Source organism: Quercus robur, chromosome 2 (genome assembly GCF_932294415.1).
Source record: "Quercus robur chromosome 2, dhQueRobu3.1, whole genome shotgun sequence".
In the NCBI taxonomy this organism is placed as follows: Eukaryota; Viridiplantae; Streptophyta; class Magnoliopsida; order Fagales; family Fagaceae; genus Quercus; species Quercus robur.
Window position 1 is genome coordinate 43874427 of NC_065535.1, and position 72089 is coordinate 43946515.

The following is a 72089-nucleotide window of genomic DNA, read 5'->3' on the forward strand; positions in this document are numbered from 1 at the left end:
ATTAAAAAACATCATCCAGGCTTCATTTGAAGTCGAAACGGGTCAGGACAAGCCGAAAAATAGAGAACAAAAAAAATTTCCTTCCTATCCGTTCGAACCCGACCCGAATTTTAAAATTCAAAAATAAATGCAAAAAAATTTTAAAAATTAGAAAACATCATCCAGGCCTCATTTGGGGTCGAAACGGGTCAGGACAGGCCAAAAAATAGAGAACAAAAAAAATTTCCTTCCTCTCCGTTCGAACCCTACCCGAGTTAGAAAATTCGAAAATAAATGCGAAAAAATTCTAAAAATTAAAAAACATCATCCTGGCTTCATTTTAAGAGGAAACGGGTCAGGACAGACCGAAAAATTGAGAACAAAAAAAATTTCCTTTCTATCCGTTCGAACCCGACCCGAATTAGAAAATTCTAAAATAAACGCGAAAAAATTCTAAAAATTAAAAAACATCATCCTGGCTCCATTTGAAGTCGAAACGGGTCAGGACAGGCCGAAAAATAGAGAGAAAAAAAATTTTCCTTCCTATCCATTCGAGCACGGCCCGAATTAGAAAATTCTAAAATAAATGCGAAAAAATTCTAAAAATTAAAAAACATCATCCAGGCTACATTTCAAGTCGAAACGGGTCAGGACAGGCCAAAAAATAGAGAACAAAAAAAATTTCCTTTCTATCCGTTCGAACCCGACCCGAATTAGAAAATTCTAAAATAAATGCGAAAAAATTCTAAAAATTAAAAAACATCATCCTGGCTCCATTTGAAGTCGAAACGGGTCAGGACAGGCCGAAAAATAGAGACAAAAAAAAAATTCCTTCCTATCCATTCGAAGCCGGCCCGAATTAGAAAATTCTAAAATAAATGCGAAAAAATTCTAAAAATTAAAAAACATCATCCTGGCTTCATTTTAAGAGGAAACGGGTCAGGACAGACCGAAAAATAGAGAACAAAAAAAATTTCCTTCCCCTCCGTTCGAACCCGACCCGAGTTAGAAAATTCAAAAATAAATGCGAAAAAATTTTAAAAATTAAAAAACATCATCCAGGCTTCATTTCAAGACGAAACGTGTCAAGACAGGCCAAAAAATAGAGAAGAAAAAAAATTTCCTTCCAATCCGTTCGAACCCGACCCGAATTAGAAAATTCAAAAATAAATACGAAAAAATTCTAAAAATTAGAAAACATCATCCAGGCCTCATTTGAAGTCGAAATGGGTCAGGACATGCTGAAAAAAAGAGAAGAAAAAAATTTTCCTTCCGATCCGTTCGAACCCGACCTGAATTAGAAAATTCAAAAATAAATACGAAAAAATTCTAAAAATTAAAAAACATCATCCAGGCTTCATTTCCAGTCGAAACGGGTCAGGACAGCCCGAAAAATAGAGAACAAAAAAAATTTCCTTCCTATCCGTTCGAACCCGACCCGAATTAGAATATTCTAAAATAAATGCGAAAAAACTCTAAAAATTAAAAAACATCATCGAGGCTATACATTTCAAGTCGAAACGGGTCAGGACAGGCCGAAAAATAGCGAACTAAAAAAATTTCCTCCCTATCTGTTCGAACCCGACCCGAATTAGAAAATTTAAAAATAAATGAGAAAAAATTCTTAAAATTAAAAAACATCATCCAGGGTACATTTAAAGACGAAACGGGTCAGGACAGGCCGATAAATAGAGAAGAAAAAAAATTTCCTCCCTATCCGTTCGAACCCGACCCGAGTTAGAAAATTCAAAAATAAATGTGAAAAAATTCTAAAAATTAAAAAACATCATCCTGGCTTCATTTGAAGTCGAAACGGGTCAGGACAGACCGAAAAATAGAGAGTAAAAAAAATTTCCTTCCAATCCGTTCGAACCCGGCCCGAATTAGAAAATTCTAAAATAACTGCGAAAAAATTCTAAAAATTAAAAAACATAATCCTGGCTTCATTTGGATTCGAAACGGGTCAGGACAGGCCGAAAAATAGAGAAAAAAAAAAAATATCCTTCCTATCCGTTCGAACCCGGCCCGAATTAGAAAATTCTAAAATAAATGCGAAAAAATTCTAAAAATTGAAAAACATCATCCTGGCTTCGTTTTAAGAGGAGACGGGTCAGGACAGACCGAAAAATAGGGAATAAAAAAAATTTCCTTCCTATCCGTTCAAACCCGACCCGAATTAGAAAATTCAAAAATAAATACGAAAAAATTCTAAAACTTAGAAAACATCATCCAGGCCACATTTGAAGTCGAAACGGGTCAGGACAGGACGAAAAATAGCGAACAAAAAAAAATTTCCTTCCTATCCGTTCGAACCCGACCCGAATTAGAAAATTCAAAAATAAATACGAAAAAATTCTAAAAATTAAAAAATATCATCCAGGCTACATTTCAAGTCGAAACGGGTCAGGACAGGCCGAAAAATAGAGAAAAAAAAAATTTCCTTCCTATCCTTTCGAACTCGACCCGAATTAGAATATTCTAAAATAAATGCGAAAAAATTCTAAAAATTAAAAAACATCATCCAGGCTTTATTTCAAGACGAAACGGGTCAGGACAAGCCGAAAAGTAGAGAAGAAAAATTTTTTTTTTCCTATCCGTTCGAACCCGACACGAATTAGAAAATTCAAAAATAAATACGGAAAAATTCTAAAAATTAAAAAACATCATCCAGGCTTCATTTGAAGTCGAAACGGGTCAGGACAAGCCGAAAAATAGAGAACAAAAAAAATTTCCTTCCTATCCGTTCGAACCCGACCCGAATTTTAAAATTCAAAAATAAATGCAAAAAAATTTTAAAAATTAGAAAACATCATCCAGGCCTCATTTGGGGTCGAAACGGGTCAGGACAGGCCAAAAAATAGAGAACAAAAAAAATTTCCTTCCTCTCCGTCCGAACCCGACCCGAGTTAGAAAATTCGAAAATAAATGCGAAAAAATTCTAAAAATTAAAAAACATCATCCTGGCTTCATTTTAAGAGGAAACGGGTCAGGACAGACCGAAAAATTGAGAACAAAAAAAATTTCCTTTCTATCCGTTCGAACCCGACCCGAATTAGAAAATTCTAAAATAAACGCGAAAAAATTCTAAAAATTAAAAAATATCATCCTGGCTCCATTTGAAGTCGAAACGGGTCAGGACAGGCCGAAAAATAGAGAGAAAAAAAATTTTCCTTCCTATCCATTCGAGCACGGCCCGAATTAGAAAATTCTAAAATAAATGCGAAAAAATTCTAAAAATTAAAAAACATCATCCAGGCTACATTTCAAGTCGAAACGGGTCAGGACAGGCCAAAAAATAGAGAACAAAAAAAATTTCCTTTCTATCCGTTCGAACCCGACCCGAATTAGAAAATTCTAAAATAAATGCGAAAAAATTCTAAAAATTAAAAAACATCATCCTGGCTCCATTTGAAGTCGAAACGGGTCAGGACAGGCCGAAAAATAGAGAGAAAAAAAAAATTCCTTCCTATCCATTCGAAGCCGGCCCGAATTAGAAAATTCTAAAATAAATGCGAAAAAATTCTAAAAATTAAAAAACATCATCCTGGCTTCATTTTAAGAGGAAACGGGTCAGGACAGACCGAAAAATAGAGAACAAAAAAAATTTCCTTCCTCTCCGTTCGAACCCGACCCGAGTTAGAAAATTCAAAAATAAATGCGAAAAAATTTTAAAAATTAAAAAACATCATCCAGGCTTCATTTCAAGACGAAACGTGTCAAGACAGGCCAAAAAAAAGAGAAGAAAAAAAATTTCCTTCCAATCCGTTCGAACCCGACCCGAATTAGAAAATTCAAAAATAAATACGAAAAAATCTAAAAATTAGAAAACATCATCCAGGCCTCATTTGAAGTCGAAATGGGTCAGGACATGCTGAAAAAAAGAGAAGAAAAAAATTTTCCTTCCGATCCGTTCGAACCCGACCTGAATTAGAAAATTCAAAAATAAATACGAAAAAATTCTAAAAATTAAAAAACATCATCCAGGCTTCATTTCCAGTCGAAACGGGTCAGGACAGCCCGAAAAATAGAGAACAAAAAAAATTTCCTTCCTATCCGTTCGAACCCGACCCGAATTAGAATATTCTAAAATAAATGCGAAAAAACTCTAAAAATTAAAAAACATCATCGAGGCTATACATTTCAAGTCGAAACGGGTCAGGACAGGCCGAAAAATAGCGAACTAAAAAAATTTCCTCCCTATCTGTTCGAACCCGACCCGAATTAGAAAATTTAAAAATAAATGAGAAAAAATTCTTAAAATTAAAAAACATCATCCAGGGTACATTTAAAGACGAAACGGGTCAGGACAGGCCGATAAATAGAGAAGAAAAAAAATTTCCTCCCTATCCGTTCGAACCCGACCCGAGTTAGAAAATTCAAAAATAAATGTGAAAAAATTCTAAAAATTAAAAAACATCATCCTGGCTTCATTTGAAGTCGAAACGGGTCAGGACAGACCGAAAAATAGAGAGTAAAAAAAATTTCCTTCCAATCCGTTCGAACCCGGCCCGAATTAGAAAATTCTAAAATAACTGCGAAAAAATTCTAAAAATTAAAAAACATAATCCTGGCTTCATTTGGATTCGAAACGGGTCAGGACAGGCCGAAAAATAGAGAAAAAAAAAAAATTTCCTTCCTATCCGTTCGAACCCGGCCCGAATTAGAAAATTCTAAAATAAATGCGAAAAAATTCTAAAAATTGAAAAACATCATCCTGGCTTCGTTTTAAGAGGAGACGGGTCAGGACAGACCGAAAAATAGGGAATAAAAAAAATTTCCTTCCTATCCGTTCAAACCCGACCCGAATTAGAAAATTCAAAAATAAATACGAAAAAATTCTAAAACTTAGAAAACATCATCCAGGCCACATTTGAAGTCGAAACGGGTCAGGACAGGACGAAAAATAGCGAACAAAAAAAAATTTCCTTCCTATCCGTTCGAACCCGACCCGAATTAGAAAATTCAAAAATAAATACGAAAAAATTCTAAAAATTAAAAAATATCATCCAGGCTACATTTCAAGTCGAAACGGGTCAGGACAGGCCGAAAAATAGAGAAAAAAAAAATTTCCTTCCTATCCTTTCGAACTCGACCCGAATTAGAAAATTCTAAAATAAATGCGAAAAAATTCTAAAAATTAAAAAACATCATCCAGGCTTTATTTCAAGACGAAACGGGTCAGGACAAGCCGAAAAGTAGAGAAGAAAAATTTTTTTTTTCCTATCCGTTCGAACCCGACACGAATTAGAAAATTCAAAAATAAATACGGAAAAATTCTAAAAATTAAAAAACATCATCCAGGCTTCATTTGAAGTCGAAACGGGTCAGGACAAGCCGAAAAATAGAGAACAAGAAAAATTTCCTTCCTATCCGTTCGAACCCGACCCGAATTTTAAAATTCAAAAATAAATGCAAAAAAATTTTAAAAATTAGAAAACATCATCCAGGCCTCATTTGGGGTCGAAACGGGTCAGGACAGGCCAAAAAATAGAGAACAAAAAAATTTCCTTCCTCTCCGTCCGAACCCGACCCGAGTTAGAAAATTCGAAAATAAATGCGAAAAAATTCTAAAAATTAAAAAACATCATCCTGGCTTCATTTTAAGAGGAAACGGGTCAGGACAGACCGAAAAATTGAGAACAAAAAAAATTTCCTTTCTATCCGTTCGAACCCGACCCGAATTAGAAAATTCTAAAATAAACGCGAAAAAATTCTAAAAATTAAAAAATATCATCCTGGCTCCATTTGAAGTCGAAACGGGTCAGGACAGGCCGAAAAATAGAGAGAAAAAAAATTTTCCTTCCTATCCATTCGAGCACGGCCCGAATTAGAAAATTCTAAAATAAATGCGAAAAAATTCTAAAAATTAAAAAACATCATCCAGGCTACATTTCAAGTCGAAACGGGTCAGGACAGGCCAAAAAATAGAGAACAAAAAAAATTTCCTTTCTATCCGTTCGAACCCGACCCGAATTAGAAAATTCTAAAATAAATGCGAAAAAATTCTAAAAATTAAAAAACATCATCCTGGCTCCATTTGAAGTCGAAACGGGTCAGGACAGGCCGAAAAATAGAGAGAAAAAAAAAATTCCTTCCTATCCATTCGAAGCCGGCCCGAATTAGAAAATTCTAAAATAAATGCGAAAAAATTCTAAAAATTAAAAAACATCATCCTGGCTTCATTTTAAGAGGAAACGGGTCAGGACAGACCGAAAAATAGAGAACAAAAAAAATTTCCTTCCTCTCCGTTCGAACCCGACCCGAGTTAGAAAATTCAAAAATAAATGCGAAAAAATTTTAAAAATTAAAAAACATCATCCAGGCTTCATTTCAAGACGAAACGTGTCAAGACAGGCCAAAAAATAGAGAAGAAAAAAAATTTCCTTCCAATCCGTTCGAACCCGACCCGAATTAGAAAATTCAAAAATAAATACGAAAAAATTCTAAAAATTAGAAAACATCATCCAGGCCTCATTTGAAGTCGAAATGGGTCAGGACATGCTAAAAAAAAGAGAAGAAAAAAATTTTCCTTCCGATCCGTTCGAACCCGACCTGAATTAGAAAATTCAAAAATAAATACGAAAAAATTCTAAAAATTAAAAAACATCATCCAGGCTTCATTTCCAGTCGAAACGGGTCAGGACAGCCCGAAAAATAGAGAACAAAAAAAATTTCCTTCCTATCCGTTCGAACCCGACCCGAATTAGAATATTCTAAAATAAATGCGAAAAAACTCTAAAAATTAAAAAACATCATCCAGGCTATACATTTCAAGTCGAAACGGGTCAGGACAGGCCGAAAAATAGCGAACTAAAAAAATTTCCTCCCTATCTGTTCGAACCCGACCCGAATTAGAAAATTTAAAAATAAATGAGAAAAAATTCTTAAAATTAAAAAACATCATCCAGGGTTCATTTCAAGACGAAACGGGTCAGGACAGACCGAAAAATAGAGAACAAAAAAAATTTCCTTCTTCTCCATTCGAACCCAACCCGAGTTAGAAAATTCGAAAATAAATGCGAAAAAATTCTAAAAATTAAAAAACATCATCCAGGGTACATTTAAAGACGAAACGGGTCAGGACAGGCCGATAAATAGAGAAGAAAAAAAATTTCCTCCCTATCCGTTCGAACCCGACCCGAATTAGAAAATTCAAAAATAAATGCGAAAAAATTCTAAAAATTAAAAAACATCATCCTGGCTTCATTTGAAGTCGAAACGGGTCAGGACAGACCGAAAAATAGAGAGTAAAAAAAATTTCCTTCCAATCCGTTCGAACCCGGCCCGAATTAGAAAATTCTAAAATAACTGCGAAAAAATTCTAAAAATTAAAAAACATAATCCTGGCTTCATTTGGATTCGAAACGGGTCAGGACAGGCCGAAAAATAGAGAGAAAAAAAAAAATTTCCTTCCTATCCGTTCGAACCCGACCCGAATTAGAAAATTCAAAAATAAATACGAAAAAATTCTAAAAATTAAAAAACATCATCCAGGCTACATTTCAAGTCGAAACGGGTCAGGACAGGCCGAAAAATAGAGAAAAAAAAAATTTCCTTCCTATCCTTTCGAACTCGACCCGAATTAATATATTCTAAAATAAATGCGAAAAAATTCTAAAAATTAAAAAACATCATCCAGGCTTTATTTCAAGACGAAACGGGTTAGGACAAGCCGAAAAGTAGAGAAGAAAAATTTTTTTTTTCCTATCCGTTCGAACCCGACACGAATTAGAAAATTCAAAAATAAATACGGAAAAATTCTAAAAATTAAAAAACATCATCCAGGCTTCATTTGAAGTCGAAACGGGTCAGGACAAGCCGAAAAATAGAGAACAAAAAAAATTTCCTTCCTATCCGTTCGAACCCGACCCGAATTTTAAAATTCAAAAATAAATGCAAAAAAATTTTAAAAATTAGAAAACATCATCCAGGCCTCATTTGAGGTCGAAACGGGTCAGGACAGGCCAAAAAATAGAGAACAAAAAAAATTTCCTTCCTCTCCGTTCGAACCCGACCCGAGTTAGAAAATTCGAAAATAAATGCGAAAAAATTCTAAAAATTAAAAAACATCATCCTGGCTTCATTTTAAGAGGAAACGGGTCAGGACAGACCGAAAAATTGAGAACAAAAAAAATTTCCTTTCTATCCGTTCGAACCCGACCCGAATTAGAAAATTCTAAAATAAACGCGAAAAAATTCTAAAAATTAAAAAACATCATCCTGGCTCCATTTGAAGTCGAAACGGGTCAGGACAGGCCGAAAAATAGAGAGAAAAAAAATTTTCCTTCCTATCCATTCGAGCACGGCCCGAATTAGAAAATTCTAAAATAAATGCGAAAAAATTCTAAAAATTAAAAAACATCATCCTGGCTTCATTTTAAGAGGAAACGGGTCAAGACAGACCGAAAAATAGAGAACAAAAAAAATTTCCTTCCTCTCCGTTCGAACCCGACCCGAGTTAGAAAATTCAAAAATAAATGCGAAAAAATTTTAAAAATTTAAAAACATCATGCAGGCTTCATTTCAAGACGAAACGTGTCAAGACAGGCCGAAAAATAGATAAGAAAAAAAATTTCCTTCCAATCCGTTCGAACCCGACCCGAATTAGAAAATTCAAAAATAAATACGAAAAAATTCTAAAAATTAAAAAACATCATCCCGGCCTCATTTGAAGACGAAATGGGTCAGGACATGCTGAAAAATAGAGAAGAAAAAAATTTTCCTTCCGATCCGTTCGAACCCGACCCGAATTAGAAAATTCAAAAATAAATACGAAAAAATTCTAAAAATTAAAAAACATCATCCAGGCTTCATTTCCAGTCGAAACGGGTCAGGACAGCCCGAAAAATAGAGAACAAAAAAAATTACCTTCCTATCCGTTCGAACCCGACCCGAATTAGAATATTCTAAAATAAATGCGAAAAAACTCTAAAAATTAAAAAACATCATCCAGGCTATACATTTCAAGTCGAAACGGTTCAGGACAGGCCGAAAAATAGCGAACTAAAAAAATTTCCTCCCTATCCGTTCGAACCCGACCCAAATTAGAAAATTCAAAAATAAATGCGAAAAAATTCTTAAAATTAAAAAACATCATCCAGGGTTCATTTCAAGACGAAACGGGTCAGGACAGACCGAAAAATAGAGAACAAAAAAAATTTCCTTCTTCTCCATTCGAACCCGACCCGAGTTAGAAAATTCGAAAATAAATGCGAAAAAATTCTAAAAATTAAAAAACATCATCCAGGGTACATTTGAAGACGAAACGGGTCAGGACAGGCCGATAAATAGAGAAGAAAAAAAATTTCCTCCCTATCCGTTCGAACCCGAACCGAATTAGAAAATTCAAAAATTAATGCAAAAAAATTTTAAAAATTAAAATACATCATCCAGGCTTCATTTCCAGACGAAACGGATCAGGACATGCCAAAAAATAGCGAAAAAATAAATTTCCTCCCTATCCGTTCCAACCCGACCCGAATTAGAAAATTCAAAAATAAATGCAAAAAAATTTTAAAAATTAAAAAACATCATCCAGGCTTCATTTCAAGACGAAACGGGACAGGATAGGCCGAAAAATAGAGAAGAAAAAAAATTTTCTTCCTATCCATTCGAACCCGACCCGAATTAGAAAATTAAAAAAAAATGCGAAAAAATTCTAAAAATTAAAAAACATCATCCAGGCTTCATTTCAAGACGAAACGGGTCAGGTTAGGCCAAAAAATAGAGAAGAAAAAAAAATTTCTTCCTATCCGTTCAAACCCGACCCGAATTAGAAAATTCAAAAATAAATGCAAAAAAATTTTAAAAATTAAAATACATCATCGAGGCTTCATTTCAAGACCAAACGGGTCAGGACGGGCCGAAAAATAGAGACGAAAACAAATTTTTTTCCGATTCGTTCAAACCCGACCCGTATTAGAAAATTCAAAAATAAATGCGAAAAAATTCTAAAAATTAAAAAACATTATCCAGGCTTCATTTCAAGTCGAAACGGGTCAGGACAGGCCGTAAAATAGAGAACAAAAAAAATTTCCTTCCTATCCGTTCGAGCCCGACCCGGTTTAGAAAATTCAAAAATGAATGCGAAAAAATTCTAAAAATTATAAAACATCAGCCAGGCTTCATTTGAAGTCAAAACGGGTCAGGACAAGCCGAAAAATAGAGAACAAAAAAAATTTCCTTCCTATCCGTTCGAACCCGACCCGAATTACAAAATTCAAAAATAAATGCAAAAAAATTTTAAAAATTAGAAAACATCATCCAGGCCTTATTTGAAGTCGAAACGGGTCAGGACAGGCCGAAAAATAGAGAACAAAAAAAATTTCCTTCCTATCCGTTCGAGCCCGACCCGGTTTAGAAAATTCAAAAATAAATGCGAAAAAATTCTAAAAATTATAAAACATCATCCAGGCTTCATTTCCAGACGAAACGGGTTAGGACAAGCCGAAAAGTAGAGAAGAAAAAAAATTTTCTTCCTATCTGTTCGAACCCGACCCGAATTAGAAAATTCAAAAATAAATGCGAAAAAATTCTGAAAATTAAAAAACATCATCCAGGCTTCATTGGAAGTCGAAACGGGTCAGGACAGGCCGAAAAATAGAGAACAAAAAAAATTTCTTTCCTCTCCGTTCGAACCCGAACTGAGATAGAAAATTCAAAAATAAATGCGAAGAATTCTAAAATTTAAAAAACATCATCCAGGGTTCATTTGAAGACGAAACGAGTCAGGACAGGTCGATAAATAGAGAAGAAAAAAAATTTCCTCCCAATCCGTTCGAACCCGACCCGAATTAGAAAATTCAAAAATAAATGCAAAAAAATTTTAAAAATTAAAATACATCATCCAGGCTTCATTTCCAGACGAAACGGGTCAGGACAGGCCAAAAAATAGCGAACAAAAAAAATTTCATCCCGATCCGTTCGAACCCGACCCGAATTAAAAAAGTCAAAAATAAATGCGAAAAAATTCTAAAAATAAAAAAACATCATCAAGGCTTCATTTCAAGTCGAAATGGGTCGGGAAAGGCCGAAAAATAGAGAACAAAAAAAATTTCCTTCCTATCCGTTCGAACCCGACCCGAATTAGAAAATTCAAAAATAAATGCAAAAAAATTCTAAAAATTATAAAACATCATCCAGGCTTCATTTCCAGACGAAACGGGTCAGGACAGGCCATAAAATAGAGAAGAAAAAAAATTTCCTTCCTCTCCGTTCGAACCCGACCAGAATTAGAAAATTCAAAAATAAATGCACAAAAATTCTAAAAATTATAAAACATCATCCAGGCTTCATTTCCAGACGAAACGGGTCAGGACAGGCCAAAAAATAGCGAACAAAAAAAATTTCCTCCCTATCGGTTCGAACCCGACCCGAATTAGAAAAATCAAAAATAAATGCGAAAAAATTCTAAAAATTAAAAAATATCATCCTGGCTTCATCTGAAGTCAAAACGGGCCAGGACAGGTCGAAAAAAAGAGAACCAAAAAAATTTCCTTCCTATCCGTTCGAACCCGACCCGAATTAGAAAATTAAAAAATAAATGCGCAAAAATTCTTAAAATTAAAAAACATCATCCAAGCTTCATTTGAAGTTGAAACGGGTCAGGACAGGCCGAAAAATAGAAAAAGAAAATTTCCTTCCTATCCGTTCGAACCCGACCCGAGTTAGAAAATTCAAAAATAAATGCAAAAAAATTCTAAAAATTATAAAACATCATCCAGGCTTCATTTCAAGACGAAAAGGGTCAGGACATGCCAAAAAATAGAGAAAAAATAAATTTCCACCCTATCCGTTCCAACCCGACCCGAAATAGAAAATTCAAAAATAAATGTAAAAAAATTTTAAAAATTAAAAGACATCATCCAGGCTTCATTTCAAGACGAAATGGGTCAGGATAGGTTGAAAAATAGAGAAGAAAAAAAATTTTCTTCCTATCCATTCCAACCCGACCCGAATTAGAAAATTCAAAAATAAATGCGAAAAAATTCTAAAAATTAAAAAACATCATCCAGGCTTCATTTCAAGACGAAACGGGTCAGGACAGGCCATAAAATAGAGAAGAAAAAAAATTTTCTTCTTATCCGTTCGAACCCGACCCGAATTAGAAAATTAAAAAATAAATGCAAAAAAATTTTAAAAATTAAAATACATCGTCCAGGCTTCATTTCAAGACCAAACGGGTCAGGACGGGCCGAAAAATAGAGACGAAAACAAATTTTTTTCCGATTCGTTCGAACCCGACCCGAATTAGAGAATTCAAAAATAAATGCGAAAAAATTCTAAAAATTAAAAAACATTATCCAGGCTTCATTTCAAGTCGAAACGGGTCAGGACAGGCCGTAAAATAGAGAACAAAAAAAATTTCCTTCCTATACGTTCGAGCCCGACCCGGTTTAGAAAATTCAAAAATAAATGCGAAAAAATTCTAAAAATTATAAAACATCATCCTGGCTTCATTTCCAGACGAAACGGGTCAGGACAAGCCGAAAAGTAGAGAAGAAAAAAAATTTTCTTCCTATCTGTTCGAACCCGACCCGAATTAGAAAATTAAAAAATAAATGCGAAAAAATTCTGAAAATTAAAAAACATCATCCATGCGTCATTTGAAGTCGAAACGGGTAAGGACAAGCTGAAAAATAGAGAACAAAAAAAATTTCCTTCCTATCCGTTCGAACCCGACCCGAATTAGAAAATTCAAAAATAAATGCAAAAAAAAATTTAAAAATTAAAATACATCGTCCAGGCTTCATTTCAAGACCAAACGGGTCAGGACGGGCCGAAAAATAGAGACGAAAACAAATTTTTTTTCCGATTCGTTCGAACCCGACCCGAATTAGAAAATTCGAAAATAAATGCGAAAAAATTCTAAAAATTAAAAAACATTATCCAGGCTTCATTTCAAGTCGAAACGGGTCAGGACAGGCCAAAAAATAGAGAACAAAAAAAATTTCCTTCCTATCCGTTCGAGCCCGACCCGGTTTAGAAAATTCAAAAATAAATGCGAAAAAATTCTAAAAATTATAAAACATCATCCAGGCTTCATTTCCAGACGAAACGGGTCAGGACAAGCCGAAAAGTAGAGAAGAAAAAAAATTTTCTTCCTATCTGTTCGAACCCGACCCGAATTAGAAAATTCAAAAATAAATGCGAAAAAATTCTGAAAATTAAAAAACATCATCCAGGCTTCATTTGAAGTCGAAACGGGTAAGGACAAGCTAAAAAATAGAGAACAAAAAAAATTTCCTTCCTATCCGTTCGAACCCGACCCGAATTAGAAAATTCAAAAATAAATGCAAAAAAATTTTAAAAATTAGAAAACATCATCCAGGCCTCATTTGAAGTCGAAACGGGTTAGGACAGGCCAAAAAATAGAGAACAAAAAAAATTTCCTTCCTCTCCGTTCGAACCCAACCCGAATTAGAATATTCTAAAATAAATGTGAAAAAATTCTAAAAATTAAAATACATCATCGAGGCTTCATTTCAAGACCAAACGGGTCAGGACGGGCCGAAAAATAGAGACGAAAACAAATTTCCTTCCTATCCGTTCGAACCCGACCCGAATTAGAAAATTCAAAAATAAATGCAAAAAAATTTTAAAAATTAGAAAACATCATCCAGGCCTTATTTGAAGTCGAAACGGGTCAGGACAGGCCGAAAAATAGAGAACAAAAAAAATTTCCTTCCTCTCCGTTCGAACCCGACCCCAGTTAGAAAATTCAAAAATAAATGCGAAAAAATTCTAAAATTTAAAAAACATCATCCAGGGTTCATTTGAAGACGAAACGGGTCAGGACAGGCCGATAAATAGGGAACAAAAAAAATTTCCTTCCTATCCGTTCGAACCCGACCCGAATTAGAAAATTCAAAAATAAATACGAAAAAATTCTAAAAATTAAAAAACATCATCCAGGGTACATTTCAAGTAGAAACGGGTCAGGACAGGCCTAAAAATAGAGAACAAAAAAAATTTCCTTCCTATCCGTTCGAACCCGACCCGAATTAGAATATTCTAAAATAAATGCGAAAAAATTCTAAAAATTAAAAAACATAATCCAGGCGTCATTTCAAGACGAAACGGGTCAGGACAGGCCGAAAAATAGCGAACTAAAAAAATTTCCTCCCTATCCGTTCGAACCCGACCCGAATTAGAAAATTCAAAAATAAATGCGAAAAAATTCTAAAAATTAAAAAGCATCATCCAGGCTTAATTTGAAGGCGAAACGGGTCAGGACATGCCGAAAAATAGAGAACAAAAAAAATTTCCTTCCTATCCGTCCGAACCCGACCCGAATTAGAAAATTCAAAAATAAATGCAAAAAAATTTTAAACAGTAGAAAACATCATCCAGGCCTCATTTGAAGTCGAAACGGGTCAGGATAGGCCGAAAAATAGAGAACAAAAAAAATTTCTTTCCTCTCCGTTCGAACCCGAACCGAGATAGAAAAGTCAAAAATAAATGCGAAGAATTCTAAAATTTAAAAAACATCATCCAGGGTTCATTTGAAGACGAAACGAGTCAGGACAGGCCGATAAATAGAGAAGAAAAAAAATTTCCTCCCTATCCGTTTGAACCCGACCCGAATTAGAAAATTCAAAAATAAATGCAAAAAAATTCTAAAAATAAAAAAACATCATCAAGGCTTCATTTCAAGTCGAAACGGGTCGGGAAAGGCCGAAAAATAGAGAACAAAAAAAATTTCCTTCCTATCCGTTCGAACCCGACCCGAATTAGAAAATTCTAAAATAAATGCGAAAAAATTCTAAAAGTTAAAAAACATCATCCTGGCTTCATTTTAAGAAGAAACGGGTCAGGACAAGCCAAAAAATAGAGAAAAAAAAATTTCCTTCCTCTCCGTTCGAACCCGACCAGAATTAGAAAATTCAAAAATAAATGCAAAAAAATTCTAAAAATTATAAAACATCATCCAGGCTTCATTTCCAGACGAAACGGGTCAGGACAGGCCAAAAAATAGCGAACAAAAAAAATTTCCTCCCTATCGGTTCGAACCCGACCCGAATTAGAAAAATCAAAAATAAATGCGAAAAAATTCTAAAAATTAAAAAATATCATCCAGGCTTCATCTGAAGTCGAAACGGGCCAGGACAGGTCGAAAAAAAGAGAACCAAAAAAATTTCCTTCCTATCCGTTCGAACCCGAGCCGAATTAGAAAATTCAAAAATAAATGAGCAAAAATTCTTAAAATTAAAAAACATCATCCAGGCTTCATTTGAAGTTGAAACGGGTCAGGACAGGCCGAAAAATAGAAAAAAAAAAAATTTTCCTTCCTATCCGTTCGAACCCGACCCGAGTTAGAAAATTCAAAAATAAATGCAAAAAAATTCTAAAAATTATAAAACATCATCCAGGCTTCATTTCAAGACGAAAAGGGTCAGGACATGCCAAAAAATAGAGAAAAAATAAATTTCCTCCCTATCCGTTCCAACCCGATCCGGTTTAGAAAATTCAAAAATAAATGCGAAAAAATTCTAAAAATAATAAAATATCGTCCAGGCTTCATTTCCAGACGAAACGGGTCAGGACAAGCCGAAAAGTAGAGAAGAAAAAAAATTTTCTTCCTATCTGTTCGAATCCGACCCGAATTAGAAAATTCAAAAATAAATGCGAAAAAATTCTGAAAATTAAAAAAAATCATCCAGGCTTCATTTGAAGTCGAAACGGGTCAGGACAAGCCGAAAAATAGAGAACAAAAAAAATTTCCTTCCTATCCGTTCGAACCCGACCCGAATTAGAAAATTCAAAAATAAATGCAAAAAAATTTTAAAAATTAGAAAACATCATCCAGGCCTCTTTTGAAGTCGAAACGGGTTAGGACAGGCCAAAAAATAGTGAACAAAAAAAATTTTCTTCCTCTCCGTTCGAACCCGACCCCAGTTAGAAAATTCAAAAATAAATGCGAAAAAATTCTAAAATTTAAAAAACATCATCCAGGGTTCATTTGAAGACGAAACGGGTCAGGACAGGCCGATAAATAGGGAACAAAAAAAAATTTCCTTCCTATCCGTTCGAACCCGACCCGAATTAGAAAATTCAAAAATAAATGCAAAAAAATTTCAAACATTAGAAAACATCATCCAGGCCTCATTTGAAGTCGAAACGGGTCAGGACAGGCCGAAAAATTGAGAACAAAAAAAATTTCCTTCCTATCCGTTCGAACCCGACCCGAATAAGAAAATTCAAAAATAAATGCAAAAAAATTTCAAACATTAGAAAACATCATCCAGGCCTCATTTGAAGTCGAAACGGGTCAGGACAGGCCGAAAAATAGCGAACAAAAAAAAATTTCCTTCCTATCCGTTCGAACCCGACCCGAATTAGAATATTCTAAAATAAATGCGAAAAAATTCTAAAAATTAAAAAACATTATCCAGGCTTCATTTCAAGTCGAAACGGGTCAGGACAGGCCGTAAAATAGAGAACAAAAAAAATTTCCTTCCTATCCGTTCGAGCCCGACCCGGTTTAGAAAATTCAAAAATGAATGCGAAAAAATTCTAAAAATTATAAAACATCAGCCAGGCTTCATTTGAAGTCAAAACGGGTCAGGACAAGCCGAAAAATAGAGAACAAAAAAAATTTCCTTCCTATCCGTTCGAACCCGACCCGAATTACAAAATTCAAAAATAAATGCAAAAAAATTTTAAAAATTAGAAAACATCATCCAGGCCTTATTTGAAGTCGAAACGGGTCAGGACAGGCCGAAAAATAGAGAACAAAAAAAATTTCCTTCCTATCCGTTCGAGCCCGACCCGGTTTAGAAAATTCAAAAATAAATGCGAAAAAATTCTAAAAATTATAAAACATCATCCAGGCTTCATTTCCAGACGAAACGGGTGAGGACAAGCCGAAAAGTAGAGAAGAAAAAAAATTTTCTTCCTATCTGTTCGAACCCGACCCGAATTAGAAAATTCAAAAATAAATGCGAAAAAATTCTGAAAATTAAAAAACATCATCCAGGCTTCATTTGAAGTCGAAACGGGTCAGGACAGGCCGAAAAATAGAGAACAAAAAAAATTTCTTTCCTCTCCGTTCGAACCCGAACTGAGATAGAAAATTCAAAAATAAATGCGAAGAATTCTAAAATTTAAAAAACATCATCCAGGGTTCATTTGAAGACGAAACGAGTCAGGACAGGTCGATAAATAGAGAAGAAAAAAAATTTCCTCCCAATCCGTTCGAACCCGACCCGAATTAGAAAATTCAAAAATAAATGCAAAAAAATTTTAAAAATTAAAATACATCATCCAGGCTTCATTTCCAGACGAAACGGGTCAGGACAGGCCAAAAAATAGCGAACAAAAAAAATTTCATCCCTATCCGTTCGAACCCGACCCGAACTAAAAAAGTCAAAAATAAATGCGAAAAAATTCTAAAAATAAAAAAACATCATCAAGGCTTCATTTCAAGTCGAAATGGGTCGGGAAAGGCCGAAAAATAGAGAACAAAAAAAATTTCCTTCCTATCCGTTCGAACCCGACCCGAATTAGAAAATTCAAAAATAAATGCAAAAAAATTCTAAAAATTATAAAACATCATCCAGGCTTCATTTCCAGACGAAACGGGTCAGGACAGGCCATAAAATAGAGAAGAAAAAAAATTTCCTTCCTCTCCGTTCGAACCCGACCAGAATTAGAAAATTCAAAAATAAATGCACAAAAATTCTAAAAATTATAAAACATCATCCAGGCTTCATTTCCAGACGAAACGGGTCAGGACAGGCCAAAAAAAAGCGAACAAAAAAAATTTCCTCCCTATCGGTTCGAACCCGACCCGAATTAGAAAAATCAAAAATAAATGCGAAAAAATTCTAAAAATTAAAAAATATCATCCAGGCTTCATCTGAAGTCAAAACGGGCCAGGACAGGTCGAAAAAAAGAGAACCAAAAAAATTTCCTTCCTATCCGTTCGAACCCGACCCGAATTAGAAAATTAAAAAATAAATGCGCAAAAATTCTTAAAATTAAAAAACATCATCCAAGCTTCATTTGAAGTTGAAACGGGTCAGGACAGGCCGAAAAATAGAAAAAAAAAAATTTCCTTCCTATCCGTTCGAACCCGACCCGAGTTAGAAAATTCAAAAATAAATGCAAAAAAATTCTAAAAATTATAAAACATCATCCAGGCTTCATTTCAAGACGAAAAGGGTCAGGACATGCCAAAAAATTGAGAAAAAATAAATTTCCACCCTATCCGTTCCAACCCGACCCGAAATAGAAAATTCAAAAATAAATGTAAAAAAATTTTAAAAATTAAAAGACATCATCCAGGCTTCATTTCAAGACGAAATGGGTCAGGATAGGCCGAAAAATAGAGAAGAAAAAAAATTTTCTTCCTATCCATTCCAACCCGACCCGAATTAGAAAATTCAAAAATAAATGCGAAAAAATTCTAAAAATTAAAAAACATCATCCAGGCTTCATTTCAAGACGAAACGGGTCAGGACAGGCCATAAAATAGAGAAGAAAAAAAATTTTCTTCCTATCCGTTCGAACCCGACCCGAATTAGAAAATTCAAAAATAAATGCAAAAAAATTTTAAAAATTAAAATACATCGTCCAGGCTTCATTTCAAGACCAAACGGGTCAGGACGGGCCGAAAAATAGAGACGAAAACAAATTTTTTTCCGATTCGTTCGAATCCGACCCGAATTAGAAAATTCAAAAATAAATGCGAAAAAATTCTAAAAATTAAAAAACATTATCCAGGCTTCATTTCAAGTCGAAACGGGTCAGGACAGGCCGTAAAATAGAGAACAAAAAAAATTTCCTTCCTATACGTTCGAGCCCGACCCGGTTTAGAAAATTCAAAAATAAATGCGAAAAAATTCTAAAAATTATAAAACATCATCCTGGCTTCATTTCCGGACGAAACGGGTCAGGACAAGCCGAAAAGTAGAGAAGAAAAAAAATTTTCTTCCTATCTGTTCGAACCCGACCCGAATTAGAAAATTAAAAAATAAATGCGAAAAAATTCTGAAAATTAAAAAACATCATCCATGCGTCATTTGAAGTCGAAACGGGTAAGGACAAGCTGAAAAATAGAGAACAAAAAAAATTTCCTTCCTATCCGTTCGAACCCGACCCGAATTAGAAAATTCAAAAATAAATGTAAAAAAAAATTTAAAAATTAAAATACATCGTCCAGGCTTCATTTCAAGACCAAACGGGTCAGGACGGGCCGAAAAATAGAGACGAAAACAAATTTTTTTTCCGATTCGTTCGAACCCGACCCGAATTAGAAAATTCGAAAATAAATGCGAAAAAATTCTAAAAATTAAAAAACATTATCCAGGCTTCATTTCAAGTCGAAACGGGTCAGGACAGGCCAAAAAATAGAGAACAAAAAAAATTTCCTTCCTATCCGTTCGAGCCCGACCCGGTTTAGAAAATTCAAAAATAAATGCGAAAAAATTCTAAAAATTATAAAACATCATCCAGGCTTCATTTCCAGACGAAACGGGTCAGGACAAGCCGAAAAGTAGAGAAGAAAAAAAATTTTCTTCCTATCTGTTCGAACCCGACCCGAATTAGAAAATTCAAAAATAAATGCGAAAAAATTCTGAAAATTAAAAAACATCATCCAGGCTTCATTTGAAGTCGAAACGGGTAAGGACAAGCTAAAAAATAGAGAACAAAAAAAATTTCCTTCCTATCCGTTCGAACCCGACCCGAATTAGAAAATTCAAAAATAAATGCAAAAAAATTTTAAAAATTAGAAAACATCATCCAGGCCTCATTTGAAGTCGAAACGGGTTAGGACTGGCCAAAAAATAGAGAACAAAAAAAATTTCCTTCCTCTCCGTTCGAACCCGACCCCAGTTAGAAAATTCAAAAATAAATGCGAAAAAATTCTAAAATTTAAAAAACATCATCCAGGGTTCATTTGAAGACGAAACGGGTCAGGACAGGCCGATAAATAGGGAACAAAAAAAATTTCGTTCCTATCCGTTCGAACCCGACCCGAATTAGAAAATTCAAAAATAAATACGAAAAAATTCTAAAAATTAAAAAATATCATCCAGGCTACATTTCAAGTCGAAACGGGTCAGGACAGGCCAAAAAATAGAGAACAAAAAAAATTTCCTTCCTATCCGTTCGAACCCGACCCGAATTAGAATATTCTAAAATAAATGCGAAAAAATTCTAAAAATTAAAAAACATCATCCAGGCTTCATTTGAAGACGAAACGGGTCAGGACAGGCCGAAAAATAGCGAACTAAAAAAATTTCCTCCCTATCCGTTCGAACTCGACCCGAATTAGAAAATTCAAAAATAAATGCGAAAAAATTCTAAAAATTAAAAAGCATCATCCAGGCTTCATTTGAAGGCGAAACGGGTCAGGACAAGCCGAAAAATAGAGTACAAAAAAAATTTCCTTCCTATCCGTTCGAGCCCGACCCGAATTAGAAAATTCAAAAATAAATGCAAAAAAATTTCAAACATTAGAAAACATCATCCAGGCCTCATTAGAAGTCGAAACGGGTCAGGACAGGCCGAAAAATAGAGAACAAAAAAAATTTCCTTCCTCTCCAATCGAACTCGAACCAAGTTAGAAAATTCAAAAATAAATGCGAAAAAATTCGAAAATTTAAAAAACATCATCCAGGCTACATTTCAAGTCGAAACGGGTCAGGACAGGCCAAAAAATAGAGAACAAAAAAAATTTCCTTTCTATCCGTTCGAACCCGACCCGAATTAGAAAATTCTAAAATAAATGCGAAAAAATTCTAAAAATTAAAAAACATCATCCTGGCCCCATTTGAAGTCGAAACGGGTCAGGACAGGCCGAAAAATAGAGAGAAAAAAAAATTTCCTTCCTATCCATTCGAACCCGGCCCGGATTAGAAAATACTAAAATAAATGCAAAAAAATTCTAAAAATTAAAAAACATCATCCTGGCTTCATTTTAAGAGGAAACGGGTCAGGACAGACCGAAAAATAGAGTACAAAAAAAATTTCCTTCCTCTCCGTTCGAACCCAACCCGAATTAGAATATTCTAAAATAAATGTGAAAAAATTCTAAAAATTAAAAAACATCATCCAGGCTTCATTTCAAGACGAAACGGGTCAGGACAGGCCGAAAAATAGCGAACTAAAAAAATTTCCTCCCTATCCGTTCGAACCCGACCCGAATTAGAAAATTCAAAAATAAATGCAAAAAAATTTTAAAAATTAAAATACATCATCGAGGCTTCATTTCAAGACCAAACGGGTCAGGACGGGCCGAAAAATAGAGACGAAAACAAATTTTTTTCCGATCCGTTCAAACCCGACCCGAATTAGAAAATTCAAAAATAAATGCGAAAAAATTCTAAAAATTAAAAAACATTATCCAGGCTTCATTTCAAGTCGAAACGGGTCAGGACAGGCCGTAAAATAGAGAACAAAAAAAATTTCCTTCCTATCCGTTCGAGCCCGACCCGGTTTAGAAAATTCAAAAATGAATGCGAAAAAATTCTAAAAATTATAAAACATCATCCAGGCTTCATTTGAAGTCAAAAAGGTCAGGACAAGCCGAAAAATAGAGAACAAAAAAAATTTCCTTCCTATCCGTTCGAACCCGACCCGAATTAGAAAATTCAAAAATAAATGCAAAAGAATTTTAAAAATTAGAAAACATCATCCAGGCCTTATTTGAAGTCGAAACGGGTCAGGACAGGCCGAAAAATAGAGAACAAAAAAAATTTCCTTCCTCTCCGTTCGAACCCGACCCCAGTTACAAAATTCAAAAATATATGCGAAAAAATTCTAAAATTTAAAAAACATCATCCAGGGTTCATTTGAAGACGAAACGGGTCAGGACAGGCCGATAAATAGGGAACAAAAAAAATTTCCTTCCTATCCGTTCGAACCCGACCCGAATTAGAAAATTCAAAAATAAATACGAAAAAATTCTAAAAATTAAAAAACATCATCCAGGGTACATTTCAAGTAGAAAAGGGTCAGGACAGGCCTAAAAATAGAGAACAAAAAAAATTTCCTTCCTATCCGTTCGAACCCGACCCGAATTAGAATATTCTAAAATAAATGCGAAAAAATTCTAAAAATTAAAAAACATAATCCAGGCGTCATTTCAAGACGAAACGGGTCAGGACAGGCCGAAAAATAGCGAACTAAAAAAATTTCCTCCCTATCCGTTCGAACCCGACCCGAATTAGAAAATTCAAAAATAAATGCGAAAAAATTCTAAAAATTAAAAAGCATCATCCAGGCTTAATTTGAAGGCGAAACGGGTCAGGACATGCCGAAAAATAGAGAACAAAAAAAATTTCCTTCCTATCCGTCCGAACCCGACCCGAATTAGAAAATTCAAAAATAAATGCAAAAAAATTTTAAACAGTAGAAAGCATCATCCAGGCCTCATTTGAAGTCGAAACGGGTCAGGACAGGCCGAAAAATAGAGAACAAAAAAAATTTCTTTCCTCTCCGTTCGAACCCGAACCGCGATAGAAAAGTCAAAAATAAACGCGAAGAATTCTAAAATTTAAAAAACATCATCCAGGGTTCATTTGAAGACGAAACGAGTCAGGACAGGCCGATAAATAGAGAAGAAAAAAAATTTCCTCCCTATCCGTTTGAACCCGACCCGAATTAGAAAATTCAAAAATAAATGCGAAAAAATTCTAAAAATAAAAAAACATCATCCTGGCTTCATTTTAAGAAGAAACGGGTCAGGACAAGCCAAAAAATAGAGAAAAAAAAATTTCCTTCCTCTCCGTTCGAACCCGACCAGAATTAGAAAATTCAAAAATAAATGCAAAAAAATTCTAAAAATTATAAAACATCATCCAGGCTTCATTTCCAGACGAAACGGGTCAGGACAGGCCAAAAAATAGCGAACAAAAAAAATTTCCTCCCTATCGGTTCGAACCCGACCCGAATTAGAAAAATCAAAAATAAATGCGAAAAAATTCTAAAAATTAAAAAATATCATCCAGGCTTCATCTGAAGTCGAAACGGGCCAGGACAGGTCGAAAAAAAGAGAACCAAAAAAATTTCCTTCCTATCCGTTCGAACCCGAGCCGAATTAGAAAATTCAAAAATAAAAGCGCAAAAATTCTTAAAATTAAAAAACATCATCCAGGCTTCATTTGAAGTTGAAACGGGTCAGGACAGGCCGAAAAATAGAAAAAAAAAAAATTTTCCTTCCTATCCGTTCGAACCCGACCCGAGTTAGAAAATTCAAAAATAAATGCAACAAAATTCTAAAAATTATAAAACATCATCCAGGCTTCATTTCAAGACGAAAAGGGTCAGGACATGCCAAAAAATAGAGAAAAAATAAATTTCCTCCCTATCCGTTCCAACCCTATCCGGTTTAGAAAATTCAAAAATAAATGCGAAAAAATTCTAAAAATTATAAAATATCGTCCAGGCTTCATTTCCAGACGAAACGGGTTAGGACAAGCCGAAAAGTAGAGAAGAAAAAAAATTTTCTTCCTATCTGTTCGAATCCGACCCGAATTAGAAAATTAAAAAATAAATGCGAAAAAATTCTGAAAATTAAAAAAAATCATCCAGGCTTCATTTGAAGTCGAAACGGGTCAGGACAAGCCGAAAAATAGAGAACAAAAAAAATTTCCTTCCTATCCGTTCGAACCCGACCCGAATTAGAAAATTCAAAAATAAATGCAAAAAAATTTTAAAAATTAGAAAACATCATCCAGGCCTCTTTTGAAGTCGAAACGGGTTAGGACAGGCCAAAAAATAGTGAACAAAAAAAATTTTCTTCCTCTCCGTTCGAACTCGACCCCAGTTAGAAAATTCAAAAATAAATGCGAAAAAATTCTAAAATTTAAAAAACATCATCCAGGGTTCATTTGAAGACGAAACGGGTCAGGACAGGCCGATAAATAGGGAACAAAAAAAAATTTCCTTCCTATCCGTTCGAACCCGACCCGAATTAGAAAATTCAAAAATAAATGCAAAAAAATTTCAAACATTAGAAAACATCATCCAGGCCTCATTTGAAGTCGAAACGGGTCAGGACAGGCCGAAAAATTGAGAACAAAAAAAATTTCCTTCCTATCCGTTCGAACCCGACCCGAATAAGAAAATTCAAAAATAAATGCAAAAAAATTTCAAACATTAGAAAACATCATCCAGGCCTCATTTGAAGTCGAAACGGGTCAGGACAGGCCGAAAAATAGAGAACAAAAAAAATTTCCTTCCTCTCCAATCGAACCCGAACCGAGTTAGAAAATTCAAAAATAAATGCGAAAAAATTCTAAAATTTAAAAAACATCATCCAGGCTACATTTCAAGTCGAAACGGGTCAGGACAGGCCAAAAAATAGAGAACAAAAAAAATTTCCTTTCTATCCGTTCGAACCCGACCCGAATTAGAAAATTCTAAAATAAATGCGAAAAAATTCTAAAAATTAAAAAACATCATCCTGGCTCCATTTGAAGTCGAAACGGGTCAGGACAGGCCGAAAAATAGAGAGAAAAAAAAATTTCCTTCCTATCCATTCGAACCCGGCCCGAATTAGAAAATTCTAAAATAAATGCGAAAAAATTCTAAAAATTAAAAAACATCATCCTGGCTTCATTTGAAGTCGAAACGGGTCAGGACACACCGAAAAATAGAGAACAAAAAAAATTTCCTTCTTATCCGTTCGAACCCGACCCGAATTAGAATATTCTAAAATAAATGCGAAAAAACTCTGAAAATTAAAAAATATCATCCAGGCTTCATTTCAAGACGAAACGGGTCAGGACAGGCCGAAAAATAGCGAACTAAAAAAATTTCCTCCCTATCCGTTCGAACCCGACCCGAATTAGAAAATTCAAAAAGAAATTTAAAAAAATTCTAAAAATTAAAAAACATCATCCAGGCTACATTTCAATACGAAACGTGTCAAGACAGGCCGAAAAATAGAGAAGAAAAAAAATTTCCTTCCTATCCGTTCGAACCCGACCCGAATTAGAAAATTCAAAAATAAATACGAAAAAATTCTAAAACATAGAAAACATCATCCAGGCCACATTTGAAGTCGAAACGGGTCAGGACAGGCCGAAAAATAGCGGACAAAAAAAAATTTCCTTCCTATCCGTTCGAACCCGACCCGAATTAGAAAATTCAAAAATAAATACGAAAAAATTCTAAAAATTAAAAAACATCATCCAGGCTACATTTCAAGTCGAAACGGGTCAGGACAGGCCGAAAAATAGAGAAAAAAAAAATTTCCTTCCTATCCTTTCGAACTCGACCCGAATTAGAATATTCTAAAATAAGTGCGAAAAAATTCTAAAAATTAAAAAACATCATCCAGGCTTTATTTCAAGACGAAACGGGTCAGGACAAGCCGAAAAGTAGAGAAGAAAAAAAAAATTTTCCTATCCGTTCGAACCCGACACGAATTAGAAAATTCAAAAATAAATGCGGAAAAATTCTAAAAATTAAAAAACATCATCCAGGCTTCATTTGAAGTCGAAACGGGTCAGGACAAGACGAAAAATAGAGAACAAAAAAAATTTCCTTCCTATCCGTTCGAACCCGACCCGAATTAGAAAATTCAAAAATAAATGCGAAAAAATTCAAAAAATTAAAAAACATCATCCAGGCTTCATTTCAAGACGAAACGTGTCAAGACAGGCCGAAAAATAGAGAAGAAAAAAAATTTCCTTCCAATCCGTTCGAACCCGACCCGAATTAGAAAATTCAAAAATAAATACGAAAAAATTCTAAAAATTAAAAAACATCATCCAGGCCTCATTTGAAGTCGAAATGGGTCAGGACATGCTGAAAAATAGAGAAGAAAAAAATTTTCCTTCCGATCCGTTCGAACCCGACCCGAATTAGAAAATTCAAAAATAAATGCGAAAAAATTCTAAAAATTAAAAAACAGCATCCAGGCTTCATTTCCAGTCGAAACGGGTCAGGATAGCCCGAAAAATAGAGAACAAAAAAAATTTCCTTCCTATCCGTTCGAACCCGACCCGAATTAGAAAATTCTAAAATAAATGCGAAAAAATTCTAAAAATTAAAAAACATCATCCTGGCTTCATTTCAAGAAGAAACGGGTCAGGACAAGCGAAAAAATAGAGAACAAAAAAAATTTCCTTCCTCTCCGTTCGAACCCGACCAGAATTAGAAAATTCAAAAATAAATGCAAAAAAATTCTAAAAATTATAAAACATTGTCCAGGCTTCATTTCCAGACGAAACGGGTCAGGACAGGCCAAAAAATAGCGAACAAAAAAAATTTCCTCCCTATCGATTCGAACCCGACCCGAATTAGAAAACTCAAAAATAAATGCGAAAAAATTCTAAAAATTAAAAAATATCATCCAGGCTTCATCTGAAGTCGAAACGGGCCAGGACAGGACGAAAAATAGAGAACCAAAAAAATTTCCTTCCTATCCGTTCGAACTCGACCCGAATTAGAAAATTCAAAAATAAATACGAAAAAATTCTAAAAATTAAAAAAATCATCCAGGCTTCATTTGAAGTCGAAACGGGTTAGGACAGGTCGAAAAATAGAGAGAAAAAAAAAATTTCCTTCCTATCCGTTCGAACCCGACCCGAGTTAGAAAATTCAAAAATAAATGCAACAAAATTCTAAAAATTATGAAACATCATCCAGGCTTCATTTCCAGACGAAACGGGTCAGGACATGCCGAAAAATAGCGAAAAAATAAATTTCCTCCCTATCCGTTCCAAACCTACCCGAATTAGAAAATTCAAAAATAAATGCAAAAAAATTTTAAAAATTAAAAAACATCATCCAGGCTTCATTTCAAGACGAAACGGGACAGGATAGGCCGAAAAATAGAGAAGAAAAAAAATTTTCCGCCTATCCGTTCGAGCCAGACCCGGTTTAGAAAATTCAAAAATAAATGCGAAAAAATACTAAAAATTAAAAAACATTATCCAGGCTTCATTTCAAGTCGAAACGGGTCAGGACAGGCCGTAAAATAGAGAACAAAAAAAATTTACTTCCTATCCGTTCGAGCCCGACCCGGTTTAGAAAATTCAAAAATGAATGCGAAAAAATTCTAAAAATTATAAAACATCATCCAGGCTTCATTTCCAGACGAAACGGGTCAGGACAAGCCGAAAAGTAGAGGAGAAAAAAAATTTTCTTCCTATCCGTTCGAACCCGACCCGAATTAGAAAATTCGAAAATAAATGCGAAAAAATTCTAAAAATTAAAAAATATCATCCAGGCTTCATTTCAAGACGAAACGGGTCAGGACAGGCCGAAAAATAAAGAACAAAAAAAATTTCCTTCCTATCCGTTCGAACCCGACCCGAATTAGAAAATTCAAAAATAAATGCAAAAAAATTTTAAAAATTGGAAAACATCATCCAGGCCTTATTTGAAGTCGAAACGGGTCAGGACAGGCCGAAAAATAGAGAACAAAAAAAATTTCCTTCCAATCCGTTCGAACCCGACCCCAGTTAGAAAATTCAAAAATAAATGCGAAAAAATTCTAAAATTTAAAAAACATCATCCAGGGTTCATTTCAAGACGAAACGGGTCAGGACAGGCCGATAAATAGGGAACAAAAAAAATTTCCTTCCTATCCGTTCGAACCCGACCAGAATTAGAAAATTCAAAAAGAAATACGAAAAAATTCTAAAAATTAAAAAACATCATCCAGGGTACATTTCAAGTCGAAACGGGTCAGGACAGGCCTAAAAATAGAGAACAAAAAAAATTTCCTTCCTATCCGTTCGAACCCGACCCGAATTAGAATATTCTAAAATAAATGCGAAAAAATTCTAAAAATTAAAAAACATCATCCAGGCTTCATTTCAAGACGAAACGGGTCAGGACAGGCCGAAAAATAGCGAACTAAAAAAATTTCCTCCCTATCCGTTCGAACCCGACCCGAATTAGAAAATTCAAAAATAAATGCGAAAAAATTCTAAAAATTAAAAAGCATCATCCAGGCTTCATTTGAAGGCGAAACGGGTCAGGACATGCCGAAAAATAGAGAACAAAAAAAATTTCATTCCTATCCGTTCGAACCCGACCCGAATTAGAAAATTCAAAAATAAATGCAAAAAAATTTTAAACATTAGAAAACATCATCCAGGCCTGATTTGAAGTCGAAACGGGTCAGGACAGGCCGAAAAATAGAGAACAAAAAAAATTTCCTTCCTCTCCGTTCGAACCCGAACCGAGTTAGAAAATTCAAAAATAAATGCGAAAAATTCTAAAATTTAAAAAACATCATCCAGGGTTCATTTGAAGACGAAACGGGTCAGGGCAGGCCGATAAATAGAGAAGAAAAAAAATTTCCTCCCAATCCGTTCGAACCCGACCCGAATTAGAAAATTCAAAAATAAATGCAAAAAAATTTTAAAAATTAAAATACATCATCCAGGCTTCATTTCCAGACGAAACTGGTCAGGACAGGCCAAAAAATAGCGAACAAAAAAAATTTCCTCCCTATCCGTTCGAACCCGACCCGAATTAGAAAAGTCAAAAATAAATGCGAAAAAATTCTAAAAATAAAAAAACATCATCAAGGCTTCATTTCAAGTCGAAACGGGTCGGGAAAGGCCGAAAAATAGAGAACAAAAAAAATTTCCTTCCTATCCGTTCGAACCCGACCCGAATTAGAAAATTCTAAAATAAATGCGAAAAAATTCTAAAAATTAAAAAACATCATCCTGGCTTCATTTTAAGAAGAAACGGGTCAGGACAAGCCAAAAAATAGAGAAAAAAAAAATTTCCTTCCTCTCCGTTCGAACCCGACCAGAATTAGAAAATTCAAAAATAAATGCAAAAAAATTCTAAAAATTATAAAACATCATCCAGGCATCATTTCCAGACGAAACGGGTCAGGACAGGCCAAAAAATAGCGAACAAAAAAAATTTCCTCCCTATCGGTTGGAACCCGACCCGAATTAGAAAAATAAAAAATAAATGCGAAAAAATTCTAAAAATTAAAAAATATCATCCAGGCTTCGTCTGAAGTCGAAACGGGCCAGGCCAGGTCGAAAAAAAAAGAACCAAAAAAATTTCCTTCCTATCCGTTCGAACCCGACCCGAATTAGAAAATTCAAAAATAAATGCGCAAAAATTCTTAAAATTAAAAAACATCATCCAGCCTTCATTTGAAGTTGAAACGGGTCAGGACAGGCCGAAAAAAAAGAAAAAAAAAAAATTCCTTCCTATCCGTTCGAACCCGACCCGAGTTAGAAAATTCAAAAATAAATGCAAGAAAATTCTAAAAATTATAAGACATCATGGCTTCATTTCCAGACGAAACGGGTCAGGACATGCCAAAAAATAGCGAAAAAATAAATTTCCTCCCTATCCGTTCCAACCCGACCCGAATTAGAAAATTCAAAAATAAATGCAAAAAAATTTTAAAAATTAAAAAACATCATCCAGGCTTCATTTCAAGATGAAAAGGGGTCAGGACAGGCCAAAAAATAGAGAAGAAAAAAAAATTTCTTCCTATCCGTCCAAACCCGACCCGAATTAGAAAATTCAAAAATAAATGCAAAAAAATTTTAAAAATTAAAATACATCATCGAGGCTTCATTTCAAGACCAAACGGGTCAGGACGGGCCCAAAAATAGAGACGAAAACAAATTTTTTTCCGATCCGTTCGAACCCGACCCGAATTAGAAAATTCAAAAATAAATGCGAAAAAATACTAAAAATTAAAAAACATTATCCAGGCTTCATTTCAAGTCGAAACGGGTCAGGACAGGCCGTAAAATAGAGAACAAAAAAAAAATTTACTTCCTATCCGTTCGAGCCCGACCCGGTTTAGAAAATTCAAAAATGAATGCGAAAAAATTCTAAAAATTATAAAACATCATCCAGGCTTCATTTCCAGACGAAACGGGTCAGGACAAGCCGAAAAGTAGAGAAGAAAAAAAATTTTCTTCCTATCCGTTCGAACCCGACCCGAATTAGAAAATTCAAAAATAAATGCGAAAAAATTCTGAAAATTAAAAAACATCATCCAGGCTTCATTTGAAGTCAAAAGACAAGCCGAAAAATAGAGAACCAAAAAAATTTCCTTCCTATCCGTTCGAACTCGACCCGAATTAGAAAATTAAAAAATAAATGCAAAAAAATTCTAAAAATTGGAAAACATCATCCAGGCCTTATTTGAAGTCGAAACGGGTCAGGATAGGCCGAAAAATAGAGAACAAAAAAAATTTCCTTCCTCTCCGTTCGAACCCGACCCCAGTTAGAAAATTCAAAAATAAATGCGAAAAAATTCTAAAATTTAAAAAACATCATCCAGGGTTCATTTGAAGACGAAACGGGTCAGGACAGGCCGATAAATAGGGAACAAAAAAAATTTCCTTCCTATCCGTTCGAACCCGACCCGAATTAGAAAATTAAAAAAGAAATACGAAAAATTTATAAAAATTAAAAAACATCATCCAGGGTACATTTCAAGTCGAAACGGGTCAGGACAGGCATAAAAATAGAGAACAAAAAAAATTTCCTTCCTATCCGTTCGAACCCGACCCGAATTAGAATATTCTAAAATAAATGCGAAAAAATTCTAAAAATTAAAAAACATCATCCTGGCTTCATTTTAAGAAGAAACGGGTCAGGACAAGCCAAAAAATAGAGAACAAAAAAAATTTCCTTCCGATCCGTTCGAACCCGAACCGAATTAGAATATTCTAAAATAAATGCAAAAAAATTCTAAACATTAAAAAACATCATCTAGGGTACATTTCAAGTCGAAACGGGTCAGGACAGGCCTAAAAATAGAGAACAAAAAAAATTTCCTTCCTATCCGTTCGAACCCGACCCGAATTAGAAATTCTAAAATAAATGCGAAAAAATTCTAAAAATTAAAAAACATCATCCAGGCTTCATTTCAAGACGAAACGGGTCAGGACAGGCCGAAAAATAGCGAACTAAAAAAATTTCCTCCCTATCCGTTCGAACCCGACCCGAATTAGAAAATTCAAAAATAAATGCGAAAAAATTCTAAAAATTAAAAAGCATCATCCAGGCTTCATTTGAAGGCGAAACGGGTCAGGACATGCCGAAAAATAGAGAACAAAAAAAATTTCATTCCTATCCGTTCGAACCCGACCCGAATTAGAAAATTCAAAAATAAATGCAAAAAAATTTTAAACATTAGAAAACATCATTCAGGCCTCATTTGAAGTCGAAACGGGTCAGGACAGGCCGAAAAATAGAGAACAAAAAAAATTTCCTTCCTCTCCGTTCGAACCCGAACCGAGTTAGAAAATTCAAAAATAAATGCGGAAAATTCTAAAATTTAAAAAACATCATCTAGGGTTCATTTGAAGACGAAACGGGTCAGGACAGGCCGATAAATAGGGAACAAAAAAAATTTCCTTCCTATCCGTTCGAACCCGACCCGAATTAGAAAATTCAAAAATAAATACGAAAAAATTCTAAAAATTAAAAAACATCATCCAGGCATCATTTCAAGACGAAACGGGTCAGGACCGGCCGAAAAATAGCGAACTAAAAAAATTTCCTCCCTATCCGTTCGAACCCGAACCGAGTTAGAAAATTCAAAAATAAATGCGGAAAATTCTAAAATTTAAAAAACATCATCCAGGGTTCATTTGAAGACGAAACGGGTCAGGACAGGCCGATAAATAGGGAACAAAAAAAATTTCCTTCCTATCCGTTCGAACCCGACCCGAATTAGAAAATTCAAAAATAAATACGAAAAAATTCTAAAAATTAAAAAACATCATCCAGGGTACATTTCAAGTCGAAACGGGTCAGGACTGGCCTAAAAATAGAGAACAAAAAAAATTTCCTTCCTATCCGTTCGAACCCGACCCGAATTAGAATATTCTAAAATAAATGCGAAAAAATTCTAAAAATTAAAAAACATCATCCAGGCTTCATTTCAAGACGAAACGGGTCAGGACAGGCCGAAAAATAGCGAACTAAAAAAATTTCCTCCCTATCCGTTCGAACCCGACCCGAATTAGAAAATTCAAAAAGAAATGCGAAAAAATTCTAAAAATTAAAAAGCATCATCCAGGCTTCATTTGAAGGCGAAACGGGTCAGGACATCCCGAAAAATAGAGAACAAAAAAAATTTCCTTCCTATCCGTTCGAACCCGACCCGAATTAGAAAATTCAAAAATAAATGCAAAAAAGTTTTAAACATTAGAAAACATCATCCAGGCCTCATTTGAAGTCGAAACGGGTCAGGACAGGCCGAAAAATAGGGAACAAAAAAAATTTCTTTCCTCTCCGTTCGAACCCGAACCGAGTTAGAAAATTCAAAAATAAATGCGAAAAATTCTAAAATTTAAAAAACATCATCCAAGGTTCATTTGAAGACGAAACGGGTCAGGACAGGCCGTAAAATAGAGAACAAAAAAAAATTTACTTCCTATCCGTTCGAGCCCGACCCGGTTTAGAAAATTCAAAAATGAATGCGAAAAAATTCTAAAAATTATTAAACATCATCCAGGCTTCATTTCCAGACGAAACGGGTCAGGACAAGCCGAAAAGTAGAGAAGAAAAAAAATTTTCTTCCTATCCGTTCGAACCCAACCCGAATTAGAAAATTCAAAAATAAATGCGAAAAAATTCTGAAAATTAAAAAACATCATCCAGGCTTCATTTGAAATCAAAAGACAAGCCGAAAAATGGAGAACAAAAAAAATTTTCTTCCTATCCGTTCGAACCCGACCCGAATTAGAAAATTCAAAAATAAATGCAAAAAAATTTTAAAAATTGGAAAACATCATCCAGGCCTTATTTGAAGTCGAAACGGGTCAGGACAGGCCGAAAAATAGAGAACAAAAAAAATTTCCTTCCTCTCCGTTCGAACCGGACCCCAGTTAGAAAATTCAAAAATAAATGCGAAAAAATTCTAAAATTTAAAAAACATCATCCAGGGTTCATTTGAAGACGAAACGGGTCAGGACAGGCCGATAAATAGGGAACAAAAAAAATTTCCTTCCTATCCGTTCGAACCCGACCCGAATTAGAAAATTCAAAAAGAAATACGAAAAATTTCTAAAAATTAAAAAACATCATCCAGGGTACATTTCAAGTCGAAACGGGTCAGGACAGGCCTAAAAATAGAGAACAAAAAAAATTTTCTTCCTATCCGTTCGAACCCGACCCGAATAAGAATAATCTAAAATAAATGCGAAAAAATTCAAAAAATTAAAAAACATCATCCTGGCTTCATTTTAAGAAGAAACGGGTCGGGACAAACCAAAAAATAGAGAACAAAAAAAATTTCCTTCCGATCCGTTCGAACCCGACCCGAATTAGAATATTCTAAAATAAATGCAAAAAAATTCTAAACATTAAAAAACATCATCCAGGGTACATTTCAAGTCGAAACGGGTCAGGACAGGCCTAAAAATAGAGAACAAAAAAAATTTCCTTCTTATCCGTTCGAACCCGACCCGAATTTGAATATTCTAAAATAAATGCGAAAAAATTCTAAAAATTAAAAAACATCATCCAGACTTCATTTCAAGACGAAACGGGTCAGGACAGGCCGAAAAATAGCGAACTAAAAAAATTTCCTCCCTATCCGTTCGAACCCGACCCGAATTAGAAAATTAAAAAATAAATGCGAAAAAATTCTAAAAATTAAAAAGCATCATCCAGGCTTCATTTGAAGGCGAAACGGGTCAGGACATGCCGAAAAATAGAGAACAAAAAAAATTTCATTCCTATCCGTTCGAACCCGACCCGGATTAGAAAATTCAAAGATAAATGCAAAAAAATTTTAAACATTAGAAAACATCATCCAGGCCTCATTTGAAGTCGAAACGGGTCAGGACAGGCCGAAAAATAGAGAACAAAAAAAATTTCCTTCTTCTCCGTTCGAACCCGAACCGAGTTAGAAAATTCAAAAATAAATGCGAAAAATTCTAAAATTTAAAAAACATCATCCAGGGTTCATTTGAAGACGAAACGAGTCAGGACAGGCTGATAAATAGAGAAGAAAAAAAATTTCCTCCCAATCCGTTCGAACCCGACCCGAATTAGAAAATTCAAAAATAAATGCAAAAAAATTTTAAAAATTAAAATACATCATCCAGGCTTCATTTCCAGACGAAACTGGTCAGGACAGGACAAAATAGCGAACAAAAAAAATTTCCTCCCTATCCGTTCGAACCCGACCCGAATTAGAAAAGTCAAAAATAAATGCGAAAAAATTCTAAAAATATAAAAACATCATCAAGGCTTCATTTCAAGTAGAAACGGGTCGGGAAAGGCCGAAAAATAGAGAACAAAAAAAATTTCCTTCCTATCCGTTCGAACCCGACCCGAATTAGAAAATTCTAAAATAAATGCGAAAAAATTCTAAAAATTAAAAAACATCATCCTGGCTTCATTTTAAGAAGAAACGGGTCAGGACAAGCCAAAAAATAGAGAAAAAAAATAATTTCCTTCCTCTCCGTTCGAACCCGACCAGAATTAGAAAATTCAAAAATAAATGCAAAAAAGTTCTAAAAATTATAAAACATCATCCAGGCTTCATTTCCAGACGAAACGGGTCAGGACAGACCAAAAAATAGCGAACAAAATAAATTTCCTCCCTGTCGGTTCGAACCCGACCCGAATTAGAAAAATCAAAAATAAATGCGAAAAAATTCTAAAAATTAAAAAATATCATCCAGGCTACCTCTGAAGTCGAAACGGGCCAGGACAGGTCGAAAAAAAAAGAACCAAAAAAATTTCCTTCCTATCCGTTCGAACCCGACCCGAATTAGAAAATTCAAAAATAAATGCAAAAAAATTTTAAAAATTAAAAAACATCATCCAGGCTTCATTTCAAGATGAAAAGGGGTCAGGACAGGCCAAAAAATAGAGAAGAAAAAAAAATTTCTTCCTATCCGTCCAAACCCGACCCGAATTAGAAAATTCAAAAATAAATGCAAAAAAATTTTAAAAATTAAAATACATCATCGAGGCTTCATTTCAAGACCAAACGGGTCAGGACGGGCCCAAAAATAGAGACGAAAACAAATTTTTTTCCGATCCGTTCGAACCCGACCCGAATTAGAAAATTCAAAAATAAATGCGAAAAAAATACTAAAAATTAAAAAACATTATCCAGGCTTCATTTCAAGTCGAAACGGGTCAGGACAGGCCGTAAAATAGAGAACAAAAAAAAAATTTACTTCCTATCCGTTCGAGCCCGACCCGGTTTAGAAAATTCAAAAATGAATGCGAAAAAATTCTAAAAATTATAAAACATCATCCAGGCTTCATTTCCAGACGAAACGGGTCAGGACAAGCCGAAAAGTAGAGAAGAAAAAAAATTTTCTTCCTATCCGTTCGAACCCGACCCGAATTAGAAAATTCAAAAATAAATGCGAAAAAATTCTGAAAATTAAAAAACATCATCCAGGCTTCATTTGAAGTCAAAAGACAAGCCGAAAAATAGAGAACAAAAAAAATTTCCTTCCTATCCGTTCGAACTCGACCCGAATTAGAAAATTAAAAAATAAATGCAAAAAAATTCTAAAAATTGGAAAACATCATCCAGGCCTTATTTGAAGTCGAAACGGGTCAGGATAGGCCGAAAAATAGAGAACAAAAAAAATTTCCTTCCTCTCCGTTCGAACCCGACCCCAGTTAGAAAATTCGAAAATAAATGCGAAAAAATTCTAAAATTTAAAAAACATCATTCAGGGTTCATTTGAAGACGAAACGGGTCAGGACAGGCCGATAAATAGGGAACAAAAAAAATTTCCTTCCTATCCGTTCGAACCCGACCCGAATTAGAAAATTAAAAAAGAAATACGAAAAATTTATAAAAATTAAAAAACATCATCCAGGGTACATTTCAAGTCGAAACGGGTCAGGACAGGCATAAAAATAGAGAACAAAAAAAATTTCCTTCCTATCCGTTCGAACCCGACCCGAATTAGAATATTCTAAAATAAATGCGAAAAAATTCTAAAAATTAAAAAACATCATCCTGGCTTCATTTTAAGAAGAAACGGGTCAGGACAAGCCAAAAAATAGAGAACAAAAAAAATTTCCTTCCGATCCGTTCGAACCCGACCCAAATTAGAATATTCTAAAATAAATGCAAAAAAATTCTAAACATTAAAAAACATCATCTAGGGTACATTTCAAGTCGAAACGGGTCAGGACAGGCCTAAAAATAGAGAACAAAAAAAATTTCCTTCCTATCCGTTCGAACCCGACCCGAATTAGAAATTCTAAAATAAATGCGAAAAAATTCTAAAAATTAAAAAACATCATCCAGGCTTCATTTCAAGACGAAACGGGTCAGGACAGGCCGAAAAATAGCGAACTAAAAAAATTTCCTCCCTATCCGTTCGAACCCGACCCGAATTAGAAAATTCAAAAATAAATGCGAAAAAATTCTAAAAATTAAAAAGCATCATCCAGGCTTCATTTGAAGGCGAAACGGGTCAGGACATGCCGAAAAATAGAGAACAAAAAAAATTTCATTCCTATCCGTTCGAACCCGACCCGAATTAGAAAATTCAAAAATAAATGCAAAAAAATTTTAAACATTAGAAAACATCATCCAGGCCTCATTTGAAGTCGAAACGGGTCAGGACAGGCCGAAAAATAGAGAACAAAAAAAATTTCCTTCCTCTCCGTTCGAACCCGAACCGAGTTAGAAAATTCAAAAATAAATGCGGAAAATTCTAAAATTTAAAAAACATCATCCAGGGTTCATTTGAAGACGAAACGGGTCAGGACAGGCCGATAAATAGGGAACAAAAAAAATTTCCTTCCTATCCGTTCGAACCCGACCCGAATTAGAAAATTCAAAAATAAATACGAAAAAATTCTAAAAATTAAAAAACATCATCCAGGCATCATTTCAAGACGAAACAGGTCAGGACAGGCCGAAAAATAGCGAACTAAAAAAATTTCCTGCCTATCCGTTCGAACCCGAAACGAGTTAGAAAATTCAAAAATAAATGCGGAAAATTCTAAAATTTAAAAAACATCATCCAGGGTTCATTTGAAGACGAAACGGGTCAGGACAGGCCGATAAATAGGGAACAAAAAAAATTTCCTTCCTATCCGTTCGAACCCGACCCGAATTAGAAAATTCAAAAATAAATACGAAAAAATTCTAAAAATTAAAAAACATCATCCAGGGTACATTTCAAGTCGAAACGGGTCAGGACTGGCCTAAAAATAGAGAACAAAAAAAATTTCCTTCCTATCCGTTCGAACCCGACCCGAATTAGAATATTCTAAAATAAATGCGAAAAAATTCTAAAAATTAAAAAACATCATCCAGGCTTCATTTCAAGACGAAACGGGTCAGGACAGGCCGAAAAATAGCGAACTAAAAAAATTTCCTCCCTATCCGTTCGAACCCGACCCGAATTAGAAAATTCAAAAAGAAATGCGAAAAAATTCTAAAAATTAAAAAGCATCATCCAGGCTTCATTTGAAGGCGAAACGGGTCAGGACATCCCGAAAAATAGAGAACAAAAAAAATTTCCTTCCTATCCGTTCGAACCCGACCCGAATTAGAAAATTCAAAAATAAATGCAAAAAAGTTTTAAACATTAGAAAACATCATCCAGGCCTCATTTGAAGTCGAAACGGGTCAGGACAGGCCGAAAAATAGGGAACAAAAAAAATTTCTTTCCTCTCCGTTCGAACCCGAACCGCGTTAGAAAATTCAAAAATAAATGCGAAAAATTCTAAAATTTAAAAAACATCATCCAGGGTTCATTTGAAGACGAAACGGGTCAGGACAGGCCGTAAAATAGAGAACAAAAAAAAATTTACTTCCTATCCGTTCGAGCCCGACCCGGTTTAGAAAATTCAAAAATGAATGCGAAAAAATTCTAAAAATTATTAAACATCATCCAGGCTTCATTTCCAGACGAAACGGGTCAGGACAAGCCGAAAAGTAGAGAAGAAAAAAAATTTTCTTCCTATCCGTTCGAACCCAACCCGAATTAGAAAATTCAAAAATAAATGCGAAAAAATTCTGAAAATTAAAAAACATCATCCAGGCTTCATTTGAAATCAAAAGACAAGCCGAAAAATGGAGAACAAAAAAAATTTTCTTCCTATCCGTTCGAACCCGACCCGAATTAGAAAATTCAAAAATAAATGCAAAAAAATTTTAAAAATTGGAAAACATCATCCAGGCCTTATTTGAAGTCGAAACGGGTCAGGACAGGCCGAAAAATAGAGAACAAAAAAAATTTCCTTCCTCTCCGTTCGAACCGGACCCCAGTTAGAAAATTCAAAAATAAATGCGAAAAAATTCTAAAATTTAAAAAACATCATCCAGGGTTCATTTGAAGACGAAACGGGTCAGGACAGGCCGATAAATAGGGAACAAAAAAAATTTCCTTCCTATCCGTTCGAACCCGACCCGAATTAGAAAATTCAAAAAGAAATACGAAAAATTTCTAAAAATTAAAAAACATCATCCAGGGTACATTTCAAGTCGAAACGGGTCAGGACAGGCCTAAAAATAGAGAACAAAAAAAATTTTCTTCCTATCCGTTCGAACCCGACCCGAATAAGAATAATCTAAAATAAATGCGAAAAAATTCAAAAAATTAAAAAACATCATCCTGGCTTCATTTTAAGAAGAAACGGGTCGGGACAAACCAAAAAATAGAGAACAAAAAAAATTTCCTTCCGATCCGTTCGAACCCGACCCGAATTAGAATATTCTAAAATAAATGCAAAAAAATTCTAAACATTAAAAAACATCATCCAGGGTACATTTCAAGTCGAAACGGGTCAGGACAGGCCTAAAAATAGAGAACAAAAAAAATTTCCTTCCTATCCGTTCGAACCCGACCCGAATTTGAATATTCTAAAATAAATGCGAAAAAATTCTAAAAATTAAAAAACATCATCCAGACTTCATTTCAAGACGAAACGGGTCAGGACAGGCCGAAAAATAGCGAACTAAAAAAATTTCCTCCCTATCCGTTCGAACCCGACCCGAATTAGAAAATTAAAAAATAAATGCGAAAAAATTCTAAAAATTAAAAAGCATCATCCAGGCTTCATTTGAAGGCGAAACGGGTCAGGACATGCCGAAAAATAGAGAACAAAAAAAATTTCATTCCTATCCGTTCGAACCCGACCCGGATTAGAAAATTCAAAGATAAATGCAAAAAAATTTTAAACATTAGAAAACATCATCCAGGCCTCATTTGAAGTCGAAACGGGTCAGGACAGGCCGAAAAATAGAGAACAAAAAAAATTTCCTTCTTCTCCGTTCGAACCCGAACCGAGTTAGAAAATTCAAAAATAAATGCGAAAAATTCTAAAATTTAAAAAACATCATCCAGGGTTCATTTGAAGACGAAACGAGTCAGGACAGGCCGATAAATAGAGAAGAAAAAATATTTCCTCCCAATCCGTTCGAACCCGACCCGAATTAGAAAATTCAAAAATAAATGCAAAAAAATTTTAAAAATTAAAATACATCATCCAGGCTTCATTTCCAGACGAAACTGGTCAGGACAGGACAAAATAGCGAACAAAAAAAATTTCCTCCCTATCCGTTCGAACCCGACCCGAATTAGAAAAGTCAAAAATAAATGCGAAAAAATTCTAAAAATAAAAAAACATCATCAAGGCTTCATTTCAAGTAGAAACGGGTCGGGAAAGGCCGAAAAATAGAGAACAAAAAAAATTTCCTTCCTATCCGTTCGAACCCGACCCGAATTAGAAAATTCTAAAATAAATGCGAAAAAATTCTAAAAATTAAAAAACATCATCCTGGCTTCATTTTAAGAAGAAACGGGTCAGGACAAGCCAAAAAATAGAGAAAAAAAATAATTTCCTTCCTCTCCGTTCGAACCCGACCAGAATTAGAAAATTCAAAAATAAATGCAAAAAAGTTCTAAAAATTATAAAACATCATCCAGGCTTCATTTCCAGACGAAACGGGTCAGGACAGACCAAAAAATGGCGAACAAAATAAATTTCCTCCCTGTCGGTTCGAACCCGACCCGAATTAGAAAAATCAAAAATAAATGCGAAAAAATTCTAAAAATTAAAAAATATCATCCAGGCTACCTCTGAAGTCGAAACGGGCCAGGACAGGTCGAAAAAAAAAGAACCAAAAAAATTTCCTTCCTATCCGTTCGAACCCGACCCGAATTAGAAAATTCAAAAATAAATGCGCAAAAATTCTTAAAATTAAAAAACATCGTCCAGGCTTCATTTGAAGTTGAAACGGGTCAGGACAGGCCGAAAAATAGAAAAAAAAAAATTTCCTTCCTATCCGTTCGAACCCGACCCGAGTTAGAAAATTCAAAAATAAATGCAAGAAAATTCTAAAAATTATAAAACATCATGGCTTCATTTCCAGACGAAACGGGTCAGCACATGCCAAAAAATAGCGAAAAAATAAATTTCCTCCCTATCTGTTCCAACCCGACCCGAATTAGAAAATTCAAAAATAAATGCAAAAAAATTTAAAAAATTAAAAAACATCATCCAGGCTTCATTTCAAGACGAAACGGGACAGGATAGGCCGAAGAATAGAGAAGAAAAAAAATTTTCTTCCTATCCATTCGAACCCGACCCGAATTAGAAAATTAAAAAAAAAATGCGAAAAAATTCTAAAAATGAAAAAACATCATCCAGGCTTCATTTCAAGACGAAACGGGTGAGGACAGGCAAAAAAATAGAGAAGAAAAAAAATTTTCTTCCTATCCGTTCAAACCCGACCCGAATTAGAAAATTCAAAAATAAATGCAAAAAAATTTTAAAAATTAAAATACATCATCGAGGCTTCAATTCAAGACCAAACGGGTCAGGACGGGCCGAAAAATAGAGACGAAAACAAATTTTTTTCCGATCCGTTCGAACCCGACCCGAATTAGAAAATTCAAAAATAAATGCGAAAAAATTCTAATAATTCAAAAACATTATCCAGGCTCCATTTCAAGTCGAAACGGGTCAGGACAGGCCGTAAAATAGAGACCAAAAAAAATTTCCTTCCTATCCGTTCGAGCCCGACCCGGTTTAGAAAATTCAAAAATGAATGCGAAAAAATGCTAAAAATTATAAAACATCATCCAGGCTTCATTTGAAGTCAAAACGGGTCAGGATAAGCCGAAAAATAAAGAACAAAAAAAATTTCCTTCCTATCCGTTCGAACCCGACCCGAATTAGAGAATTCAAAAATAAATGCAAAAAAATTTTAAAAATTAGAAAACATCATCCAGGCCTTATTTGAAGTCGAAACGGGTCAGGACAGGCCGAAAAATAGAGAACAAAAAAATTTCCTTCCTCTCCGTTCGAACCCGACCCCAGTTAGAAAATTCAAAAATAAATGCGAAAAAATTCTAAAATTTAAAAAACATCATCCAGGGTTCATTTGAAGACGAAACGGGTCAGGACAGGCCGATAAATAGGGAACAAAAAAAATTTCCTTCCTATCCGTTCGAACCCGACCCGAATTAGAAAATTCAAAAATAAATACGAAAAAATTCTAAAAATTAAAAAACATCATCCAGGATACATTTCATTTCGAAACGGGTCAGGACAGGCCTAAAAATAGAGAACAAAAAAAATTTCCTTCCTATCCGTTCGAACCCGACCCGAATTAGAATATTCTAAAATAAATGCGAAAAAATTCTAAAAATTAAAAAACAACATCCAGGCTTCATTTCAAGACGAAACGGGTCAGGACAAGCCGAAAAATAGCGAACTAAAAAAATTTCCTCCCTATCCGTTCGAACCCGACCCGAATTAGAAAATTCAAAAATAAATGCGAAAAAATTCTAAAAATTAAAAAGCATCATCCAGGCTTCATTTGAAGGCGAAACGGGTTAGGACATGCCGAAAAATAGAGAACAAAAAAAATTTCCTTCCTATCCGTACGAACCCGACCCGAATTAGAAAATTCAAAAATAAATGCAAAAAAATTTTAAACATTAGAAAACATCATCCAGGCCTCATTTGAAGTCGAAACGGGTCAGGACAGGCCAAAAAATAGAGAACAAAAAAAATTTCCTTTCTATCCGTTCGAACCCGACCCGAATTAGAAAATTCTAAAATAAATGCGAAAAAATTCTAAAAATTAAAAAACATCATCCTGGCTCCATTTGAAGTCGAAACGGATCAGGACAGGCCGAAAAATAGAGAGAAAAAAAAATTTTCCTTCCTCTCCATTCGAACCCGGCCCGAATTAGAAAATTCTAAAATAAATGCGAAAAAATTCTAAAAATTAAAAAACATCATCCTGGCTTCATTTTAAGAGGAAACGGGTCAGGACACACCGAAAAATAGAGAACAAAAAAAATTTCCTTCCTCTCCGTTCGAACCCGACCCGAGTTAGAAAATTCAAAAATAAATGCGAAAAAATTTTAAAAATTAAAAAACATCATCCAAGCTTCATTTCAAGACGAAACGTGTCAAGGCAGGCCAAAAAATAGAGAAGAAAAAAAATTTCCTTCCGATCCGTTCGAACCCGACCCGAATTAGAAAATTCAAAAATAAATACGAAAAAATTCTAAAAATTAGAAAACATCATCCAGGCCTCATTTGAAGTCGAAATGGGTCAGGACGTGCTGAAAAATAGAGAAGAAAAAAATTTACCTTCCGATCCGTTCGAACCCGACCCGAATTAGAAAATTCACAAATAAATACGAAAAAATTCTAAAAATTAAAAAACATCATCCAGGCTTCATTTCCAGTCGAAACGGGTCAAGACAGCTCGAAAAATAGAGAACAAAAAAATTTTCCTTCCTATCCGTTCGAACCCGACCCGAATTAGAATATTCTAAAATAAATGCGAAAAAACTCTAAAAATTAAAAAACATCCTCCAGGCTATACATTTCAAGTCGAAACGGGTCAGGACAGGCCGAAAAATAGCGAACTAAAAAAATTTCCTCCCTATCCGTTCGAACCCGACCCGAATTAGAAAATTTAAAAATAAAAGCGAAAAAATTCTTAAAATTAAAAAACATCATCCAGGGTTCATTTCAAGACGAAACGGGTCAGGACAGACCGAAAAATAGAGAACAATCAAAATTTCCTTCTTCTCCATTCGAACCCGACCCGAGTTAGAAAATTCGAAAATAAATGCGAAAAAATTCTAAAAATTAAAAAACATCATCCAGGGTACATTTGAAGACGAAACGGGTCAGGACAAGCCGATAAATAGAGAAGAAAAAAAATTTCCTCCCTATCCGTTCGAACCCGACCCGAATTAGAAAATTCAAAAATAAATGCGAAAAAATTCTAAAAATTAAAAAACATCATCCTGACTTCATTTGAAGTCGAAACGGGTCAGGACAGACCGAAAAATAGAGAGAAAAAAAAATTTCCTTCCAATCCGTTCGAACCCGGCCCGAATTAGAAAATTCTAAAATAACTGCGAAAAAATTCTAAAAATTAAAAAACATAATCCTGGCTTCATTTGAATTCGAAACGGGTCAGGACAGGCCGAAAAATAGAGAGAAAAAAAAAATTTCCTTCCTATCCGTTCGAACCCGGCCCGAATTAGAAAATTCTAAAATAAATGCGAAAAAATTCTAAAAATTAAAAAACATCATCCTGGCTTCATTTTAAGAGGAGACGGGTCAGGACAGACCGAAAAATAGAGAACAAAAAAAAATTCCTTCCTATCCGTTCGAACCCGACCCGAATTAGAATATTCTAAAATAAATGCGAAAAAACTCTGAAAATTAAAAAACATCATCCAGGCTTCATTTCAAGATGAAACGGATCAGGACAGGCCGAAAAATAGCGAACTAAAAAAATTTCCTCCCTATCCGTTCGAACCCGACCCGAATTAGAAAATTCAAAAATAAATGCGAAAAAATTCTAAAAATTAAAAAACATTATCCAGGCTACATTTCAAGACGAAACGTGTCAAGACAGGCCGAAAAATAGAGAAGAAAAAAAATTTCCTTCCTATCCGTTCGAACCCGACACGAATTAGAAAATTCAAAAATAAATACGAAAAAATTCTAAAACTTAGAAAACATCATCCAGGCCACATTTGAAGTCGAAACGGATCAGGACAGGCCGAAAAATAGCGAACAAAAAAAAATTTCCTTCCTATTCGTTCGAACCCGACCCGAATTAGAAAATTCAAAAATAAATACGAAAAAATTCTAAAAATTAAAAAACATCATCCATGCTACATTTCAAGTCGAAACGGGTCAGGACAGGCCGAAAAATAGAGAAAAAAAAAATTTCCTTCCTATCCTTTCGAACTCGACCCGAATTAGAATATTCTAAAATAAATGCGAAAAAATTCTAAAAATTAAAAAACATCATCCAAGCTTTATTTCAAGACGAAACGGGTCAGGACAAGCCGAAAAGTAGAGAAGAAAATTTTTTTTTTTCCTATCCGTTCGAACCCGACACGAATTAGAAAATTCAAAAATAAATGCGGAAAAATTCTAAAAATTAAAAAACATCATCCAGGCTTCATTTGAAGTCGAAACGGGTCAGGACAAGCCGAAAAATAGAGAACAAAAAAAATTTCCTTCCTATCCGTTCGAACCCAACCCGAATTTTAAAATTTAAAATAAATGCAAAAAAATTTTAAAAATTAGAAAACTTCATCCAGTCCTCATTTGAGGTCGAAACGGGTCAGGACAGGCCAAAAAATAGAGAAAAAAAAAATTTCCTTCTTCTCCATTCGAACCCGACCCGAGTTAGAAAATTCGAAAAGAAATGCGAAAAAATTCTAAAAATTAAAAAACATCATCCTGGCTTCATTTTAAGAGGAAACGGGTCAGGACAGACTGAAAAATAGAGAACAAAAAAAATTTCCTTCCTATCCGTTCGAACCCGACCCGAATTAGAAAATTAAAAAATAAATGCAAAAAAATTTTAAAAATTAGAAAACATCATCCAGGCCTCATTTGAAGTCGAAACGGGTCAAAACAGGCCGAAAAATAGAGAACAAAAAAAATTTCCTTCCTATCCGTTCGAATCCGACCCGAATTAGAATATTCTAAAATAAATGCGAAAAAACTCTAAAAATTAAAAAACATCATACACGCTATACATTGCAAGTCGAAACGGGTCAGGACAGGCCGAAAAATAGCGAACTAAAAAAATTTCCTCCCTATCCGTTCGAACCCGACCCGAATTAGAAAATTTAAAAATAAATGCGAAAAAATTCTTAAAATTAAAAAACATCATCCAGGGTTCATTTCAAGACGAAACGGGTCAGGACAGACCGAAAAATAGAGAACAAAAAAAATTTCCTTCTTCTCCATTCGAACCCGACCCGAGTTAGAAAATTCGAAAATAAATGCGAAAAAATTCTGAAAATTAAAAAACATCATCCAGGGTACATTTGAAGACGAAACGGGTCAGGGCAGGCCGATAAATAGAGAAGAAAAAAAATTTCCTCCCTATCCGTTCGAACCCGACCCGAATTAGAAAATTCAAAAATAAATGCAAAAAAATTTTAAAAATTAAAATACATCATCCAGGCTTCATTTCCAGACGAAACGGGTCAGGACATGCCAAAAAATAGCGAAAAAATAAATTTCCTCCCTATCCGTTCCAACCCGACCCGAATTAGAAAATTCAAAAATAAATGTAAAAAAATTTTAAAAATTAAAAAACATCATCTAGGCTTCATTTCCAGACGAAACGGGACAGGATAGGCCGAAAAATAGAGAAGAAAAAAAATTTTCTTCCTATCCGTTCAAACCCGACCCGAATTAGAAAACTAAAAAAAAATGTGAAAAAATTCTAAAAATTAAAAAACATCATCCAAGCTTCATTTCAAGACGAAACGGGTCAGGACAGGCCAAAAAATAGAGAAGAAAAAAAAATTTCTTCCTATCCGTTCAAACCCGACCCGAATTAGAAAATTCAAAAATAAATGCAAAAAAATTTTAAAAATTAAAATACATCATCGAGGCTTCATTTCATGACCAAACGGGTCAGGACGGACCGAAAAATAGAGACGAAAACAAATTTTTTTCCGATCCGTTCAAACCCGACCCGAATTAGAAAATTCAAAAATAAATGCGAAAAAATTCTAAAAATTAAAAAACATTATCCAGGCTTCATTTCAAGTCGAAACGGGTCAGGACAGGCCGTAAAATTGAGAACAAAAAAAATTTCCTTCCTATCCGTTCGAGCCCGACCCGGTTTAGAAAATTCAAAAATGAATGCGAAAAAATTCTAAAAATTATAGAACATCATCCAGGCTTCATTTGAAGTCAAAACGGGTCAGGACAAGCCGAAAAATAGAGAACAAAAAAAATTTCCTTCCTATCCGTTCGAATCCGACCCGAATTAGAATATTTTAAAATAAATGCGAAAAAACTCTAAAAATTAAAAAACATCATACACGCTATACATTGCAAGTCGAAACGGGTCAGGACAGGCCGAAAAATAGAGAACAAAAAAAATTTCCTTCCTCTCCGTTCGAACCCGACCCCAGTTAGAAAATTCAAAAATAAATGCGAAAAAATTCTAAAATTTAAAAAACATCATCCAGGGTTCATTTGAAGACGAAACGGGTCAGGACAGGCCGATAAATAGGTAACAAAAAAAATTTCCTTCCTATCCGTTCGAACCCGACCCGAATTAGAAAATTCAAAAATAAATACGAAAAAATTCTAAAAATTAAAAAACATCATCCAAAGTACATTTCAAGTCGAAACGGGTCAGGACAGGCCTAAAAATAGAGAACAAAAAAATTTCCTTCCTATCCGTTCGAACCCGACCCGAATTAGAATATTCTAAAATAAATGCGAAAAAATTCTAAAAATTAAAAAACATCATCCAGGCTTCATTTTAAGACGAAACGTGTCAGGATAGGCCGAAAAATAGAGAACTAAAAAAATTTCCTCCCTATCCGTTCGAACCCGACCCGAATTAGAAAATTCAAAAATAAATGCGAAAAAATTCTAAAAATTAAAAAGCATCATCCAGGCTTCATTTGAAGGCGAAACGGGTCAGGACATGCCGAAAAATAGAGAACAAAAAAAATTTCCTTACTATCCGATCGAACCCGACCCGAATTAGAAAATTCAAAAATAAATGCAAAAAAATTTTAAACATTAGAAAACATCATCCAGGCCTCATTTGAAGTCGAAACGGGTCAGGACAGGCCGAAAAATAGATAACAAAAAAAATTTCTTTCCTCTCCGTTCGAACCCGAACCGAGTTAGAAAATTCAAAAATAAATGCGAAAAATTCTAAAATTTAAAAAACATCTTCCAGGGTTCATTTGAAGACGAAACGGGTCAGGACAGGCCGAAATAGAGAAGAAAAAAAATTTCCTCCCAATCCGTTCGAACCCGACCCGAATTAGAAAATTCAAAAATAAATGCAAAAAAATTTTAAAAATTAAAATACATCATCCAGGCTTCATTTCCAGACGAAACGGGTCTGGACAGGCCAAAAAATAGCGAACAAAAAAAATTTCCTCCATATCCGTTCGAACCCGACCCGAATTAGAAAAGTCAAAAATAAATGCGAAAAAATTCTAAAAAGAAAAAAACATCATCAAGGCTTCATTTCAAGTTGAAACGGGTCGGGAAAGGCCGAAAAATAGAGAACAAAAAAAATTTCCTTCCTATCCGTTCGAACCCGACCCGAATTAGAAAATTCTAAAATAAATGCAAAAAAATTCTAAAAATTAAAAAACATCATCCTGGCTTCATTTTAAGAAGAAACGGGTCAGGACAAGCCAAAAAATAGAGAAAAAAAAAATTTTCCTTCCTCTCCGTTCGAACCCGACCAGACTTAGAAAATTAAAAAATAAATGCAAAAAAATTCTAAAAATTATAAAACATCATCCAGGCTTCATTTCAAGACGAAAAGGGTCAGGACATGCCAAAAAATAGAGAAAAAATTAAATTTCCTCCCTATCCGTTCCAACCCGACCCGAATTAGAAAATTCAAATATAAATGTAAAAAAATTTTAAAAATTAAAAGACATCATCCAGGCTTCATTTCAAGACGAAACAGGTCAGGATAGGCCGAAAAATAGAGAAGAAAAAAAATTTTCTTCCTATCCATTCCAACCCGACCCGAATTAGAAAATTCAAAAATAAATGCGAAAAAATTCTAAAAATTAAAAAACATCATCCAGGCTTCATTTCAAGACGAAACTGGTCAGGACAGGCCATAAAATAGAGAAGAAAAAAAATTTTCTTCCTATCCGTTCGAACCCGACCCGAATTAGAAAATTCAAAAATAAATGCAAAAAAATTTTAAAAATTAAAATACATCGTCCAGGCTTCATTTCAAGACCAAACGGGTCAGGACGGGCCGAAAAATAGAGATGAAAACAAATTTTTTTCCGATTCGTTCGAACCCGACCCGAATTAGAAAATTCAAAAATAAATGCGAAAAAATTCTAAAAATTAAAAAACATTATCCAGGCTTCATTTCAAGTCGAAACGGGTCAGGACAGGCCGTAAAATAGAGAACAAAAAAAATTTCCTTCCTATCCGTTCGAGCCCGACCCGGTTTAGAAAATTCAAAAATAAATGCGAAAAAATTCTAAAAATTATAAAACATCATCCACGCTTCATTTCCAGACGAAATGGGTCAGGACAAGCCGAAAAGTAGAGAAGAAAAAAAATTTTCTTCCTATCTGTTCGAACCCGACCCGAATTAGAAAATTCAAAAATAAATGCGAAAAAATTCTGAAAATTAAAAAACATCATCCAGGCTTTATTTGAAGTCGAAACGGGTCAGGACAAGCCGAAAAATAGAGAACAAAAAAAATTTCCTTCCTATCCGTTCGAACTCGACCCGAAATAGAATATTCTAAAATAAATGCGAAAAAATTCTAAAAGTTAAAGAACATCATCCAGGCTTCATTTGAAGACGAAACGGGTCAGGACAGGCCGAAAAATAGCGAACTAAAAAAATTTCCACCCTATCCGTTCGAACCCGACCCGAATTAGAAAATTCAAAAATAAATGCAAAAAAATTTCAAACATTAGAAAACATCATCCAGGCCTCATTTGAAGTCGAAACGGGTCAGGACAGGCCGAAAAATAGAGAACAAAAAAAATTTCCTTCCTCCCCAATCGAACCCGAACCGAGTTAGAAAATTCAAAAATAAATGCCAAAAAATTCTCAAATTTAAAAAACATCATCCAGGCTACATTTCAAGTCGAAACGGGTCAGGACAGGCCAAAAAATAGAGAACAAAAAAAAGTTCCTTTCTATCCGTTCGAACCCGACCCGAATTAGAAAATTCTAAAATAAATGCGAAAAAATTCTAAAAATTAAAAAACATCATCCTGGCTCCATTTGAAGTCGAAACGGGTCAGGACAGGCCGAAAAATAGAGAGAAAAAAAAATTTCCTTCCTATCCATTCGAACCCGGCCCGAATTAGAAAATTCTAAAATAAATGCGAAAAAATTCTAAAAATTAAAAAACATCATCCTGGCTTCATTTTAAGAGGAAACGGGTCAGGACGGACCGAAAAATAGAGAACAAAAAAAATTTCCTTCCTCTCCGTTCGAACCCGACCCAAGTTAGAAAATTCAAAAATAAATGCGAAAAAATTTTAAAAATTAAAAAACATCATCCAAGCTTCATTTCAAGACGAAACGTGTCAAGACAGGCCAAAAAATAGAGAAGAAAAAAAATTTCCTTCCAATCCGTTCGAACCCGACCCGAATTAGAAAATTCAAAAATAAATACGAAAAAATTCTAAAAATTAGAAAACATCATCCAGGCCTCATTTGAAGTCGAAATGAGTCAGGACATGCTGGAAAATAGAGAAGAAAAAAATTTTCCTTCCGATCCGTTCGAACCCGACCCGAATTAGAAAATTCAAAAATAAATACGAAAAAATTCTAAAAATTAAAAAACATCATCCAGGCTTCATTTCCAGTCGAAACGGGTCAAGAAAGCCCGAAAAATAGAGAACAAAAAAATTTTCCTTCCTATCCGTTCGAACCCGACCCGAATTAGAATATTCCAAAATAAATGCGAAAAAACTCTAAAAATTAAAAAACATCCTCCAGGCTATACATTTCAAGTCGAAACGGGTCAGGACAGGCCGAGAAATAGCGAACTAAAAAAATTTCCTCCCTATCCGTTCGAACCCGACCCGAATTAGAAAATTTAAAAATAAATGCGAAAAAATTCTTAAAATTAAAAAACGTTATCCAGGGTTCATTTCAAGACGAAACGGGTCAGGACAGACCGAAAAATAGAGAACAACAAAATTTTCCTTCTTCTCCATTCGAACCCGACCTGAGTTAGAAAATTCGAAAATAAATGCGAAAAAATTCTAAAAATTAAAAAACATCATCCAGGGTACATTTGAAGACGAAACGGGTCAGGACATGCCGATAAATAGAGAAGAAAAAAATTTTCCTCCCTATCCGTTCGAACCCGACCCGAATTAGAAAATTCAAAAATAAATGCGAAAAAATTCTAAAAATTAAAAAACGTCATCCTGGCTTCATTTGAAGTCGAAACGGGTCAGGACAGACCGAAAAATAGAGAGAAAAAAAAATTTCCTTCCAATCCGTTCGAACCCGGCCCGAATTAGAAAATTCTAAAATAACTGCGAAAAAATTCTAAAAATTAAAAAACATAATCCTGGCTTCATTTGAATTTGAAACGGGTCAGGACAGGCCGAAAAATAGAGAGAAAAAAAAAAATTTCCTTCCTATCCGTTCGAACCCGGCCCGAATTAGAAAATTCTAAAATAAATGCGAAAAAATTCTAAAAATTAAAAAACATCATCCTGGCTTCATTTTAAGAGGAGACGGGTCAGGACAGATCGAAAAATAGAGAACAAAAAAAATTTCCTTCCTATCCGTTCGAACCCGACCCGAATTAGAATATTCTAAAATAAATGCGAAAAAACTCTGAAAATTAAAAAACATCATCCAGGCTTCATTTCAAGACGAAACGGGTCAGGACAGGCCGAAAAATAGCGAACTAAAAAAATTTCCTCCCTATCCGTTCGAACCCGACCCGAATTAGAAAATTCAAAAATAAATGCGAAAAAATTCTAAAAATTAAAAAACATCATCCAGGCTACATTTCAAGACGAAACGTGTCAAGACAGGCCGAAAAATAGAGAAGAAAAAAAATTTCCTTCCTATCCGTTCGAACCCGACACGAATTAGAAAATTCAAAAATAAATACGAAAAAATTCTAAAACTTAGAAAACATCATCCAGGCCACATTTGAAGTCGAAAAGGGTCAGGACAGGCCGAAAAATAGCGAACAAAAAAAAATTTCCTTCCTATCCGTTCGAACCCGACCCGAATTAGAAAATCCAAAAATAAATACGAAAAAATTCTAAAAATTAAAAAACATCATCCAGGCTACATTTCAAGTCGAAACGGGTCAGGACAGGCCGAAAAATAGAGAAAAAAAAAAATTTCCTTCCTATCCTTTCGAACTCGACCCGAATTAGAATATTCTAACATAAATGCGAAAAAATTCTAAAAATTAAAAAACATCATCCAGGCTTTATTTCAAGACGAAACGAGTCAGGACAAGCCGAAAAGTAGAGAAGAAAAAAAAAATTTTTCCTATCCGTTCGAACCCGACACGAATTAGAAAATTCAAAAATAAATGCGGAAAAATTCTAAAAATTAAAAAACATCATCCAGGCTTCATTTGAAGTCGAAACGGGTCAGGACAAGCTGAAAAATAGAGAACAAAAAAAATTTCCTACCTATCCGTTCGAACCCAACCCGAATTTTAAAATATAAAATAAATGCAAAAAAATTTTAAAAATTAGAAAACTTCATCCAGGCCTCATTTGAGGTCGAAACGGGTCAGGACAGGCCAAAAAATAGAGAACAAAAAAAATTTCCTTCTTCTCCATTCGAACCCGACCCGAGTTAGAAAATTCGAAAAGAAATGCGAAAAAATTCTAAAAATTAAAAAACATCATCCTGGCTTCATTTTAAGAGGAAACGGGTCAAGACAGACCGAAAAATAGAGAACAAAAAAAATTTCTTTCCTATCCGTTCGAACCCGACCCGAATTAGAATATTCTAAAATAAATGCGAAAAAAGTCTAAAAATTAAAAAACATCATCCACGCTATACATTGCAAGTCGAAACGGGTCAGGACAGGCCGAAAAATAGAGAACTAAAAAAATTTCCTTCCTATCCGTTCGAACCCGACCCGAATTAGAATATTCTAAAATAAATGCGAAAAAAGTCTAAAAATTAAAAAACATCATCCACGCTATACATTGCAAGTCGAAACGGGTCAGGACAGGCCGAAAAATAGAGAACTAAAAAAATTTCCTCCCTATCCGTTCGAACCCGACCCGAATTAGAAAATTTAAAAATAAATGCGAAAAAATTCTTAAAATTAAAAAACATCATCCAGGGTTCATTTCAAGACGAAACGGGTCAGGACAGACCGAAAAATAGAGAACAAAAAAAATTTCCTTCTTCTCCATTCGAACCCGACCCGAGTTAGAAAATTCGAAAATAAATGCGAAAAAAATCTAAAAATTAAAAAACATCATCCAGGGTACATTTGAAGACGAAACGGGTCAGGACAGGCCGATAAATAGAGAAGAAAAAAAATTTCCTCCCTATCCGTTCGAACCCGACCCGAATTAGAAAATTCAAAAATAAATGCAAAAAAATTTTAAAAATTAAAAATACATCATCCAGGCTTCATTTCCAGACGAAACGGGTCAGGACATGCCAAAAAATAGCGAAAAAATAAATTTCCTCCCTATCCGTTCCAACCCGACCCGAATTAGAAAATTCAAAAATAAATGCAAAAAAATTTTAAAAATTAAAAAACATCATCTAGGCTTCATTTCAAGACGAAACGGGACAGGATAGGCCGAAAAATAGAGAAGAAAAAAAATTTTCTTCCTATCCGTTCAAACCCGAACCGAATTAGAAAATTAAAAAAAAATGTGAAAAAATTCTAAAAATTAAAAAACATCATCCAGGCTTCATTTCAAGACGAAACGGGTCAGGACAGGCCAAAAAATAGAGAAGAAAAAAAATTTTCTTCCTATCCGTTCAAACCCGACCCGAATTAGAAAATTCAAAAATAAATGCAAAAAAATTTTAAAAATTAAAATACATCATCGAGGCTTCATTTCAAGACCAAACGGGTCAGGACGGGCCGAAAAATAGAGACGAAAACAAATTTTTTTCCGATCCGTTCAAACCCGACCCGAATTAGAAAATTCAAAAATAAATGCGAAAAAATTCTAAAAATTAAAAAACATTATCCAGGCTTCATTTCAAGTCGAAACGGGTCAGGACAGGCCGTAAAATAGAGAACAAAAAAAATTTCCTTCCTATCCGTTCGAGCCCGACCCGGTTTAGAAAATTCAAAAATGAATGCGAAAAAATTCTAAAAATTATAGAACATCATCCTGGCTTCATTTGAAGTCAAAACGGGTCAGGACAAGCCGAAAAATAGAGAACAAAAAAAATTTCCTTCCTATCCGTTCGAACCCGACCCGAATTAGAAAATTCAAAAATAAATGCAAAAAAATTTTAAAAATTAGAAAACATCATCCAGGCCTTATTTGAAGTCGAAACGGGTCAGGACAGACCGAAAAATAGAGAACAAAAAAAATTTCCTTCCTCTCCGTTCGAACCCGACCCCAGTTAGAAAATTCAAAAATAAATGCGAAAAAATTCTAAAATTTAAAAAACATCATCCAGGGTTCATTTGAAGACGAAACGGGTCAGGACAGGCCGATAAATAGGTAACAAAAAAATTTTCCTTCCTATCCGTTCGAACCCGACCCGAATTAGAAAATTCAAAAATAAATACGAAACAATTCTAAAAATTAAAAAACATCATCCAGGGTACATTTCAAGTCGAAACGGGTCAGGACAGGCCTAAAAATAGAGAACAAAAAAATTTCCTTCCTATCCGTTCGAACCCGACCCGAATTAGAATATTCTAAAATAAATGCGAAAAAATTCTAAAAATTAAAAAACATCATCCAGGCTTCATTTCAAGACGAAACGGGTCAGGATAGGCCGAAAAATAGCGAACTAAAAAAATTTCCTCCCTATCCGTTCGAACCCGACCCGAATTAGAAAATTCAAAAATAAATGCGAAAAAATTCTAAAAATTAAAAAGCATCATCCAGGCTTCATTTGAAGGCGAAACGGGTTAGGACATGCCGAAAAATAGAGAACAAAAAAAATTTCCTTCCTATCCGTACGAACCCGACCCGAATTAGAAAATTCAAAAATACATGCAAAAAAAATTTAAACAGTAGAAAACATCATCCAGGCCTCATTTGAAGTCGAAACGGGTCAGCACAGGCCGAAAAATAGAGAACAAAAAAAATTTCTTTCCTCTCCGTTCGAACCCAAACCGAGTTAGAAAATTCAAAAATAAATGCGAAAAATTCTAAAATTTAAAAAACATCATCCAGGGTTCATTTGAAGATGAAACGGGTCAGGACAGGCCGATAAATAGAGAAGAAAAAAAATTTCCTCCCAATCCGTTCGAACCCGACCCGAATTAGAAAATTCAAAAATAAATGCAAAAAAATTTTAAAAATTAAAATACATCATCCAGGCTTCATTTCCAGACGAAACGGGTCAGGACAGGCCAAAAAATAGCGAACAAAAAAAATTTCCTCCCTATCCGTTCGAACCCGACCCGAATTAGAAAAGTCAAAAATAAATGCGAAAAAATTCTAAAAATAAAAAAACATCAACAAGGCTTCGTTTCAAGTCGAAACGGGTCGGGAAAGGCCGAAAAATAGAGAACAAAAAAAATTTCCTTCCTATCCGTTCGAACCCGACCCGAATTAGAAAATTCTAAAATAAATGCGAAAAAATTCTAAAAATTAAAAAACATCATCCTGGCTTCATTTTAAGAAGAAACGGGTCAGGACAAGCCAAGAAATAGAGAAAAAAAAATTTTTTCCTTCCTCTCCGTTCGAACCCGACCAGAATTAGAAAATTCAAAAATAAATGCAAAAAAATTCTAAAAATTATAAAACATCATCCAAGCTTCATTTCCAGACGAAACGGGTCAGGACAGGCCAAAAAATAGCGAACAAAAAAAATTTCCTCCCTATCGGTTCGAACCCGACCCGAATTAGAAAATTCAAAAATAAATGCGCAAAAATTCTTAAAATTAAAAAACATCATCCAGGCTTCATCTGAAGTCGAAACGGGCCAGGACAGGTCGAAAAAAAGAGAACCAAAAAAATTTCCTTCCTATCCGTTTGAACCCGACCCGAATTAGAAAATTCAAAAATAAATGCGCAAAAATTCTTAAAATTAAAAAACATCATCCAGGCTTCATTTGAAGTTGAAACGGGTCAGGACAGGCCGAAAAATAGAAAAAAAAAATTTCCTTCATATCCGTTCGAACCCGACCCGAGTTAGAAAATTCAAAAATAAATGCAAAAAAATTCTAAAAATTATAAAACATCATCCAGGCTTCATTTCAAGACGAAAAGGGTCAGGAGATGCCAAAAAATGGAGAAAAAATTAAATTTCCTCCCTATCCGTTCCAACCCGACCCGAATTAGAAAATTCAAAAATAAATGTAAAAAAATTTTAAAAATTAAAAGACATCATCCAGGCTTCATTTCAAGATGAAACGGGTCAGGATAGGCCGAAAAATAGAGAAGAAAAAAAACTTTCCTCCTATCCATTCCAACCCGACCCGAATTAGAAAATTCAAAAATAAATGCGAAAAAATTCTAAAAATTAAAAAACATCATCCAGGCTTCATTTCAAGACGAAACTGGTCAGGACAGGCCATAAAATCTCAAGAAAAAAAATTTTCTTCCTATCCGTTCGAACCCGACCCGAATTAGAAAATTCAAAAATAAATGCAAAAAAATTTTAAAAATTAAAATACATCGTCCAGGCTTCATTTCAAGACCAAACGGGTCAGGACGGGCCGAAAAATAGAGATGAAAACAAATTTTTTTCCGATTCGTTCGAACCCGACCCGAATTAGAAAATTCAAAAATAAATGCGAAAAAATTCTAAAAATTATAAAACATCATCCACGCTTCATTTCCAGACGAAACGGGTCAGGACAAGCCGAAAAGTAGAGAAGAAAAAAAATTTTCTTCCTATCTGTTCGAACCTGACCCGAATTAGAAAATTCAAAAATAAATGCGATAAAATTCTGAAAATTAAAAAACATCATCCAGGCTTTATTTGATGTCGAAACGGGTCAGGACAAGCAAAAAATAGAGAACAAAAAAAATTTCCTTCCTATCCGTTCGAACTCGACCCGAAATAGAATATTCTAAAATAAATGCGAAAAAATTCTAAAAGTTAAAGAACATCATCCAGGCTTCATTTGAAGACGAAACGGGTCAGGACAGGCCGAAAAATAGCGAACTAAAAAAATTTCCTCCCTATCCGTTCGAACCCGACCCGAATTAGAAAATTCAAAACTAAATGCGAAAAAATTCTAAAAATTAAAAAGCATCATCCTGGCTTCATTTGAAGGTGAAACGGGTCAGGACATGCCGAAAAATAGAGTACAAAAAAAATTTCCTTCCTATCCGTTCGAACCCGACCCGAATTAGAAAATTCAAAAATAAATGCAAAAAAATTTCAAACATTAGAAAACATCATCCAAGCCTCATTTGAAGTCGAAACGGGTCAGGACAGGCCGAAAAATAGAGAACAAAAAAAATTTCCTTCCTCTCCAATCGAACCCGAACCGAGTTAGAAAATTCTTTTATAAATGCGAAAAAATTCTCAAATTTAAAAAACATCATCCAGGCTACATTTCAAGTCGAAACGGGTCAGGACAGGCCAAAAAATAGAGAACAAAAAAAATTTCCTTTCTATCCGTTCGAACCCGACCCGAATTAGAAAATTCTAAAATAAATGCGAAAAAATTCTAAAAATTAAAAAACATCATCCTGGCTCCATTTGAAGTCGAAACGGGTCAGGACAGGCCGAAAAATAGAGAGAAAAAAAAATTTCCTTCCTATCCATTCGAACCCGGCCCGAATTAGAAAATTCTAAAATAAATGCGAAAAAATTCTAAAAATTAAAAAACATCATCCTGGCTTCATTTTAAGAGGAAACGGGTCAGGACGGACCGAAAAATAGAGAACAAAAAAAATTTCCTTCCTCTCCGTTCGAACCCGACCCAAGTTAGAAAATTCAAAAATAAATGCGAAAAAATTTTAAAAATTAAAAAACATCATCCAAGCTTCATTTCAAGACGAAACGTGTCAAGACAGGCCAAAAAATAGAGAAGAAAAAAAATTTCCTTCCAATCCGTTCGAACCCGACCCGAATTAGAAAATTCAAAAATAAATACGAAAAAATTCTAAAAATTAGAAAACATCATCCAGGCATCATTTGAAGTTGAAATGAGTCAGGACATGCTGAAAAATAGAGAAGAAAAAAATTTTCCTTCCGATCCGTTCGAACCCGACCCGAATTAGAAAATTCAAAAATAAATACGAAAAAATTCTAAAAATTAAAAAACATCATCCAGGCTTCATTTCCAGTCGAAACGGGTCAAGAGAGCCCGAAAAATAGAGAACAAAAAAATTTTCCTTCCTATCCGTTCGAACCCGACCCGAATTAGAATATTCTAAAATAAATGCGCAAAAACTCTAAAATTTAAAAAACATCCTCCAGGCTATACATTTCAAGTCGAAACGGGTCAGGGCAGGCCGAAAAATAGCGAACTAAAAAAATTTCCTCCCTATCCGTTCGAACCCGACCCGAATTAAAAAATTCAAAAATAAATGCGAAAAAATTCTAAAAATTAAAAAACATCATCCAGGCTACATTTCAAGACGAAACGTGTCAAGACAGGCCGAAAAATAGAGAAGAAAAAAAATTTCCTTCCTACCAGTTCGAACCCGACCCGAATTAGAAAATTCAAAAATAAATACGAAAAAATTCTAAATCTTAGAAAACATCATCCAGGCCACATTTGAAGTCGAAGCGGGTCAGGACAGGCTGAAAAATAGCGAACAAAAAAAAATTTCCTTCCTATCCGTTCGAACCCGACCCGAATTAGAAAATTCAAAAATAAATACGAAAAAATTCTAAAAATTAAAAAACATCATCCAGGCTACATTTCAAGTCGAAACGGGTCAGGACAGGCCGAAAAATAGAGAGAAAAAAAAATTTCCTTCCTATCCGTTCGAACCCGGCCCGAATTACAAAATTCTAAAATAACTGTGAAAAAATTCTAAAAATTAAAAAACATAATCCTGGCTTCATTTGAATTCGAAACGGGTCAGGACAGGCCAAAAAATAGAGAGAAAAAAAAAATTTCCTTCCTATCCGTTTGAAGCCGGCCCGAATTAGAAAATTCTAAAATAAATGCGAAGAAATTCTAAAAATTAAAAAACATCATCCTGGCTTCATTTTAAGAGGAGACGGGTCAGGACAGACCGAAAAATAGAGAACAAAAAAAATTTCCTTCCTCTCCGTTCGAACCCAACCCGAGTTAGAAAATTCAAAAATAAATGCGAAAAAATTTTAAAAATTAAAAAACATCATCCAAGCTTCATTTCAAGACGAAACGTGTCAGGACAAGCCGAAAAATAGAGAAGAAAAAAAATTTCCTTCGTATCCGTTCGAACCCGACCCGAATTAGAAAATTCAAAAATAAATGCGAAAAAATTCTAAAAATTAAAAAACATCATCCAGGCTTCATTTCAAGACGAAACGTGTCAGGACAGGCCGAAAAATAGAGAAGAAAAAAAATTTCCTTCCTATCCGTTCGAACCCGACCCAAATTAGAAAATTCAAAAATAAATACGAAAAAATTCAAAAAATTAAAAAACATCATCCAGGCTACATTTCAAGATGAAACGGGTCAGGACAGGCCAAAAAATAGAGAACAAAAAAAATTTCCTTCCTATCCGTTCGAACTCGACCCGAATTAGAATATTCTAAAATAAATGCGAAAAAAATCTGAAAATTAAAAAATATCATCCAGGCTTCATTTCAAGACGAAACGGGTCAGGACAGGCCGAAAAATAGCGAACTAAAAAAATTTCCTCCCTATCCGTACGAACCCGACCCGAATTAGAAAATTTAAAAATAAATGCGAAAAAATTCTTAAAATTAAAAAACATCATCCAGGGTTCATTTCAAGACGAAACGGGTCAGGACAGACCGAAAAATAGAGAACAAAAAAAATTTCCTTCTTCTCCATTCGAACCCGACCCGAGTTAGAAAATTCGAAAATAAATGCGAAAAAATTCTAAAAATTAAAAAACATCATCCAGGGTACATTTGAAGACGAAACGGGTCAGGACAGGCCGAAAAATAGCGAACTAAAAAAATTTCCTCCCTATCCGTTCGAACCCGACCCGAATTAGAAAATTCAAAAATAAATGCGAAAAAATTCTAAAAATTAAAATACATCATCCAGGCTACATTTCAAGACGAAACGTGTCAAAACAGACCGAAAAATATAAAAGAAAAAAAATTTCCTTCCAATCCGTTCGAACCCGACCCGAATTAGAAAATTCAAAAATAAATACGAAAAAATTCTAAAACTTAGAAAACATCATCCAGGCCACATTTGAAGTCGAAACGGGTCAGGACAGGCCGAAAAATAGCGAACAAAAAAAAATTTCCTCCCTATCCGTTCGAACCCGACCCGAATTAGAAAATTCAAAAATAAATACGAAAAAATTCTAAAAATTAAAAAACATCATCCAGGCTACATTTCAAGTCGAAACGGGTCACGACAGGCCGAAAAATAGAGAAAAAAAAAATTTCCTTCCTATCCTTTCGAACTCGACCCGAATTAGAATATTCTAAAATAAATGCGAAAAAAGTCTAAAAATTAAAAAACATCATCCAGGCTTTATTTCAAGACGAAACGGGTCAGGACAAGCCGAAAAGTAGAGAAGAAAAAAAAAATTTTCCTATCCGTTCGAACCCGACCCGAATTAGAAAATTCAAAAATAAATGCGGAAAAATTCTAAAAATTAAAAAACATCATCCAGGCTTCATTTGAAGTCGAAACGGGTCAGGACAAGCCGACAAATAGAGAACAAAAAAAATTTCCTTCCTATTCGTTCGAACCCGACCCGAATTTTAAAATTCAAAAAAAAGTGCAAAAAAATTTTAAAAATTAGAAAACATCATCCAGGCCTCATTTGAGGTCGAAACGGGTCAGGACAGGCCAAAAAATAGAGAACAAAAAAAATTTCCTTCTTCTCCATTCGAACCCGACCCGAGTTAGAAAATTCGAAAAGAAATGCGAAAAAATTCTAAAAATTAAAAAACATCATCCTGGCTTTATTTTAAGAGGAAACGGGTCAGGACAGACCGAAAAATAGAGAACAAAAAAAATTTCCTTTCTATCCGTTCGAACCCGACCCAAATTAGAAAATTCTAAAATAAATGCGAAAAAATTCTAAAAATTAAAAAACATCATCCTGGCTCCATTTGAAGTCGAAACGGGTCAGGACAGGCCGAAAAATAGAGAGAAAAAAAAATTTCCTTCCTATCCATTCGAACCCGACCCGAATTAGAAAATTCCAAAATAAATGCGAAAAAATTCAAAAAATTAAAAAACATCATCCTGGCTTCATTTTAAGAGGAAACGGGTCAGGACGGACCGAAAAATAGAGAACAAAAAAAATTTCCTTCCTCTCCGTTCGAACCCGACCCGAGTTAGAAAATTCAAAAATAAATGCGAAAAAATTTTAAAAATTAAAAAACATCATCCAAGCTTCATTTCAAGACGAAACGTGTCAAGACAGGCCAAAAAATAGAGAAGAAAAAAAATTTCCTTCCAATCCGTTCGAACCCGACCCGAATTAGAAAATTCAAAAATAAATACGAAAAAATTCTAAAAATTAGAAAACATCATCCAGGCCTCATTTGAAGTCGAAATGAGTCAGGACATGCTGAAAAATAGAGAAGAAAAAAATTTTCCTTCCGATCCGTTCGAACCCGACCCGAATTAGAAAATTCAAAAATAAATACGAAAAAATTCTAAAAATTAAAAAACATCATCCAGGCTTCATTTCCAGTCGAAACGGGTCAAGACAGCCCGAAAAATAGAGAACAAAAAAATTTTCCTTCCTATCCGTTCGAACCCGACCCGAATTAGAATATTCTAAAATAAATGCGAAAAAACTCTAAAAATTAAAAAACATCCTCCAGGCCATACATTTCAAGTCGAAACGGGTCAGGGCGGGCCGAAAAATAGCGAACTAAAAAAATTTCCTCCCTATCCGTTCGAACCCGACCCGAATTAGAAAATTTAAAAATAAATGCGAAAAAATTCTCAAAATTAAAAAACATCATCCAGGGTTCATTTCAAGACGAAACGGGTCAGGACAGACCGAAAAATAGAGAACAAAAAAAATTTCCTTCTTCTCCATTCGAACCCAACCCGAGTTAGAAAATTCGAAAATAAATGCGAAAAAATTCTAAAAATTAAAAAACATCATCCAGGGTACATTTGAAGACGAAACGGGTCAGGACATGCCGATAAATAGAGAAGAAAAAAAATTTCCTCCCTATCCGTTCGAACCCGACCCGAATTAGAAAATTCAAAAATAAATGCGAAAAAATTCTGAAAATTAAAAAACATCATCCTGGCTTCATTTGAAGTCGAAACGGGTCAGGACAGGCCAAAAAATAGAGAGAAAAAAAAAATTTCCTTCCTATCCGTTCGAAGCCAGCCCGAATTAGAAAATTCTAAAATAAATGCGAAAAAATTCTAAAAATTAAAAAACATCATCCAGGCTACATTTCAAGATGAAACGGGTCAGGACAGCCAAAAAATAGAGAACAAAAAAAATTTCCTTCCTATCCGTTCGAACTCGACCCGAATTAGAATATTCTAAAATAAATGCGAAAAAACTCTGAAAATTAAAAAACATCATCCAGGCTTCATTTCAAGACGAAACGGGTCAGGATAAGCCGAAAAATAGCGAACTAAAAAAATTTCCTCCCTATCCGTTCGAACCCGACCCGAATTAGAAAATTCAAAAATAAATGCGAAAAAATTTTAAAAATTAAAAAACAGCATCCAGGCTACATTTCAAGACGAAACGTGTCAAGACAGGCCGAAAAATAGAGAAGAAAAAAAATTTCCTTCCTATCCGTTCGAACCCGACCCGAGTTAGAAAATTCAAAAATAAATACGAAAAAATTCTAAAACTTAGAAAACATCATCCAGGCCACATTTGAAGTCGAAACGGGTCAGGACAGGCCGAAAAATAGCGAACAAAAAAAAATTTCCTTCCTATCCGTTCGAACCCGACCCGAATTAGAAAATTCAAAAATAAATACGAAAAAATTCTAAAAATTAAAAAACATCATCCAGGCTACATTTCAAGTCGAAACGGGTCAGTACAGGCCGAAAAATAGAGAGAAAAAAAAATTTCCTTCCTATCCGTTCGAACCCGGCCCGAATTAGAAAATTCTAAAATAACTGCGAAAAAATTCTAAAAATTAAAAAACATAATCCTGGCTTCATTTGAATTCGAAACGGGTCAGGACAAGCCGAAAAATAGAGAAGAAAAAAAATTTCCTCCCTATCCGTTCGAACCCGACCCGAATTAGAAAATTCAAAAATAAATACGAAAAAATTCTAAAACTTAGAAAACATCATCCAGGCTACATTTCAAGTCGAAACGGGTCACGACAGGCCGAAAAATAGAGAAAAAAAAATTTTCTTCCTATCCTTTCGAACTCGACCCGAATTAGAATACTCTAAAATAAATGCGAAAAAATTCTAAAAATTAAAAAACATCATCCAGGCTTTATTTCAAGACGAAACGGGTCAGGACAAGCCGAAAAGTAGAGAAGAAAAAAAAAAATTTTCCTATCCGTTCGAACCCGACCCGAATTAGAAAATTCAAAAATAAATGCGGAAAAATTCTAAAAATTAAAAAACATCATCCAGGCTTCATTTGAAGTCGAAACGGGTCAGGACAAGCCGAAAAATAGAGAACAAAAAAAATTTCCTTCCTATCCGTTCGAACCCGACCCGAATTTTAAAATTCAAAAATAAGTGCAAAAAAATTTTAAAAATTAGAAAACATCATCCAGGCCTCATTTGAGGTCGAAACGGGTCAGGACAGGCCAAAAAATAGAGAACAAAAAAAATTTCCTTCTTCTCCATTCGAACCCGACCCGAGTTAGAAAATTCGAAAAGAAATGCGAAAAAATTCTAAAAATTAAAAAATATCATCCTGGCTTTATTTTAAGAGGAAACGGGTCAGGACAGACCGAAAAATTGAGAACAAAAAAAATTTCCTTTCTATCCGTTCGAACCCGACCCGAATTAGAAAATTCTAAAATAAATGCGAAAAAATTCTAAAAATTAAAAAACATCATCCTGGCTCCATTTGAAGTCGAAACGGGTCAGGACAGGCCGAAAAATAGAGAGAAAAAAAAATTTCCTACCTATCCATTCGAACCCGGCCCGAGTTAGAAAATTCTAAAATAAATGCGAAAAAATTTTAAAAATTAAAAAACATCATCCAGGCTTCATTTCAAGACGAAACGTGTCAAGACAGGCTGAAAAATAGAGAAGAAAAAAAATTTCCTTCCAATCCGTTCGAACCCGACCCGAATTAAAAAATTCAAAAATAAATACGAAAAAATCTAAAAATTAAAAAACATCATCCAGGCCTCATTTGAAGTCGAAATGGGTCAGGACATGCTGAAAAATAGAGAAGAAAAAAATTTTCCTTCCGATCCGTTCGAACCCGACCCGAATTAGAAAATTCAAAAATAAATACGAAAAAATTCTAAAAATTAAAAAACATCATCCAGGCTTCATTTCCAGTCGAAACGGGTCAGGACAGCCCGAAAAATAGTGAACAAAAAAAATTTCCTTCCTATCCGTTCGAACCCGACCCGAATTAGAATATTCTAAAATAAGTGCGAAAAAACTCCAAAAATTAAAAAACATCATCCAGGCTATACATTTCAAGTCGAAACGGGTCAGGACAGGCCGAAAATAGCGAACTAAAAAAATTTCCTCCCTATCCGTTCGAACCCGACCCGAATTAGAAAATTTAAAAATAAATGCGAAAAAATTCTTAAAATTAAAAAACATCATCCAGGGTTCATTTCAAGACGAAACGGGTCAGGACAGACCGAAAAATAGATAACAAAAAAAATTTCCTTCTTCTCCATTCGAACCCGACCCGAGTTAGAAAATTCGAAAATAAATGCGAAAAAATTCTAAAAATTAAAAAACATCATCCAGGGTACATTTGAAGACGAAACGGGTCAGGACATGCCGATAAATAGAGAAGAAAAAAAATTTCCTCCCTATCCGTTCGAACCCGACCCGAATTAGAAAATTCAAAAATAAATACGAAAAAATTCTAAAACTTAGAAAACATCATCCAGGCCACATTTGAAGTCGAAACGGGTCAGGACAGGCCGAAAAATAGCGAACAAAAAAAAATTTCCTTCCTATCCGTTCGAACCCGACCCGAATTAGAAAATTCAAAAATAAATAAGAAAAAATTCTAAAAATTAAAAAACATCATCCAGGCTTCATTTCAAGACGAAACGTGTCAGGACAGGCCGAAAAATAGAGAAGAAAAAAAATTTCCTTCCTATCCGTTCGAACCCGACCCAAATTAGAAAATTCAAAAATAAATACGAAAAAATTCAAAAAATTAAAAAACATCATCCAGGCTACATTTCAAGATGAAACGGGTCAGGACAGGCCAAAAAATAGAGAACAAAAAAAATTTCCTTCCTATCCGTTCGAACCCGACCCGAATTAGAATATTCTAAAATAAATGCAAAAAAAATCTGAAAATTAAAAAACATCATCCAGGCTTCATTTCAAGACGAAACGGGTCAGGACAGGCCGAAAAATAGCGAACTAAAAAAATTTCCTCCCTATCCGTTCGAACCCGACCCGAATTAGAAAATTCAAAAATAAATTACTAAAAAATTCTAAAAATTAAAAAACATCATCCAGGCTACATTTCAAGACGAAACGTGTCAAGACAGGCCGAAAAATAGAGAAGAAAAAAAATTTCCTTCCTATCCGTTCGAACCCGACCCGAATTAGAAAATTCAAAAATAAATACGAAAAAATTCTAAAAATTAAAAAACATCATCCAGGCTACATTTCAAGTCGAAACGGGTCAGTACAGGCCGAAAAATAGAGAGAAAAAAAAATTTCCTTCCTATCCGTTCGAACCCGGCCCGAATTAGAAAATTCTAAAATAACTGCGAAAAAATTCTTAAAATTAAAAAACATAATCCTGGCTTCATTTGAATTCGAAACGGGTCAGGACAAGCCGAAAAATAGAGAAGAAAAAAAATTTCCTCCCTATCCGTTCGAACCCGACCCGAATTAGAAAATTCAAAAATAAATACGAAAAAATTCTAAAACTTAGAAAACATCATCCAGGCTACATTTCAAGTCGAAACGGGTCACGACAGGCCGAAAAATAGAGAAAAAAAAATTTTCTTCCTATCCTTTCGAACTCGACCCGAATTAGAATACTCTAAAATAAATGCGAAAAAATTCTAAAAATTAAAAAACATCATCCAGGCTTTATTTCAAGACGAAACGGGTCAGGACAAGCCGAAAAGTAGAGAAGAAAAAAAAAAATTTTCCTATCCGTTCGAACCCGACCCGAATTAGAAAATTCAAAAATAAATGCGGAAAAATTCTAAAAATTAAAAAACATCATCCAGGCTTCATTTGAAGTCGAAACGGGTCAGGACAAGCCGAAAAATAGAGAACAAAAAAAATTTCCTTCCTATCCGTTCGAACCCGACCCGAATTTTAAAATTCAAAAATAAGTGCAAAAAAATTTTAAAAATTAGAAAACATCATCCAGGCCTCATTTGAGGTCGAAACGGGTCAGGACAGGCCAAAAAATAGAGAACAAAAAAAATTTCCTTCTTCTCCATTCGAACCCAACCCGAGTTAGAAAATTCGAAAAGAAATGCGAAAAAATTCTAAAAATTAAAAAATATCATCCTGGCTTTATTTTAAGAGGAAACGGGTCAGGACAGACCGAAAAATTGAGAACAAAAAAAATTTCCTTTCTATCCGTTCGAACCCGACCCGAATTAGAAAATTCTAAAATAAATGCGAAAAAATTCTAAAAATTAAAAAACATCATCCTGGCTCCATTTGAAGTCGAAACGGGTCAGGACAGGCCGAAAAATAGAGAGAAAAAAAAATTTCCTACCTATCCATTCGAACCCGGCCCGAGTTAGAAAATTCTAAAATAAATGCGAAAAAATTTTAAAAATTAAAAAACATCATCCAGGCTTCATTTCAAGACGAAACGTGTCAAGACAGGCTGAAAAATAGAGAAGAAAAAAAATTTCCTTCCAATCCGTTCGAACCCGACCCGAATTAAAAAATTCAAAAATAAATACGAAAAAATCTAAAAATTAAAAAACATCATCCAGGCCTCATTTGAAGTCGAAATGGGTCAGGACATGCTGAAAAATAGAGAAGAAAAAAATTTTCCTTCCGATCCGTTCGAACCCGACCCGAATTAGAAAATTCAAAAATAAATACGAAAAAATTCTAAAAATTAAAAAACATCATCCAGGCTTCATTTCCAGTCGAAACGGGTCAGGACAGCCCGAAAAATAGTGAACAAAAAAAATTTCCTTCCTATCCGTTCGAACCCGACCCGAATTAGAATATTCTAAAATAAGTGCGAAAAAACTCCAAAAATTAAAAAACATCATCCAGGCTATACATTTCAAGTCGAAACGGGTCAGGACAGGCCGAAAATAGCGAACTAAAAAAATTTCCTCCCTATCCGTTCGAACCCGACCCGAATTAGAAAATTTAAAAATAAATGCGAAAAAATTCTTAAAATTAAAAAACATCATCCAGGGTTCATTTCAAGACGAAACGGGTCAGGACAGACCGAAAAATAGATAACAAAAAAAATTTCCTTCTTCTCCATTCGAACCCGACCCGAGTTAGAAAATTCGAAAATAAATGCGAAAAAATTCTAAAAATTAAAAAACATCATCCAGGGTACATTTGAAGACGAAACGGGTCAGGACATGCCGATAAATAGAGAAGAAAAAAAATTTCCTCCCTATCCGTTCGAACCCGACCCGAATTAGAAAATTCAAAAATAAATACTAAAAAATTCTAAAACTTAGAAAACATCATCCAGGCCACATTTGAAGTCGAAACGGGTCAGGACAGGCCGAAAAATAGCGAACAAAAAAAAATTTCCTTCCTATCCGTTCGAACCCGACCCGAATTAGAAAATTCAAAAATAAATAAGAAAAAATTCTAAAAATTAAAAAAGATCATCCAGGCTTCATTTCAAGACGAAACGTGTCAGGACAGGCCGAAAAATAGAGAAGAAAAAAAATTTCCTTCCTATCCGTTCGAACCCGACCCAAATTAGAAAATTCAAAAATAAATACGAAAAAATTCAAAAAATTAAAAAACATCATCCAGGCTACATTTCAAGATGAAACGGGTCAGGACAGGCCAAAAAATAGAGAACAAAAAAAAATTTCCTTCCTATCCGTTCGAACCCGACCCGAATTAGAATATTCTAAAATAAATGCAAAAAAAATCTGAAAATTAAAAAACATCATCCAGGCTTCATTTCAAGACGAAACGGGTCAGGACAGGCCGAAAAATAGCGAACTAAAAAAATTTCCTCCCTATCCGTTCGAACCCGACCCGAATTAGAAAATTCAAAAATAAATTACTAAAAAATTCTAAAAATTAAAAAACATCATCCAGGCTACATTTCAAGACGAAACGTGTCAAGACAGGCCGAAAAATAGAGAAGAAAAAAAATTTCCTTCCTATCCGTTCGAACCCGACCCGAATTAGAAAATTCAAAAATAAATACGAAAAAATTCTAAAACTTAGAAAACATCATCCAGGCCACATTTGAAGTCGAAACGGGTCAGGACAGGCCGAAAAATAGCGAAAAAAAAAATTTCCTTCCTATCCGTTCGAACCCGACCCGAATTAGAAAATTCAAAAATAAATACGAAAAAATTCTAAAACTTAGAAAACATCATCCAGGCCACATTTGAAGACGAAACGGGTCAGGACAGGCCGAAAAATAGCGAACAAAAAAAAATTTCCTTCCTATCCGTTCGAACCCGACCCGAATTAGAAAATTCAAAAATAAATACGAAAAAATTCTAAAAATTAAAAAACATCATCCAGGCTACATTTCAAGTCGAAACGGGTCACGACAGGCCGAAAAATAGAGAAAAAAAAATTTTCTTCCTATCCTTTCGAACTCGACCCGAATTAGAATACTCTAAAATAAATGCGAAAAAATTCTAAAAATTAAAAAACATCATCCAGGCTTTATTTCAAGACGAAACGGGTCAGGACAAGCCGAAAAGTAGAGAAGAAAAAAAAATTTCCTTCTTCTCCATTCGAACCCGACCCGAGTTAGAAAATTCGAAAAGAAATGCGAAAAAATTCTAAAAATTAAAAAACATCATCCTGGCTTTATTTTAAGAGGAAACGGGTCAGGACAGACCGAAAAATAGAGAACAAAAAAAATTTCCTTTCTATCCGTTCGAACCCGACCCGAATTAGAAAATTCTAAAATAAATGCGAAAAAATTCTAAAAATTAAAAAACATCATCCTGGCTCCATTTGAAGTCGAAACGGGTCAGGACAGGCCGAAAAATAGAGAGAAAAAAAAATTTCCTTCCTATCCATTCGAACCCGGCCCGAGTTAGAAAATTCTAAAATAAATGCGAAAAAATTTTAAAAATTAAAAAACATCATCCAGGCTTCATTTCAAGACGAAACGTGTCAAGACAGGCTGAAAAATAGAGAAGAAAAAAAATTTCCTTCCAATCCGTTCGAACCCGACCCGAATTAGAAAATTCAAAAATAAATACGAAAAAATTCTAAAAATTAAAAAACATCATCCAGGCCACATTTGAAGTCGAAATGGGTCAGGACATGCTGAAAAATAGAGAAGAAAAAAATTTTCCTTCCGATCCGTTCGAACCCGACCCGAATTAGAAAATTCAAAAATAAATACGAAAAAATTCTAAAAATTAAAAAACATCATCCAGGCTTCATTTCCAGTCGAAACGGGTCAGGACAGCCCGAAAAATAGAGAACAAAAAAAATTTCCTTCCTATCCGTTCGAACCCGACCCGAATTAGAATATTCTAAAATAAGTGCGAAAAAACTCTAAAAATTAAAAAATATCATCCAGGCTATACATTTCAAGTCGAAACGGGTCAGGACAGGCCGAAAATAGCGAACTAAAAAAATTTCCTCCCTATCCGTTCGAACCCGACCCGAATTAGAAAATTTAAAAATAAATGCGAAAAAATTCTTAAAATTAAAAAACATCATCCAGGGTTCATTTCAAGACGAAACGGGTCAGGACAGACCGAAAAATAGAGAACAAAAAAAATTTCCTTCTTCTCCATTCGAACCCGACCCGAGTTAGAAAATTCGAAAATAAATGCGAAAAAATTCTAAAAATTAAAAAACATCATCCAGGGTACATTTGAAGACGAAACGGGTCAGAACATGCCGATAAATAGAGAAGAAAAAAAATTTCCTCCCTATCCGTTCGAACCCGACCCGAATTAGAAAATTCAAAAATAAATGCGAAAAAATTCTGAAAATTAAAAAACATCATCCTGGCTTCATTTGAAGTCGAAACGGGTCAGGACAGGCCAAAAAATAGAGAGAAAAAAAAATTTCCTTCCTATCCGTTCGAAGCCAGCCCGAATTAGAAAATACTAAAATAAATGCGAAAAAATTCTAAAAATTAAAAAACATCATCCAGGCTACATTTCAAGATGAAACGGGTCAGGACAGGCCAAAAAATAGAGAACAAAAAAAATTTCCTTCCTATCCGTTCGAACCCGACCCGAATTAGAATATTCTAAAATAAATGCGAAAAAACTCTGAAAGTTAAAAAACATCATCCAGGCTTCATTTCAAGACGAAACGGGTCAGGACAGGCCGAAAAATAGCGAACTAAAAAAATTTCCTCCCCATCCGTTCGAACCCGACCCGAATTAGAAAATTCAAAAATAAATGCGAAAAAATTCTAAAAATTAAAAAACATCATCCAGGCTACATTTCAAGACGAAACGTGTCAAGACAGGCCGAAAAATAGAGAAGAAAAAAAATTTCCTTCCTATCCGTTCGAACCCGACCCGAATTAGAAAATTCAAAAATAAATACAAAAAAATTCTAAAACTTAGAAAACATCATCCAGGCCACATTTTAAGACGAAACGGGTCAGGACAGGCCGAAAAATAGCGAACAAAAAAAAATTTCCTTCCTATCCGTTCGAACCCGACCCGAATTAGAAAATTCAAAAATAAATACGAAAAAATTCTAAAAATTAAAAAACATCATCCAGGCTACATTTCAAGTCGAAACGGGTCACGACAGGCCGAAAAATAGAGAAAAAAAAATTTTCTTCCTATCCTTTCGAACTCGACCCGAATTAGAATACTCTAAAATAAATGCGAAAAAATTCTAAAAATTAAAAAACATCATCCAGGCTTTATTTCAAGACGAAACGGGTCAGGACAAACCGAAAAGTAGAGAAGAAAAAAAAATTTCCTTCTTCTCCATTCGAACCCGACCCGAGTTAGAAAATTCGAAAAGAAATGCGAAGAAATTCTAAAAATTAAAAAACATCATCCTGGCTTTATTTTAAGAGGAAACGGGTCAGGACAGACCGAAAAATAGAGAACAAAAAAAATTTCCTTTCTATCCGTTCGAACCCGACCCGAATTAGAAAATTCTAAAATAAATGCGAAAAAATTCTAAAAATTAAAAAACATCATCCTGGCTCCATTTGAAGTCGAAACGGGTCAGGACAGGCCGAAAAATAGAGAGAAAAAAAAATTTCCTTCCTATCCATTCGAACCCGGCCCGAGTTAGAAAATTCTAAAATAAATGCGAAAAAATTTTAAAAATTAAAAAACATCATCCAGGCTTCATTTCAAGACGAAACGTGTCAAGACAGGCTGAAAAATAGAGAAGAAAAAAAATTTCCTTCCAATCCGTTCGAACCCGACCCGAATTAGAAAATTCAAAAATAAATACGAAAAAATTCTAAAAATTAAAAAACATCATCCAGGCCTCATTTGAAGTCGAAATGGGTCAGGACATGCTGAAAAATAGAGAAGAAAAAAATTTTCCTTCCGATCCGTTCGAACCCGACCCGAATTAGAAAATTCAAAAATATATACGAAAAAATTCTAAAAATTAAAAAACATCATCCAGGCTTCATTTCCAGTCGAAACGGGTCAGGACAGCCCGAAAAATAGAGAACAAAAAAAATTTCCTTCCTATCCGTTCGAACCCGACCCGAATTAGAATATTCTAAAATAAGTGCGAAAAAACTCTAAAAATTAAAAAACATCATCCAGGCTATACATTTCAAGTCGAAACGGGTCAGGACAGGCCGAAAATAGCGAACTAAAAAAATTTCCTCCCTATCCGTTCGAACCCGACCCGAATTAGAAAATTTAAAAATAAATGTGAAAAAATTCTTAAAATTAAAAAACATCATCCAGGGTTCATTTCAAGACGAAACGGGTCAGGACAGACCGAAAAATAGAGAACAAAAAAAATTTCCTTCTTCTCCATTCGAACCCGACCCGAGTTAGAAAATTCGAAAATAAATGCGAAAAAATTCTAAAAATTAAAAAACATCATCCAGGGTACATTTGAAGACGAAACGGGTCAGGACATGCCGATAAATAGAGAAGAAAAAAAATTTCCTCCCTATCCGTTCGAACCCGACCCGAATTAGAAAATTCAAAAATAAATGCGAAAAAATTCTGAAAATTAAAAAACATCATCCTGGCTTCATTTGAAGTCGAAACGGGTCAGGACAGGCCAAAAAATAGAGAGAAAAAAAAAATTTCCTTCCTATCCGTTCGAAGCCAGCCCGAATTAGAAAATACTAAAATAAATGCGAAAAAATTCTAAAAATTAAAAAACATCATCCAGGCTACATTTCAACATGAAACGGGTCAGGACAGGCCAAAAAATAGAGAACAAAAAAAATTTCCTTCCTATCCGTTCGAACCCGACCCGAATTAGAATATTCTAAAATAAATGCGAAAAAACTCTGAAAGTTAAAAAACATCATCCAGGCTTCATTTCAAGACGAAACGGGTCAGGACAGGCCGAAAAATAGCGAACTAAAAAAATTTCCTCCCCATCCGTTCGAACCCGACCCGAATTAGAAAATTCAAAAATAAATGCGAAAAAATTCTAAAAATTAAAAAACAT